Source organism: Dicentrarchus labrax, unplaced genomic scaffold (assembly GCF_905237075.1).
Source record: "Dicentrarchus labrax unplaced genomic scaffold, dlabrax2021, whole genome shotgun sequence".
NCBI lineage: Eukaryota > Metazoa > Chordata > Actinopteri > Moronidae > Dicentrarchus > Dicentrarchus labrax.
The window spans coordinates 19274372-19344912 of NW_026136709.1; the positions used below are offsets into that span (position 1 = coordinate 19274372).

The following is a 70541-nucleotide window of genomic DNA, read 5'->3' on the forward strand; positions in this document are numbered from 1 at the left end:
TTGGATGCACAGCTGAACAAACTCAAATCAGAAGGGAGTGGTATAGGTTTGCTTAAACTACGCACAGGTGCATGTATGGATGAATGGGGGTTGGGGTGGTCTATATAAGCCTCATTCACACGTCACAATTTTGTGGGTTTTTGAGTAGGTTGGATGTCATAGCAATTACACAGAATTTAGATTGAAAGTAGGTAGCATGGATGAGAGAATTGTGAAAGAGGTGCTGGATTTCAAGCTCCATAGGAAATATCCTGAAGGGTTAACCAGCAAGGAGCGATATGTGATTAAGAGAAGAGCTGAAACCTTCAGGATAAAAAGGTAAGGATGCATGCCATATTGACTTGAATAAATGTGAATAAATATCGCTAATCTGTTATGTTAAAATGTCCAATAAATCTAATATTACATTGCAACATTAGATGGAGACCTGTACTACATCTGCAGGCGGAAGAAAAACAGGTCAGAACACCTGGCAAAAGTGGTTACATCCGCAGAGGAGGCCAACTCTATTTCTCAAGAGTTTTACTGTAGCCACTTGGGTGGGCACTGTGGTGTGGAAAAAACCCACAGTGCCGTAATTGGCAGGTATTACTTGCCTGGAATGGGAGAGGACACTTGTAAGTGGGTAAGTTATTTTCAAAACTGAGTTTCAATATATATATATATATATTCAGTGACTGTACAGAAGTTAACTTCTAAATCAACCTGCCATACATCCAAGCCATGGAGCACTGGAGTGTAATGTGTATGCAAATGTAGAAACAGGTCATTGATTATTTGACATTTTTATATTTGTCTGTTTCAGGTTGCCCACCATGCCAAACAAAGAGGGCAACTCTAAAAGAAGACACCGTACAGTCCAATAGCGGTAAAGGACACAATGACATACTGGCAGCTTGCAATCACATCAGTGATCTCATTCTCATGTCTCTTTACTTTTCCCCCCTCAGGTAACGGAACCCTTAGAATTGGTTGGTACGGACCTGGTGGGTAAACTCACGTTAACAGATGGTGGCAATCAATTATGTGTCGTGGTTGATTATTTCACCAAATGGGCAGAGGCCTACCCACTAGAGTGCAAAACAGCAGTTGAGGTGACAAATTGTATTCTTTATTTCTTTTACAAATTTGGTGCACCCAAAAGACTGCTAACAGATCAGGGTCAGAGTTCGTCAACAAGGTACAGTAATGATATCTTATGTGTCCTCAAAATGTAACTACTGCTGTACTGACTTCATGTCATGTTTGTCAAAATAAACATTTTAAGGTCAACTCTGGGTTGTGTTAACGGCTGGGCATTGAACGAAGTCTCTGCTCCCCTTACCACCCACAAACCAATGGCCTTGTGGAAAAACTCAACGGCACAATACGTGTTAATGTTTTCATAACTGAATGAATTCTAGCTCTCAGAATGTGTTCTGCTGTTTCTAGCAGAGCAGCTATTATAAATATGAACATTATACCCCTCATGCTTGTATCTGAATTCTACATTTTCAGGTCCCTGAACAAAGTGGTGGCTGACCACCCCAAAAATGGGATCAGTTCCTGCAGTCCACAATGTTTGCGCGCTGCACTAAGAAGCAGCTGACTACAAAATTGAGTCTGTATTACCTCATGTTTGGGAGGGAGGCGAGGTATCCCTCAGAGGTGCCTAAAGAATATGAGGTAAGATTGTTTCATATTCTCATAGTCTGTTAGCCGTCTTTTGTGCACCATATTTCCAGCTATGTTCTCTACTTTCAAACTTTCAATTTTGTGGCAGGTAACCGAGGAGAAAATAAGCAGCATTGTGAGCAGAGAGGATCTGTCAGAAGGCCTCAAAAAGCAGGACTCTGTATTTGATGAAGTGAGGCTAAATGTGGAGAGGAGCAAAGACAAGGTCCGCAAAGGAAAAAAGGAGATGGGCCAGGATGATCATTTTAAAGTCGGGGATATGGTCTTACAAAAAATTTAAGAAGGGGGCAAGCTGGGGGTTGACATGTTGGGACCTTTTGAAATACTTAATATTGAAGGGAAAAGTGTGGACCTTGTATCTGACCCCCTTGCCCCAAAGTACAAGATAAACATGGACCACTTAACCCACTACGTACAGCCCGAGGCAAGGATCCCTGCAAAACAAAAAAAAATCCGCTCCTTCTCTGGCTGGTACACCAACAATATCCCCCTACATAGCCCCTCGACCGACAGATGGAAAAAAATTGAGTATACTTCCACAAAGTACATCCTAAATTATGAATTTTACATAGAACTTTTTTGGTTTTGTTTACAGTGATCACAGAAATATGGGAGGGTAACAAAAAAGAGACCCTGTGGTCAAAGTCGGGCCATACAAGGTCTACTCTGAGAACCTAATGGACCTGGCCCCAGGAAAGGAGCTGGAGAGTGAGGTACTTTGTTCTCTTTTTTTATTTTTGATATTTCTTATTTAGAAAATTAGAAAACCAGTGGCTCACACTCTTGTACCCATAGATCATGAATGCATATCTGTCCATTGTGGGGAAAAGAACGGGGGCATTTATAATCGACGCCTACACAATGACCAAAGTCTGGCAGGGCTCTCAGAAATGTTTCAGAAGGGTGAGTAGAATGTTTTCTTTCCAATAGTGATACTCCAAATTGAGATGCATGTATAATGTGTGTGTATACATACTTTTTTAATCAATTTTTAGCTTGACCTTTTAAAACATGATGTGGCAGCTGGGGCAGTTTGCCACCATGGCCACTGGACCCTCATTGTAAGTAATCTTAAAAATTAACTGATTTAGATACAAACCATGACTCCATCTGGTGTTTGAGGAGTTGGCTCTAACTTGTCGTTGCATTTCCATAGATCTTGTATCTAAAGGAGAAACGGTCCTTGTTCATGGACACTTTTGGGGCCACTGGACAACAAATCAAGCACTGCAGAGATGTTACAAGGAAAGTGAGATACCATTGTTGTGATATTTGTTAAACATTTCCTTGTGCAGCCATTTTTACTTCTGACTAAACTGAACAGGATGAGTTGAAGTTAAATTGGGCAACTGTATCAATTTGTCTTCTGTGTAGAGCACTGGTCCGCAGATATTGTCCTGCCATTGGGAAGTGGGAGTGCTCAACAATGGCACATCCCAAACAGCAGGACACAACATCCTGTGGCGTATTTGTGTGCAAGGTAACAATGACATCTTTGTGGCTATCCATCTTTTTTAAAGTTCTCATAATTATACTTATCAGACAATTTTTAGCTTGCAGAGCAAATATTGCAGCATGAGCCTGTCCACTACCCTGTGGAACAGGAAGGTGTGGCTGAACTTTAGCTGCTATGCAAGACTTGCATTGTATATTGAATTTGACCACCATGATCACATGTGGGTACATTTGTTTTATACACCAGAGCTGGTGTGTTGCTTAAGTAGTCTAAGGATTTGATTTTGGTGGTTTTAAATGATTGGCAATAACTCCAGTAATTCTAAAATGTATAGTGTGTGTGAAGCTATTGCTCAAATACGATAATTCCATTTAATCATGTTTTACATGCATTTAGGTCTTATTGTGCAGCATTTACCTATTTCATAAGATTATGACTTTATAAAGTGTACAATTTATTCAAATCCAGAGTTGTGACGTGCAGCACATTTAGACTGAAGTGCCAAATTTTGTAGACTATTGGGATGAGTGAGCGAAACGTCTAGATTTTAATAAACTCGATTGGCGGTAAATACAGATGGTGTCGCATGAATGAATCTGCCACAGCTGACAAAGTTCTCCACACTGCTTGGAGTGCATAAACTCAGACTGATTTATTTATAGGCTGGATGTAATTGCGCACATTAAAAACAACTATGACACTAGACCAGTAACATGAGGATTTGGGATGTTTTCACATTTTCAGTGTTATGTCACATACATTGCCATTCCCTATAGTCCTCACTTTATACTCTAGGATTTGATAACCTGCTGGTTCCAGAGGAATACATAAATATTCATTATGGAGACGTTTTTGTGAAGAAACTACGAGCATTGAGCTCATCATCGCAACCAGTCTCACTCAGGATGATATCACCTGTTAAACCAAACTCGAGCGTACTCAGTTTGTTGTTTTACACTAGTGCAAGCATGTGGTTGCCTTTATAAACAATTACATTTTGGTGTGTTTAAATTATTTAATAGTTAGTGTTTCTAAGAAGTATTGTAAAGCTATTGTTTGATTACAATATGATATCCAAAGAAGTCTTTCTTCGATTTAACGTTATACTCGGGAAGGACTCGAAACAACGGTAGCGATCAGCAGCTGTTAATGTCACCATGACAGGGAATAATAGTTCCGTAGTGAGGAGCAGACACCAATATTATTGTCCCAGCAAAGTGTTTCTATTGCAGTGTTTTAAAAGTCACCAACAAATGTATGTCATAGAAGTAGTCAGAACCTTTATTTCCCTCGTTCGGCAGTAAGGGGTCCTAAAAAGCCACGCCTACGCACATCTGCCTCAGTATCACCAGTTAATTCAACACCAGTTAAACTGTCACACAGGCAGCACCCAGACCATGACACTCCCACCACCATGTTTGACTTTAGGCAAGACACACTTGTCTTTGTACTCCTCACCTGGTTGCCGCCACACATGCTTGACACCATCTGAACCAAATAAGTTTATCTTGGTCTCATCAGACCACAGGACATGGTTCCAGTAATCCATGTCCTTAGTCTGCTTGTCTTCGGCAAACTGTTTGCAGGCTTTCTTGTACATCATCTTTAGAAGAGGCTTCCTTCTGGGACATGTTTATGTAGAGCAACAATTCTTTTTTTCAGATCCTCAGAGAGTTCTTTGTCATGAGGTGCCATGTTGAATTTCCAGTGACCAGTATGAGAGAGTGTGAGAGCGATAACACCAAATTTAACACACCTGCTCCCCATTCACACCTGAGACCTTGTAACACAAACGAGTCACATGACACCGGGGAAGGAAAATGGCTAATTGGGCCCAATTTGGACATTTTCACTTAGGAGTGTACTCACTTTTGTTGCCATTGGTTTAGACATTAATGGCTGTGTGTTGAATTATTTTGAGGGGACAGTCAATTTACACTGTCAGTGTACAGCTCGTATAAAAGTGTCATTTCTTCACTGTTGTCCCATGAAAAGATATAATGAAATATTTGCAGAAATGTGAGGGGTGTACTCACTTTTGTGAGATACTGTAATTGGTGTGCACTCAGTGTAAAAAAAAAACAACTTATTTTTACCTGGTTGAATAAAGGTTACTGTTACTTGCTGCTGAAGGTAAGATGTATGTAAGCGTCTACCATTGCAACATCATACTTTTGGGTGATTAATAATCTTAATTAAATAAATATTTAAGGGATTTAATCTATTCAGCTGGAGCTGACAAGAAACAAGTCTGAGTGGATTCTAAATGAAATCTAGTTGAACAGCAGCAAGAACAACTAACAAAAGGACACCCCTTACATGAAATAATCCCCACCCCCTTCTCCTCTGTAGTGAAACAAACTGGAGAATATGGAAAATCCCATGGTAGCATTGCTCAGGACATCAATTTTTAATGTCTTTAAAAAGCTCTCTCAATGTCATATGGTATGAGCACACAACTTCCACATGTCACCACGCTAAAGACTTTGGATTGGTTCTGCAAATGCAGAGTTTCTGTTAAAAACTCTAGTTGCTTCCATTTAGAGACTGACTTGTGAGTCTGCCTCTACAAGGGTAATTCCTTGTTAACTTCTAAATTCAGATGAATTAAAAAAGGCAACTATCTGGTTTAAAATGTCTGAGATTTCATTCTTGGATCACGTCAAGTCAGATAGTGTTTTGTGATCTGATTTTTTTGGGCATTTCTGCGGATGACATACAGACGAAGTAAGGATTCAGTGCATGTGTTCTACCAGGTGAGATACCGCGGTACTCTGTTCATTTTACAGAAATGTAGCTTATCCCTCATGTCCCTCATCTGTCAGGCAAGCAGTGATGCATGCCCTCACCCATCTCTGACACTAAAAGATCAACTTTAGAAAGATTAAGATTGTGTTCCTTAATCAGCATTTACAATACTGTGGTGATGCCAACTTGGACAGCAAGAAATCCTCCAACACTGCTTCTCTGTTCACCACAATAGCCTCCTGTTGCAGCTTGAATCCAATTCAAAACTCTGGTGGTACTGTAGCCTACAGGGCAGGCCTTAAGGGCCCAACCAGCGTGGCACTTCCTCTGTGGCTCTGTATAGACCGTATTCTTGAGTGGCTCTCACTCTCAGCTGGCGCTGCGGAAAAACAGACAACAAACCCGCAAGATTGTCACTCTTGAAGTTGATGAACTCAAGGAGAGCATTATGTGACCTCTCTTTGTTAAAATGTTTACAGTGGCTCATGTTGTTCTCTCCTCGCTCACTGCCGCTGAAGAGGCAGAAGATGAAGTGAGTTGCTCAAGGGTCCCGCAGCTAAACAAGCCATCCGTCTCAAGAGCGTCCTATAGGAATTAAATGCTTCAATTTCAAATCAATCCAGCTGTCTATGCAGGCCACGTAATGACTTGTGTTTCACTTGACCACAAACACGACCGACCGATTCTACTGAGCTGCAAAAATGTGGGAACCTACACTCTATACTGTGCCTGAATGCATCCTGACACAGATGAAGCACTAAAGCTGTGGCTGCTGCTTTCACTGTGGGTTGTGTAACCATTGCACTCCCCTGCCTCCGGTCTATTGGCCACCCTGTCACACCAAAAGGACCATGTGGTCTATCATCTCATTCAAAGCCCTTCTGTTCTTTCCCCACATTGGTGGATTAAAGAAAAGATGGAAAAGTCACTGCAGGCTGAAAACCCATCAAACTATAAAGTAATCACATGTCAGCACTTACATATCTCATTTTTCTTCATATATATTTTTTCAGCTCAAGATAGACAGGAGAAAGGAAAGAGAGGACATGACACACAGCTATAGTCCACAGGTTGGACTTGAACCAATGATCGCTGCTGCAAGGACTCGACCTTGGTACATTGGGTGCCAGCTCTACTAGGTGAGCTTCCAGGGCGCCCCCTCATTATAAATAATAAAACAAACCTCTAAGCACTGAACATTTTCTTATTGTTTGTTTGGAAATGATGCATTCATTTTTAATAACATCGTCTTGTACCTACTGCGGTTGAGTTACTTCAGACAAGAATATCTGCTAAATAAATGTCATGTAACCATATTACAGAAGATTTGACTTCTACTGTATGTTTTATTTTTTGCAGTGGGCTTTTCCTAATGAAGACCAGATCTTTTCTCTTTCTAGTTTAGTCACTATGGTTCATCTTGCTCCCTGAAGAAACAGAGAAACTGTTAACAAGGACAAGAAAGAGAAAACTAGAGAAAAGAGAGACAGAAAGAGAGCGATACAGAAAGCGAGGTGGTGTGGCGTTGTCTTATCATTGTGAAACAGGGTCGCTCTGAGACAGAAAACCATGAACTAATTTCATACCAAATTTACATGAAAATTACTATTAATTACTCAACGATATTAGGTACGTTGGAAACAATTATACGATCCACATGCAGACATTATTATGTAAATGTAATTTTGTTTCTGTTTCCCATGTGAGGCCATGGTTCATCTCTGGTTGTGGGGACTTGAAAAACAAATCAAGAGTTTTTGAAGGCCAGATGACACACACACACACACACACACACACACACACACACACACACACACACACACACACACACACACACACACACACACACACTTACTGTTTTGTGCCCATCCCCATTTAAAAGTTCCCCCCTTTTGTTCCTTCCTCTTGTCATTGTATAACTTGGTGATTAGTTGGATCCTGTGCTGTGTGTTTCTTGAGGGCCACGGCTCTCAGAGGCGAGCGGCACACAGCGGTCGCCTGGCGACCACCGGCGACAGGTTGTCGTGGCAACCTTGGTGTGATAGATGTCCCCGCCTCCTGCTGTCTTCTTGGCGACGCTCTGGTGTTTATCTTGCTATCCTTCGCCGTGAGCACTCATTCATCATCCCGCCGCTCAAAGAGGGCACATCCCTCGCTAACAGCACGTCTGATTAAATATTAATCACTTTTTAAAAACACAGCCAGACGTGTGTGTTTGTTCGTGTACAAAAGAGTGTGTTTTTTTTCCTTCTGTAATTCCATATTAGGAATGATTGCTAGGTGGAAGCAAGTTTGGAAACCTGAACAGAAGTAAGAAATGCTCTACTTCACTCTGTGTCTGCTTTTCCACATTTAATTGAAGCAAAGTAATGTAACTCTCTGACAATTATATCTGAAGGGACGTGAAAGTGGAGCAGCAAGGCGTGACAAAGTCCATTCTAATAAGATTTATCTGAATATGTAAGCGTGTGTGCCTCTGAATTATGTCAGTGTGTCTCTTTGTATGTACAGTTTCCAAACTTTTCATGTTCGATGAAGCTGTGCCATCTGGACCAAGGATGCTTCGGGTGTGTGTGTGTGTGTGTGTGTGTGTGTGTACACATCTGAACAGCAGCTGTTTAAAACAACAGATGGCTCCTCCTCTCTGATGAGGCCCTTCACGTTTAACCCTTTACGAAAGAGAAAGTGGGAAATAGACCATTTTTAAAAGCGGGACAACTGTTCCTTCGTTCACCTTTTTTTTAATTAAATTATTTCATCTGTTTGAAAAACACCCTCCAGGCCTCAATTTAGTTTTAGTCCAGCTTGAAACACCAAGGACGAGTTTATCGGGCAGCTGAACGTGACTGGGACTCTTGTTGTCTTTCGACAACATGACTGATTCCCTAAACAAACCGCGTGTAAAGTGCAAATTCTGCAGACAAAGTATCTCAGTAGTAAAAAAGCAGAAAACAGAAAGCAGCAGTGGGAGACGGCAGCAAATTGGCGAAACAGGCACTTGACAAATGCAGTGTCATTACCAATTGTACTGTATAGTCATAGGTTGAACCTGATTGTGCGTTTCCTTTGTAGGGTTGACTTAGGTTTTAACTTTTGTTTTAATGCTCTTACAGCAGTTATCAGTAACCAACATCCCTTTGAGTAAGTTTATGACATATTTAAAGCCCAAGCAGTGACTGCTGTGAGAACCCTATTAAACTGCTAGCATTACTTATACATAGATTTTTTTTTGCCATTTTCACTTTATCCACAAAACATGAAACAGTCTGAGCAATTATTTGGTTGCAGCTACACGTGTCAAACCCTCTGTGGGTTGAAAGTTAGCAGTAGGCACACCGTGTTTGTGCAGAATAACTGGAAGTCCTTCCACATGTAAAAAAAGCTCATCATGTGGATATGATGGCACAAAGTCACCCACAGCACTCCTATCTATACCCCAAGCAAAAAAAAAAAACAGTGGTTGTTTTAGAGCACAAGACAATGCCGAACACCCTATAAAAAAAAATAAAAAATACTCCTGCATCTCACCAACTTCTACAATCTAGAATCTTCTACAAACTACGTGAGAAGAGGCACAATTAGTCTGACAATTTTCCCCACAGGATCTCTCAGTCCAGCTGAGCTCAGCTTGCCTCGTCTTGTTCATTGTTTGCCGAGATGTTCACAGCTGGTAAGCATCTAACAAGCACAGGAGAAATGTATGCAGTGACACTGTCAGTGGTCCTAAATAATATAAAAATGTTAACATTACCTGGAAATCTAAAAACATGCGAGTCACAGAGACACTTCGGGAAGCTTTCCTGCCTTTTTTTCCCATCATGTTTTGCTTCTCCAGCAGCACTGAAGCTTTTGTATTTGTTTAGCTTTATAAATTTGTTTTCCTGGAAGCCTTCTTGCCTGTTTTTCCATTATATTTTGCCTCTTTATTGGCTCTTGTTTACACACTTTGCTGTGTATTTAGGCCACAGTGTTACACAAGGTTAACAAACAAGAGGACGGGCAGAGGACAAAGCGAGACGGGGCAGCCACATTCAGGCGGGACCCAGAGAGGTCAAGTATATCGGTGAGGATGTTTTTATGAGCTGAGGATGAACAGCAGCTTTTGTCTTCATCGCTGTGATCAACCGCAGAATGGGGAGAAGGACAGAGGTGAGAAATGAGGTGTAGATCAGAGTGTGAATGTGTGTAAGTGAGCATAATTTGCCATGATGAATATCCTCATTATTCAACATGCCCTTTGACATTTCCTGTGGGAGCTCATTCAGAGTGGATAAGAAAAAAAAAAAAATCAAGCACATAAAGACGTAATGAATATGCAATAACATGTATGTGCATGTGTGAGAGTGCATTAGCTTACAGCTGTAATTACTTATGAGCAGCACATCACCACCACTAAGAAAAAAAACAGTAAGACAGAAAAATGACTACCAAAGACAAACAAACAAATGTTTACCACCTTTTAGTGTTTGTTTTCTGCAAGATAAGTTACATCGATGCATGCAATATGTAATAAATTCTTGGGCCAACCTACATTGCGGCGTCTGTAGGAGAGTATTGGGCTCATTTTTTCTGCATTGCATGACTTAAATTACTCCTTGTAGGAAAAACAACATGTTGTTATATGTGCAGGATTTAACACGCCCAAACTCACTAAAGTCACTTGTACATCAGCCTATGGCTTTATAGTAGACTAGTCCAGCTTATTTTACGTATTTCGAGTCGAATCACGGGGTGGATGCAGGATTTTTCACAAAGGGAAAATGTGTAAACCTGTCATGATAAAAGTTAATGGTAGAAACAAAGCACCATGGCCAAGGTCTGTCTTCTCCAAGGGCCTTTGTAGTTGTTTGACAAAAGAAAAACGTGAGAATAACTAAAGCATGAATTTGGTGGGTGTGGAGTTGGGTGTGCTGCAGGAGAGAGAGGTGTGGGGAAGGCTTGTGAGAGCAGCACCAGGTGAGTTGATTACCTCAGCTGCTAATCGTTACCTAATCTATGGAATTAGATTTGTGCCAAAAGAAACAAAATAGGAATTTGAGAGAACATAAAACTAATTTCAAAAATAAAACTTATAACTTGGAATCAAACAATTTGTCAAGTAGTGTACAGTTTGCTACCTACACGTAACCTCCGGGGCATTGAGCCTCTAATTCCATACTAATCACTCTAACCCTCTATCTTGCAGTAGTGTGCTGGACCTGGGGAGGAGATGCTACTGAGAGCCGGAGAGTAGCAGAACCAATTAAGTGTTGTTTGTGTTGGTAACAGCGAAACTTGAATAAAAGTTACGTGTACCAACCACCTGGTTCGAGAGTTTACTACTACTCTACTAGCACTCTTTTTTTCATTCATCACACAACTGCCCGATTCACAAAACAAATGCTTAGTGTTTGCCGTTATTACCATTGAATAATGTTAAAAATCGGGGCAGAGTTTTCTTTCTCTTCCTCTCTGCCTTTAGATGTGGTTGCACAATACTCTGTTCCAACCAATCTGTTTCAAGTTTACTCCAGCCTTTGCTGTTCTATTGTTTGAGTGTTCGCAAGTGTACAGAGACATATGAAAACATGAATTTACATTCACATACAAATGGCATTATCAGATTTCTCCACTTAAGTGTGGACATAGTCTAAGAAGTGGGATTGCGTGAGAACACAAGAGGAGAGGCAAGAGTATTTATCAGAAAGAGACAGATGCGGGGAAGAGAACAAAAAGCAATGAAGCGTGCTTTGTGCTAATGATCATACTGGGAGGTGAGAAATAAACAGTGGGTTCAAGCACTAAGGAGAGGGGTTATGTGAGGTAAGAAAGAAAAAAAAATAATGCAGACTGAAGGGAGCCATTGGCCATTCCCCTGTTGCATGCTGGGAGCATATGTAGTAGCTAGGTGTTGGACTGCAGTATTTTGGGAGACTGCTCATGTGTCAAAATTAAGTGAGCAGTGGATGAATACGTGGCTGCTGACTTGATTATGACAGCAATATCCATGAAAACATGCATTTACAGGCCTTGAAGTAAAAATAACTTCTAAAGATTTTCCTAGCATAGATTTATATTTAATTATTGAAATAAATATATAACAGTCGCCGTTAAATGCTAACTGAAAACATGGTAATGATTCTGAACGTGGCATAACAACAAGCAAGGAGAAAATTTGGTTAATTTATTTCAGCACAGTATGTCACACAAGTCACGCTGATCAAAAAAACAAAACCAAATACTCGCAGGATTATCAACACGATGGATGATGATGCAACGCTGGCTGATGATGTACAAATCAACTTGCTATAAACTTGCTCCATTCCCCTTTTATACCACTCCTGGCTGGAGCCGCTGTAAATCACCTGGCCCCTACGGCCTTAAAGAAGGTGAACTTGAAATTGCGCGCTCGCCTGGTTTTGGCGCTCCTTAGATAAGGCCAGTCACTGTCAAATTACAGGTAACTGGTCTTGTGCATGTTTTTGTGGCTGAACGGACACAAACAGGAGGATAAAAGGGCTGGAACATACTGAGTTTAGGCCCAACATAGAGAGTCAATGGTGGCCAGGTCCCTCAAGAGCCCAGCCCAGGTGGTATGCGTCTGAGTTCTGGTTTTGTTTTTTTAAAAGTTAAAAGATAACCAGCTGAGTGAGTAGACAGTCGCTGAAGTCCAAACAGCAGTTTAAATGACCTTTATTAAGCTGATACCCATGTTCATTTAGCACACTTTGTCTCCAAATTAATTGTTTTTCCCCAGAACACTATCAGCCAACTGTGGAAAAGAGCAGAGTTACGTGCATTGTCCCACTCAGCATTCACGGCATAAACTGCAGATGTGTGTAAATAATAACATTCACATCAGCCTACCTACCTACAACCTATTTATAAATGGTCGGATATGGGGGGGGTTTTTCAATTGCAGTTTCCCCTACACACGTTGAACGGGTGGGTGAGGCGAGGGGTTTGTAATCTGCAGCTGCACTGCTAGATGCAGAGTTTGATGTGTATTAATTTTCATAATCTGTTATTAAAAATAATTTGACCATAAATAGCCCCATTTATCACTTACTTTTGGAATATTTTAAGCAGCTAATGTGCTCGGGTGGAGGAATCAATTCTCTACACTAACAACATGAACCACACATTTGGATTGCAGTTCTTTCCGAATGAGCAGTGGCTTTGTAATGGATTCCCCATCAGCAGCTATTGGAGTACTATGTGGTCATGTTCCCTCGGTGTCTCGATTGGTGTGTCTCAGGTGGCGTTTTCACTAAACAAGGAATAGAAGATAAGAGTGCTGTGCTGAATGAGGGTCATTTGTCAATAGAAGGTCTCCATCCTTTGTGTGAGAGGTGGTACTGTGGGCTAATGGTTTAAGGAGTGAAATCTTTACTCAAAACTAAGATCTGAAAGCATGGCTGGTGTTGTCTGACACTTTATGATCAGTGATTAAAGTTATAAGTGCTAATTACTGCAACTATGTTAAGAGTACAGGTCGGTGAATCTGTTTGAATGCTTTAAAGAGGACATATTTATAAATTTTTTGTACAGAATACTTTCCCAAAAAGTTCTTGCGTGATGGAACAACTACGATCACTGCTTACGAGGGCCGACTCGGCCTTCCCTAATGCAGAAATAAGGGTCCCCATCATCAACTTTTCCTCACACCTCCCCAGAGAACAACAATACAATCTAAATGTCATAAATGATCACATTAGAACTAACCTGTCATACCTTACACCACTCCCACAGGAAAAATTCGTAACCACTTCAGACAATATCCATTGGACTTCGGAAACAGCCTGCAGGATTTTCTCTCACTGTTGCAACCAACTGGGTTTAAACTATTAAAACAATTTTACCCTCCTCCAACCCCACAGGTGCAACAACAACCCCAAACCCCTAACCTGCAGCAGCAGCCGATCGAGCCAACATCCTTAACTTATCCACAATTTACACACCCAGAGCAGCGCAAATCAGTCTGTTGGAGAGGGGCTTGTCATTTATCCCCAGACCTATCAATTCAAATTTAGAAATATTAAGAAATGATTTGTATGTGTGGAGGTGGAGAAGGCTTGTGAGAGCAGCACCAGGTGAGTTGATTACCTCAGCTGCTGGTCATTGCCTAATCACTCTAACCCTTTATCTTGCAGTAGTGTGCTGGACCTGGGAGGAGAGATGCTACTGAGAGTGAGAGCCGCTGAGTAGCAGAAGAGACCGAGTATAGTTGGTGTTGGAAACTGGGAGACTCAAATAAAAGTTGCGTGTTCCAACCTCCTGGTTTGATAGTTTGTGTGCTGGGAGAACCCCCGATTGTAGCGACAGTTGCTACAGCATGCTTCCTACAGAAGGCTAAAACTCACCAGCTATTTCCAAGATAAAACTACAACACACATACCTTTCACAGCTCCCTCCACATGGGATCCCTCATGGGACAAACTGCGCAGCACAACCAAATCGGGGGGACCACCAGGTGCTGGCCCAGTGGACGAACTGGATGGACCGCACAGATAATCTCTTCAACAGACACATTTGAAGCTAACGGACAGCTTAATAACCCGCTACACTACCGACCACCTGGACGATCCCCCACCAGGTCCGACTGCAACAGCTGCACATATAAACATATCAAAATACATAGATTCACACATAGGACCCCTCTCCAACAGACACCCGAGTTATTTAAAGGACACCTACGACTTTCTAGACAAAAATCTGCTAACTGGAGATCTTCTCAGGCCCATCTTTTCACCATTGATATTGACAGCCTGTACACGAACATTCACACAGAGATGGGCCTGAGTGGTAAAAACAGGCGCGAGTGCATGGAAATATTTAGCGCAAAAGGCCTTGTATCACCAGTTTCTTTCTCTGGGAAGGTAGGGGAATACCATTACCTGATTGGTTTACAAGCAGTTCGCTTCGCTCGTGCTGACCACCCCAAGGGGTGCAGACCACCATCAGAAGCTGAAAGCACGCCAGGCCTTGGCGATTTACCTGACTGAATTTGGTGAGTGATGGTTTCAATAATTAATATTTTCTGGTATATCTGCAGGAGCTCTGACATAGGCTTAGCCAACGTTAGCTACAGCTTGATGAATCGGGTCATTGAACACAGCAGGAGAGAACGCAATGTTAGCCAGCTAAAGCTCCGGTGGAAGATTATTTGCCAACGCTACCGTTAACGTTAGCCTACCATTAGCTAGATATTGTTACTAAAGTTAGCTGCTACCTTGTATAGCTAACGGTAAATCACAAAAGAAACACTGGTTGGTTAATGTTAGTGCTTCTTTCTAAAATCTCGTTTTTCCAGAACGTGTGGATGATGTTGAGGTGAGGGGACTGACAAGGCTGAAGGTAAACTGGTCCACCGTTCTATCGATAAGGCTAAACTAGAAGTTAACACTAATACAAACATTATTTTTGCAGAATGAGTGTGTTAGGGGAGAAGGATGCAGCCATTGTTAAACAGCTGGATGCTGGATTGAAATGCAGCTGGAACTGGTCGTGGCTAAAACTGGAAGGCAAGGTCTCAGTAAAAGGGCAAGAGGTGTTCTTTCATCTAGGAGATGTATTCAACAAAATCAACAGGCAGGGATTCGCCAGATGCATTCTCTGCCACAAAGATATCAAATTATGCTAACAAAAGGCAGCCATGCTCTGCAGGCTTACTGCCAGACGGAAGTTCACAAGAAGATGCAGACGACAGTAAAGTAATATATCACCATCCCTTGAAAAGTGTTAAATGTTTTGATAATGCTGGAAACCACTGTATTGTGTGTTTTAGGTTGATATCTTTGCCAATAAAATGTATTAAAATCTGAATTACATAACATTGTATTGGCATGTCCACCATCTCTTGTGGGGGTTATGCATTAAGCCATTTGTGGTGCCCATACCACATTGTGCCTCCTACTGTAAATGTTAGACCCAGTGACAGGCTGGCATGAAATGGTTTGCATAATACTTAGTAAGTAGGCCATAATATTGACTCATGGCTGAAGTTAAGTTTCTCCAGCTCTCCCCAGGTTGGCAAAAAATGCATCTCAAAATGCATCAGATTGATGCTTTAAAATATGGACTATTCACATTCTTCTTCCAGGGGAGCATGCCCCCGGACCCTCCTAGAGGGGTAATATCCTTCTCACCTTTTTCACCCCTGACCCGTTTTTATGCCTGCTTTCAACACTGCTGGATCCTAGATTTAAAACCCTACGATTCTACAACCACGCACAATCATCAGTAAAACGCCTGACTGCACAGTGTTCCCAAGTAATAAGAGACACCCCTACTGAAGAACAGCCTTCAACATCAGATCAACCAGCACCAGCAAATGCTGGAAATCCACCATCCACAGGTAATGTTATAATAGAGTAGTAAATATGTAGTTAAATTAGATATAAATTGAAACCTTTCAGTACTGATGATTGCCGTCATGTTTTCATGTCTTTCTTTCTTTGGGCAACTCTGGATAGAGATGCGTCTGAAGCCAGGAGGGCAAGGAATGCCACAGCAGATGTGCAGCGGTACATGGTTGACCCACCGCTGGAAAGATCGGAAGATCCACTGGATTACTGGTCTAAACACCAAAATGTGTACCCTCATTTGTTTGTATTGGTGAAACTATTTTTATGCACTCCAGCATCAAGTGTTCCATTGAGCATGTTTGGGATGCTCTGGATCGGTGTATACGACAGCGTGTTCCAGGTCCTGCCAATATCCAGCAACTTCGCACAGCCATTGAAGAGGAGTGGACCAACGTTCCACAGGCCACAATCAACAACCTGATCAACTCTATGCGAAGGAGATGTGTTGCACTGCGTGAGGCAAATGGTGGTCACACCAGATACTGACTGGTTTCCGGACCTCCCCAGTTAAATACAGTTAAACTGCACATTTTCGAGTGGCCTTTCATTGAGGCCAGCCTAAGGCACACCTGTGCAATACCCATGCTGTCTGATCAGCATCTTGATATGCCACACCTGTGAGGTGGATGGATTATCTCAGCAAAGGAGGAGTGCTCACCTAACACAGATTTTGACAGATTTGTGAACAATATGAGAGAAATAGGCCTTTTGTGTACATAGAGAAAGCTCATGATGAATGGGGGCAAAAACAAAAGTGTTGCGTTTTATAATTTTGTTCAGTGTAGATAGGAATTCTCAAAGCAAACCTACTTTAAATCCAAGGGTGATCAAAGCAACTAGCCTGCCTAATTTGACTGCAGCCTTGCACTTTGCCAGGAAAGGTCACTGTAACTGAAGCTTCGAATAATGAACCCATTTTCGAAACAATTGGCTCAAGTGGTTCAGTGCTTCACAAAAGCTTAATTTGCCCATCACTAGGATGAGGTGTTCACTGTTTTTAAGTTTCAAGGCGATTTGGTTTACTGAAATTGATGTCTCTACAAGCTTCCCTAGCTTCAAAACAAAACTTAAATAAACTTGTTAGAGACCCCCCTGGGCCTCACAGTCAAAATACTACCACCGCCTCACCCTGGGGGTTAAATACCTTTTTGGAATGTACCATTAGCATTAGCTATGGGGAAGATTACACCAACAAAAGGAAAATGTAAATGATAATTACACTACCAGCTGACTTCATTAGTCTTTTTACAAATTACATTTCTTTTAGAACTTCAGTGTTTAAACACCCCGGCTTATGACAGAAGAAATTAAAATAAACAATGAGAACAAAATGCTCAACCAACAGCAATTCTACCTCCCCTTCCAATCCAATCAACTTCATTGAGTCCAACTAGCAGCAGCTGCCTCACAATGAGCACCTGGCTGATTAACCTGCAGCTCACCTGGCCTTAATTAAGTAGTGCGCCTCAAAGGAGAGACAAATTTAAAATAAGCAAAAGGATTCAAAAGGTCTCATTAAAATACATTAATTTACTTAACTGAAGAGCAACTTTTTGTTAGCTCAGTGTTTAAAGGCCCAGACACCCCAGCATTTAAAATGCTTAAATTTCATGATGAAAAACCAAACTGTCTTGACAGTGGTGACCTTTGGGGAGCTGAGAGCTGGAGAGTCCAAGACAGGAGAAGCTGTCATAGCTCATTAGCTGTGTTGCATCATCCAGTTTTACTTAACCTCCTTTATGAGCTGCTCCACAAGAGCGTTATAGGACAGGAATTGATGGCACAAATACACCTCTTTAATACGCTGTGTGAGCCTAGTGGATTGTTGGATTTATTTGATAGATTTACTCACTAGTTATTTTGCAGATGCAGGTTATTAACTGAAAATATATTTTCATGGCAGTTTTACAAATATAAAACCTCAATGAATTAAGAGTTAGGTTGGTTAGATTGCAGCTGGCAATCCTCACACAGCATGTTGGAAATGTTGATCCAGATATATTTGTAAATGGTGGTTGATTAGTTCTTGCTGAAATATCCACTGAGATTTCCTCCACTCAACCACCAACAAATCCAGTGATTATCTGGCAAAAAACACTGGATACAAACAGTTCTTTGTTAAAATCACTGTCTCTCTAACACAGTTTGTGGAGCGGCTGTGAGTAAGTAACAACATGGTCAATGAAGCTGATGTAATGTTTACTGAAGGAACTATATGAAGAGTAAGATACATTGTCAGTCTGTGTGGCAGTTGAGGCAACAGATTCTTTTTTTTAGTTTTTTATTTTAAATATAAATGTAGGCCTGTATGGAAAACATATACAATTGTTAATGGAAAATCCTTCAGTTACAAATAAAAATGATTACATTTGTATTCATGGTTGTATTCAAGTGTACTATCGAGGATTCAGTCTATTAAATTACAGTCGTCCCTTATGGCCCTTTTCCCCTATAAACTGTTTCACTCACTCGAACTGACGTGGACATTCATCCTGAAAATACAGCGATTATAAAACCAATTTTAAACTCTGTCTCTTTATCAGACTGCTAATGAGAATGCATGTAGCGATTTAGTGGAGATACACACTCAGTTTACCAATACGACTCCCAGTAGATTTGGATTCGGTCCAGTTAGAAAATGAAACAGCGACGTGATGAGAGGACATTTCTGCTCAATCCAATTACAGCTGAGTCTGTGGAGGGACGCACTAAGGACGTGTCAAACAACAAATTGTTAATAATGGAGGTGGTTTCCTATTGTTTCTGCTTTGCTAAGTGTTTTCTGGCAACAAAGGGACACTGAAAATGACCCAATTTATCTTTACTGACTCATCTTTGGCGTGATGATCAATGTTTATCTACATTTATTGTAATCACTGTAGTAAAATTAATAGTCCAGGAAGTGCTGCAACTCATCTCATTTTCATTCTGCTGTCTCAAGAGTATGCTGAAAGTGCCACTATACTAACTGTATAAATAAAATAATTATCTTTTAACACTATATTATCGAAGAAAACTGGCTTTTATTGTTTGGCTGTACTTTTCTCATGTGGATAATTGAGATGACATTTCACAAACTGAAGTCACAATTATTAGTGCTTCCAAAATTACAGAGCAGAAAAATAAGTCAAATCATAGTCACGTTAATCTGATTTAGGCCCCTGGGGAAAAGATTTGCTGTTAGGCCGCTGTTGACCAAAAATACAGAATTTTCATTACTGTTGTCTGTTGTCTCCAGCTGATTGCAAGAGAAAGGCAGGATGAGGTAAAATAGGGACAGCATGCATTAAACGTAATAGCATAATGATATTAAACAGTATAAAGGTATCCAGCTGTGAAATTTCTTTTTAGTTTTATAGAAGTTTTCATTGGCATAGTGATAATAATCCTTCTCCGAACCTATTATATCCTGTTACTTTATCTGGATCTCTCAGGATGAAAGGGGTCCAAGGATGGGTGACATCATTTTCTGCAAAAATTAAACTTGGCCGTGCTTCAAAAACACACAAACCTGTAAACAGTCAAGTAAGGACACATATATAATGGAGCAATACTGAACTAGGAATATGAGCACAGCCGGCAGTCTTTTTGGAATAGCTGTAAACCATATCCGTAGTGCTGCGAGATCAAATTTGAAAGGTTTACTATTTTAAATTATTTTTGGAGCATGTTATAAAAGAGCCTCTTTAATGGCATCCAAAAGTCCAGTACAAAAACGCTGTGTTAATTATTACACAAGGGGTTGTGCTGTTAGTTTGGATGTCTGAAGCTGATAACCATCTATTTAATCTGTTTGATTACACAATCTGTGTCTCTGCAAGTGATAAGACCCTGGATATGTGAAAACACACACACACACACACACACACACACACACACACACACACACACACACACACACACACACACACAGCCCTGTTCTGAAAGATTATAGTCATGGTGAAAAAGGCCAGGGCCAGTCTGAATAAAATGAAATGCTATCAAAGGGTCAGTTCACCCAAACTACATACAATGTAGTATATTTTTTTATGTTCAATGCTGCTAGGGGCTTTATATAAAGAAAGTCTAACAATGATTCTCAAATGCTTACTGTGAAAGTCATTCCCAGCCCAACTTTAGGGAAAAAAAAGTCTATTCCTTCATTTCAATGATGCCCTCACCCCTTTTCTAGTACAGCACAGAGGGGGGGGCTCATGCAAAAAGAAATACTGGGTGGTGCAGTGCACTCCTTGGGGGGTTACTTGTACTTTTCACTACATCTCAGAGGTAAATATTTTATTTATACTACATTTATCAGCAAAGGGGTAGTACTGTTTGTTTAAGTACCGGCAGGCATGCACACGGTTTAGTTTAGGAACGCATGATTGGAGTTGTCCAATTACAAGAACCTTTGCAAGCCTTAAACATGAGAATCTCTTTCATCTCTCATTCCATATGACGTGAATGTGGTGTGTAAAGTCTATACAGAATGACCTCTTGGAGCACTGACTCCAGTTGTTGGTCTCCAGAGGTTATGCACCAACAGGAGAGCTCGAACAAAACCGATCTCCTCACCTGTGGAAAATCTACTGATGTTTGGGGCAGAACCTGTGTATTCATCCACATTCTGACAAAACTTATTTAATAGACATTTTTAAACTTTATTCTGTGTCTGCAAACAAGGAGCAACTTTTTTCAGCTTTTAATCACTTTTAAATCCTACTTTTAAATCCCTAAGTGACATCCACAAAACATGCTGGTGTGGTGGTCATATGACAGTCATGTGACTGTGACAGGAAAGTGTCCCCTCCAAAATGTGGGTGTGACTGAAATGACAGAAATGACTAAATTAAGGCAATGGCTAACTTCAAAAAGCTTGTTTTTTGTTACTAACGTAAGTTTAAACCCATTTAACAATTCTAATGCTTCAATAGTATGTCCTGTATTGCATTTAATCTGTTCTGACCATATTTCCTGAACAAAATAATATAAAACAAGTTACGAAAATGTTGCTGTGACGTATACGTCACATCAGGCTTTTAACCGTAAAGTTGTCATGGAAAATCTGATGTGACGTCTGTGTCACGATAACAAAAAAGGTAATAAGCCCCTCAATTAATATCACTGTTTCAGTTATTTAGAATTAATATATGCCCTGTTGTTCAATTTAAAGTATATTTGAAGAAATATAAACAAAATGTCAAATTATTAAGGTATTAATAGAGTATTTATTTACCAAAAACGCCCATTGTGACTTATATGTCACAAAACAAATATTTGACATTTAAAAAGAAAAAACATCAGAAATGTGTTCTATGAGTTCCACTTGGTCTGTGGTATATCCCCCATAATTTTCTTTCAAGAAAAATGGGTCTGGGTTACGGCTAACGCGCCAGTTGCTGTTTGTTTCTCACCAAGACGAAGGCTGTAATTTAGAGCGTTAATCCGCTTCCCTCCCTGTAAATAATGCCTGTGTTAATAATTCATGGATTAATCAACACATGTGACTATGCCTAAGAGGGAAGAAAATGAGAGAAAATGACACGGAGCTCCAGTTTCTGAAGGAAGAGGCACGCACACTGACACACACTTTGGGTTAAGTAAATAGAAGAAGATTGAGACACTCAAATCTGTTTGTGACATGATTTCATTTTATGTTACATAAGCAAAGAAAAACACAATTGGGAGACAACACAAAACCACTTTTACACTAAACAAAGAGAAACAGCAACTTCAAAAACACCAAGACAACCAAAAACAATATCTCTCTACGTGTCCCTCTCAACATTGATGAAATGCCCCTTCAGTGACTCTCATTGCAGTCCCAGCTTTCCATGACAGAGGGCTCGTATGCAGCACAGTGTAAATAAAGGCATAATAGAAACCTTCTCAGTTCTAAATTGCATAAAATTGTTCAACAAATCTTTAATACTCTGTATCAAATCCTCAAATATCAGGCATGGAAATGGGGTCAGGAAAAAACGCTTAGCCCCTTCTTCAACTGAATTATTATCGAAAAAAGAATAATCCTGCTAACAGTTGCTACACACTAACCGACAAAATACCTCATTGCCCCGTTTACCACAAAACAAACATTTTATGAAATATCCACCAATAAATGCTGTGCGTTTCTAAAATGTTCCTGAATAATTTCTCAGATTAAAAAAGAACATTACTTTAGTTAAGTACCAAAGATACCTCAACCTATTTATGTGTCTTTAATCTGTAGAAGAAGTCTGTAATGTGAACACAAAGCACTGTTAGCCCCATAGTCTTCTGCTTTATATACAATGCCTCTGGTAAGCAGGATGACTGACATTTTGTGTTTGCCGACTTCACAGAGCAATGGTAACCTGTCCTGGGATTAAAATGTCCCAGCCCGTATTTAAGACTCCCACTGAGCTCACTTTGCGCTCGCTCTTTCACTATTAAGAAGATTTCCTTCTTAATTGGAGCCCTGCGCTCTGCTCCTTCTCCCTTCTGTAAACGTTCGTGTTCTGCTGTTGTTTCTCTGTTTTTACTCCCTGTAGTGAGCCACAAGGATCAGTATGGGTTTGGGGCTATTTGCATCAGCAGGGGTGTTGGAAGCAGCAGAGTGTCGATTCGATGGAGATGGAGCCACGTGACTGCCTCTCTGCGAGGACTCGTGGATGGAGTTGGGCGTGGAGTGGGCTGAGCAGGGCGCGGGAGCGGACACGTGGTGTTCCTTGTCTTGGCGGACAGTGCGGAGGGTCTTTGTCGGCCGTGAAAATGTCTTTAAGGTGGAGCCTCGCTCGGGGGTGGAGCAGCTCAGGAACGCCCTGAAACACCTGTAGAACTACACACAAAGAGGATTATTATTATTATTATTATTAAGAGTGTTAGTAGTAATAATAGCAGTTGTATATAATTGTAATAGTAATAGTAGTATATGTATCTATAATTATGTTATCTTGAGTGTCCATACTGTGATTTTTCTATGTTGTTTTATTCTGTACACATGACATCTGTTTCCTGTCTGTCCGTCCTGGAAGAGGGATCCCTGCTCTGTTACTCTTCCTGAGGTTTCTTCCATTGTTTCTCCGTTTTTTTTTAGGAGTTTTTCATTCATATTTTTCATTTCATATTGGGCAATATAAACAAAATTGATTTGACAAGTGATAATGGGTCTAAAAGTAAGGCAAGGCAGCTTCATTTATAAAGCGCATTTCAAACAGAGGCAATTCAGAGTGCTTCACAATAGGTGAAGAACCGCATTACAGTGACATTCAAAACAATAATAGATTAAAAAAAACAACATTAAAAAAGAATAAAATGAGAGCCAATACGGCGCCCGGATAGCTAGAGCTGGCAACCCATGTACCGAGTCCTTGCTGCAGCGGCCCAGGGTTCGAATCCGACCTGTGGCCCTTTGCTGCGTGTCATCCCCTCTCTCTGCCCCACTTCCCTGTCTGTCTTCAACTGTCAACTATAATAAAGGCAATAAAAGCCCAAAAAATATACTTAGAAAAAAAAAGAGCCAAAAAATTTGATAAAATTACATAAAATACAAATTAAATAGACCAGAAAAACAGTGCACTAATAAGTTGTAAATTGCACCAAATGCAACAAGTTATTCTTATTTGGCTCAGGAAGTTTGTTCCATCTTTGTGCAGCTTTGCAGCTAAAAGCAGCTTCACCTTGTTCAGTTTTAGCTTGAGGTTAAACCAGCTGATCAAAGAGCCCTACTGGGTTTATATAAATATGGATGCATTCGGGGATTTGAGATTATTGACTGATAAATAAACTTGCAGCAGCCCTTTAAGGGATTTAGGGCCTTGACACTTTTTAGTAATGGAGGTGTAAAACAGAAACGGGTAAGTATCCCACTCAAATGAATTATAAATAATAGCTGAGAGAGCTGTTAACTGGCTGCATTTTACCAAGCTACCTTGCCAGGTTCTGTAAGTAATGTAGTAGAAGAGGAACAGTAACAGCAATAGTAAGTTTAGTGTATATAGTAACAGTAGAAGTTCTTGTAGTAACAGTATCAGTTGTTCAGGACAGTGTATGCACGAGTGTCTGTAATAGTAGTGGAAGAAGAGCAGCAGTAGACCTGGGGAGTAACAGTATCTGTAGAAATTGTAATAAAAGACCTTGTATTATCATCATAATACAGTTGTAGTCCTGTAGTAATAGTAATCTACTAAGAAGTAGAAGGATAACAGCAATTAAAGGTATTGGTTGTAGTAGAAGGAAGTGGTGGTAGTGCAGAACACTGTATGCAATGTAGATAGAAGAAGCAGTAGTAAACCAAGTAGTAGTACAGGGGTAGACAGAGTAATAGTAGTAATAGAAAATAGCAATTGTAGTAGTATTAATGGTAAAATATTAACACAAGAGTCAAAGTAGAAGTTTGTGATAATCATAATGGTACTAAGATAACTTGTGGTAGCAGTGACAGTAAAGGTACTTGAAGTATAGTAGTAGTAGTAGTAGTAGAAGTAGTAACAGTGGTAGATGTAGAAAACCTAGAACTAGTGGTGAGTCACAGTACTGTAGGTGTAATTGTACATTTTAATTATTATATAAATGATTATAAATTATGTGTATTAGTGACAATAAGACAGACAAATCGATCAATTAGCTGCAGCTCGTTCTTCTTACCTCCATGTTGGGAGTCCAGCAGGCAGCGTGCCCCCCTGGATAAACGTAGTGTACTTAGTATACTCTCTGGTTCCACACGTATACTTAAAGTCTACTACATTTCCCCAGGGCGCCGCATGTCAAACAGACGCGCTGCGTGAAACACTTTGTGGTGCTTTTTTAACTAAGATATGTTAGCAGTTGGCTGACAATTCATCATATTTGAGCCAATTAATTTCAGTTACCCCAGAGGAAATGATGCAGCTTTCAAAATTAGCTCTACGTTTTATATCTTCTGGTGTCTCAAATCCCAATGTATTAATCTACCAGAGAGCTGTGCTGGGGGGGGAGCTGTTGGTTTAAAAGCGAAACCTTGGGGGAAACAAAAAGGGTTGATGTGTGAAGTGTGAAGGAGATGAAAAAAAAACAGGAGGACAAGCTGACATCATGAGGGATTCCAGTTAAAACCAGGCACAGATTGATATTTTAGGACTGAGAAGTGACCAAATCCTCATCCGCCACTTCACATCTGGGTGTCTGTACGGATACTTGATGGTACCGTGATACGTCTTGCACATCGTACATTGCAAATATAATTTATGACTCACACTGTTAACTGCGTATTCCTGAACAAACTGTACAGCTCTGCATTCATTTGAATAACATATTTTGTATTTTTTCTTTTTATACAATATATTGTATATATTTCCCTTTTTATCGTCTCTATTTCATCTTTATTTGTATTTTGTATATCTTAAGTATTTAACTTAAATTGGATCCCCACTAGCTTCCATAAAGTGGCTGCTAGTCACACAAAAACAATAACAGTTAAAACAAAGAACAATTTAAAATCACACAGTATCAATAAAACAGGAAAATAAAGCAAATCTAAATATAAAACTAAGAAACTAAGTGAAATTATTCTACATATGAAACAAAGTATTCTGCAATAGACACAAAAAACTAAACTGTCACAAACATAATTATATACAACAAATATCAACAACCAAAACACTTTGCATTAAAAGATAGAAGTTTTAAAAAAAAACATTCACAGGAAGGGCCTGAAAACCATGAAAACCTGAAAATAAACGATATTCAAAGAGCACTCAAACTGGCAACAAAGAAGCGTATTAAGTATGTATAGTATAATGTTAAAAATACATAATACAGATCGAGAATTGTATAAAAAGTTTCTAAAAAATATCAGGAAAACTCCTTTGATGCAATATTCACATATTACAAACTTCCTGCAGTTACTGCGTTCACTATTTGGGTTAATTGTACAGTTTATCCGTTGTTATGCACTGTTCTTGTTCTGCATTGAATATATTAGGAAATATATATAAAATATTCCACTTAGTCAGTTTACTCAATGATAGAAAAAGGCAAAATGTTGGGAAGCACTGCTGCACACGAAGCTTTCTTGTCATGCTGTCGCTCGCTGTTACGTCACTCCAACATAAAGCACAATAAAATGAAGAATAACAGCAGCAGAGGTATCAAGGGTGTTTGCAGGGGTTAAATAAGGGTTTGTCAAAAAGGGAAGCTCTGTGGCTTCTGAGGGTTACCATGGGTGCACGTGTGTGCGCATATTCTTCAAAATTTGATCCACAACCAGAGCCTGCGGATATACTGGCGCATAATCAAGTGGGCCGATGACGCATCGTTCTCGCTCTTGTTTTTGAATAAGTGGGTGCTCAAGAGGCCCACAGGGTTATCGTTTGCCATCTTCCGACTGAATTACTGAACAACTGGACCTCCTTAGGCCTCTGGAACTATAATAAAATAAACAAAAACATAACTTACGGTTGAACTGGTTGCAACCAGTGGGGACACTGGTTTGTTTAAACCAAAGAAGCTTTAGAGCATCGTGGTGAGAAAGTCTAGGACATACTGTAGACATTTTAAGAAGATTAAAATACACATTCATTATGAAAAATATCGAAATTAATGAAAAGTGTATGGCCCTGTCTTTTACAGTTATAACTTAAAAATGAATAAATTATTATTTGGATGTAGAATTTAGGTTCGCCTTGAGGTTTTTGGTGAAATTGACAGGATCAGCACACAAACAATAAACAAATAAAAATTAAAGATGAACTTAAAGTAACTTTCCCTCAAATCAAACTATGTCAGTAATCTCTCTGATTTCAAAAGGGTCAAAGTTCAGCACCTAGAATGTGAATAGTTTACTAAAGCATTATCACAAATAAATTATTCATTATAATTATTAATATAATTAGTGAAATCTTTACAGCCTCATTTCCCATCAGGAGGAATCAATCAATATATATATATATATATATATATATACACACATTATAATATAATATAATATAATAGTGTTCTTTCTTTTTCTTCCATTCCTTCCTTCCTTTCCTTATATTTCAGTTAATTATAATAATAATTCTAATTCTTATAATTAGTTCCTTCCTTTCTTCTTGTTTGTTTACTTCTTCCTTTCTTTCTTTCTTGTTAATCTTTTCTTTCCTTTCCTTACAATTCATAATTCCTTCCTTTCTTTCTCTCATACTTTGTTCCTTCCATCCTTCCTTCCCATAAAATAATGAAAGAAACATAACAAAAGGTGATATAATAAAATGGTCCAATGAGCCATTTGAAATAAAAAAATTCACAGACAGACATCAGCAGTGGCACCTCCTGCAGAGATGATATCATTTTCGTGATGGCGGCTCCGGTCAGCGGCATGAATCTGAGCAGCGTTTTAAGTCTTCAACTCGCCTCAACACACTGCTGCCATAGTTATGGGCTGGGAGGAACTGAAGACTGAAAGCGCCACACAGTGCAGCCTCCTGTGCGTTTTTCTGTGGCCCTGAAAGTTCAGTTAGTAGCCCAATCATCACACACACACACACACACACTAACACACGCAGCAAAAACCTGCATCACAAGTCAGTCATCAAAGAAAGTTAAATGTCTTCCGAGCTCAAAAGTGACAAAGAGACAGGCAGTCCAACAGACTGAGGTGGAGGCAGATAAAAAGAGTCAGATAAAAGAGTGTGTGACAGAAGAAGGAAAAGGTCACTGCCACACTGTGTCGTTTCCTGATAGTAACATCACGTTAATCAAAAATCAAAGCTTACATTACCTTCCAGAGATTAAATAGAACTTTTTTCCTACACTCATCCCGTCCGTCACCTTTCTCTTTCATCTTTGACCTTCCGCTGCCTGTATTTCATCTTTATGTCCTTCTTTTAGAATGTGTTTTTTCATTCATTCACTTCATCCACTTTTACTGCCATTTTCTTCATTCACTGTCTTTATTCCACATGCATGGCCCAGTCGGGGGCATTTGGGCCTGTAGCCCTGGACATTGTTTCTTTGACCCCAGTTGTACTTTTAACAGGAAAATATAATTAATGTAAACCTTCTAAAACATCAGGGAATACAGACTATTCGCATCTACTATTTATTTTTTTTACATAATTGGCATCAAGAAACCAATAAGATATTAATGTACACTTTAATATGTTTAAACATGTGACTTAAAAGTACCAAATTGTGAATTCCACTATTGTCAAAAAATCATCTGGCAGCCAACTGCTTCTCTGCTAAGCTAACGTTAGGCTAGTTTTATATCTCTGGCTAGCTTTAACAACAAGATTTGGCTCTCTTGCTTTAGCTAGCTGTGTAGTTGACCGTTTCACATTGGTTTTTATTGTGTTTTTGTTTTTACTGCACACATTATGGCATAAAACAATGTCAACAAGTCAAATTTTGGTCTTACATTTGGACTACATTTGACTTAAATATGTAGTTACTGCATTTTGGCTTTGTAGGGTAGAATAATCCTCCATTTTAAGCAGTTTGTCACTAAAGACACAACGGAGGCAAGACTACGTCCATGTGGAAACACTTGTGAATTGTATACATATTAAACTTTATTGAACTTGGAGAATGTTTCTGGACTTAACAACCTGTTTGTCTGTTTTATAAAAGAACACGAACAAGCTGATAAAAAAAAATAGAAAAGGTATGTTGTTCCTTTAGAGGGATGAAAGACAAGCTTGTCAAAATGTCCAAAGCAGTGTGGAGTCACGCATGAGCCGTCCTCTCTGGGACGTTCATATTTGTTTGCAGTTATCATTATTACCATAGTCATTATCTACTAATGACTATGGTAATGGTTTATTGACAGTGAAATGCTGCACGAAGCACCTTGAAGTTTGCTCAGCTGTCAATTAGGAAGGCCAGTGGCATCAACTAGATTGCTCCCTTTTTCTTTTTTCCCCCTGCACTGTGCCCTTGAATATTAGTGATTGTGTATTATATCCTCACAGGGGGTGGGGGTTGGGTGTTATGTGTCGATGCTGTGTTGGCTTTGACACCCTGATAATAATGTCACACCTCTCTGTTTAATCTGAGTGTTTGTGTGTATTTATAGCTGGATGTGGAAGTGTGTGTGTGTGTGTGTTCCGTCTTCTGAAGGTGTAAATGAGGACCCAGCAGATGGAGAGTGGAGGTCTGCTTCCACCTACATTTCCCCTACCCCTAAGTGTGAATCTCATATTGCTTTCTGGCCTGGGTGTCTTTAAAGGAGAGCAGATAATTAAACGCAATCTGTTGTTAGACACAGGACAACTGACTGTAATTTAAAGCAGTTTAGTTTGGGATATTAATGTATCAAAAAAGCAGTTTTCAGAGCAAGTAAAAGCTGTGTGAAAATACTAATATGAAAGTATTATTAGCAACATTTACTTAAAGTATCAAACGTAAAATGATCCCTGTCAGTGTTTTACTATTTTTATATATATAAATATATATGTTGTTTTTGTATTAATATTACTGCTGTAGATATTTAAGACTGAGCTACTGTTAACTACTTTATATACTTTAATCTACAACAAATGCATCATATTCTATAAAATCATCCTGTGTTTGTTGCTGACCTATGAGAATCATTTATCTATAAAAAGTCAACTTCTAATTAACTCTGCGACAATGCATTTTACAATTAATCCAAGAGAGGGTTTCCAAATAGTTTATTCAGTTTAAGAAATATGAATTTTCTGAAGAATTTGAAGAATGAAGAATTTTCTCAACCCACAAAGGAACACTTATTCCTTCATTTTATCTGAAACATTCAAAATCACCACATTTGGAGACACATGATTTTCAGGAAGTGTCTGAAAAATTGGAAACTTGGGGGGGAGTAATGAATTCCAACTTACATTACCTAATTAAAATTTTTCAAGCCTTTTCAAGTACTTTTATACCTACTTAAGTATGCATTACACTGTGTAATCTACTTTGCTACTTTTAAAATCATATATTGCTTCTGAGTAGGCCCTGGAAGTAATTGTGCAGGCTCACGATCTGCAGAGACCAAAATCAGTTTTTTTTCAGAGAGTTGGTCCACTTTTACGGAGAGCCCCGATGTTAAACCAAACACTGGCACTAGATAGGGCCGTTTAGCGTTTTTTGCATGTTTGTCTGCCACCGTAGTTTCTCTACAGCGGGAAGACAGGGAAAGATGTCCATTCGAGAAGAAGAGCGATAACTCAGAGATACAGCGACAGAGAACACCTCACCTGTTTGTTCATGAATATGTAGATGAAAGGGTTGATGACGGTGGAGAACTTGGCCAGCAGTGATGGCGTGATGCTCGCCTCCGGGGTCAGAAAGTCATGGGGGCCAAAGGTCGCGAGCAGAGCTACCACTCCATAAGGCAGCCAGCAGACCAGATAGCACAACACCATTGTGACAACCATCACCAGCACCCGCTGCTCTCTTCGGCGGGTCACCACTGAACTCACACTGCTGACCTGGAAGAGGGAAAAACACTTTTTTGTGCATGTCTGTAAAGTGTAACTTCTGTTGATTTAAAGAGTGTTTGTATCATATCTGTGTGTTAAGATTTGACTGAATAATGGCTCTGAAAATCAAAGGCTGTTCTCCTATGTCGCCTGTACAACAAACCCCCACTACAGCTGGAAAAAATCCAAACGGCAGTCTTCAAAATGTTACTGTGAAGACTAATCAATAAAGTCAGTGGCAGAAGACTTCCTGCTGTGGGTGCAGATGGACATGAATCACACTCTCCTACCCTGTGGTTCTTCAAACATACCTCTGAAAGGGAGACACTGCAGTCTGCTGTCTTACACTGCAGTAAAACTAATTTGCAAAAAAAAAAGGCCTGAGTGAGAGCAGACACACATTCAATCAATGCATGATTCCATAAATCAATAGGTGGATACACCCCAAAATAACAACAACTGAATCTATCTCATTTTTAATTTCCAGGAGCTGCAAATGCTCAAGTGACATTTAAACCCAAACAATCACACCCTCTACTGCCAGCATAAATATTGCATAGGGAAACTCTTAAATATTTAAAACATAGGGGGGATATAATTTAAGATCAGATACGAGAGTGAGGGAGAGGTAGAATGAGAAAGATTCAGACGGTGGTTTTGGGCTATGCAGTTTTGTTTAAGTTAATAATTTGGACTCATGCATGAGTGGAAAACTCTGTGTTACAAGAAGAGACATATCCAGCGCCACTGGTGCCAACGCTCTTCTGAGGGAAGTAGCTACTGGCTGCTCAAACAGTCACCAAATATCACGTGCAGTTCAGCTCATTCGCATGCAAAATGTAATATAAAGCAGTGAATCTGTATGTGAATTAGTAATAACCCCTGAGATGAATACATAAATTTGCCAAAAAATGTCTACCAGTTCAAATCAACACATACCTCTCACACTGACCTTTTGTATTTCTCTTTCTTATTAACTTAATATATTTTCCTAAAAGCTATTGTCGCTATCTGTTTAGTTTAGTTTGTTCTCAATTAAATGGTGGTTGTGATGATGGTTTCAATACAACTTAGAAAAGGTTTTTGTAGGTTTGTTAAATGGTAGTGCAGCAAACTCTCATTTGAGGTCAATTCAATGATGTTCTTATAACCAAGAACTGATAGATGGTTGATATCAAGTAATATATCACCAGACTACATTGTCAGAAAGTCTAATTTATTTCCGAACAAGTAAACATCAGTGCGGAAGGTAGTCATTTGTCATTTTGATTGGATGCCAAACTCCAAGAAGGCGGGTCTTATCTAATATCAGCCAGTCAGTGGGTAGATGACGGGGGAGAGAGAGAGAGAGAGAGAGGACAATGAATGACAACCCTCATCCCTGAAGTATTTTGGTGTAGTTTCACTTTATTTGCATTAATTTGTTAACCTTAAATGAACTGAACCCGACAGTGAACTCAGTGCACACTTGGCGATGCGAGACAAGTAAGCTGGGCCAGCCTAACTATGTAGAGGATTCAAGTCGAGCCTGCTGGGGTTTCAGATAAGACCTGCATCTTTTCTTGCTGGTGGCAGAAATGTATTTTACCAGTATTACCTGGGCCGTGACGCTATCAAACCAGCATGAAATTGAATATATGAATATGAATTTCAGGAATTAAAAAGACTGCTATTTTGCATCTCACTCTCAAGTCTGAGATGTCTGAAAAATCTGCTCTTGGTACGAATGCTCAGTCTCTGCTTGAAACCTCCAATACATATATATATATATATATATATATATATATATATATATATATATATATATATATATATATATATATAATGTGTCATCAGGGGTCAGTGGCAATTGATAAACAACTGAATAAGTTGTTTAGGTTTGAGGAACCGTTAGTATTACCACAAGATATTAATGTAACAAAATGCTGTGATGAATTACTACCTGAAAAAAATTACAAGTTTCAGCAAGTTGATTCTCTTCCTGGAAATCAGTCTGAATAAATAGATTTATATAAATATATAGAAATTGTTGAGTAGAAAAGAAACTTGAAGCAAATTAGTGTATGACCCAAAATATGTCCTAAGAGAGGGAGGAGCTTGAACGTGCTGATGTTAAGACTTTTCCATAAGGTCTATACAATTATTTGCCGAACTAAATCCCCCCTTCCAGTTAGCTCTGAGCAAACTGCACCCTCTCAATCCTGGTGACAGGTGCTGCGTCAGTTGCATGGGCTGTCAAGGATGTCACATGAATATTTCAGGCCTTTGCACCAACTGCCTGGAGTCATTCTTAATGTCAGATTACAGAGGATGTGTCAAAAAGTCTAATATATTACGACATGTGACAAGTTCAGGTCAATAATGGACCAGGCTCTGTCAAATGATCAGAAAGGTCACGCTTCACCATCTTGATGGTTTGCTCAACATCAGAGTAAAGTTAATAGGAAGGGATGTTATTATAAAAAGCATTGATCCATTGAAATAAGTACTGTTTGCAATGCAGACATGCAGAGCCGGCTCCACGAGGGGGCACTTGTATAAAAGCATGTGAATGTTTTCCTATGACTGTGGTAAATGGAAATCCACTGTAAAGTTAGAATGCTGTTATGTAACATTGTACAAGTTCAAACCGGAATTCAAGTTCTGAAAACTAATTCTGTCATTAGGTGTATTTATAATAATAATCTTTATTTATATATCACATTTCAATATCAAATCCCACCGAGAAGAGTGTCTTCAGAGCGTGTTGCCTGCCATACGTTGGCATTTACTTGTGTATTTTGTCCTTGAAGTGGGAAACAAAAGGGTGTGTTTCTCTGCTTAAAATCTCCCCTCTCTAACCCAGTGGTTCTCAATTATTTTCTGTCATGCCCCCCCTAGAGGACAGAATTTTTTTCATGCCCCCCCTGAATTTTAATACTATTGAGAAACTGATAATATTTATTTATCTATCTGTACAAACCACTGTATGAGTTGCTAGCACCAGCGTTCTGCATACAATCACCTGATTATCAAAATGGATTAATAAAATGAGCTGAGATAACATCTGCAACAACTAAACAATTTCCATGTTCAGTTTATTAACTAAATTTTTAACATTTAAACAAGACTGCTCAGTCTGTGTGATTCTCAAAAAAAGTGCAAATGATTCACTGGGATGTGCATTTTTATAGACTTAACACAGTAACATTCAAAACTTTTTTAAACAGTAAATATTGGTCACTTGTCAGCTTCATCAGCTTATTCCTTTTCAAAAAGAGCTTTCGATGAAGTCCAGTGGCTTATTGACATAACTGGGGTGTAAGGTCTCCAAGTGCCGTCTTAATTTGCTTGGTTTCATGCTGTCCGCTGCCAGAGTTTTTAAACGTAAAACACACACAGGTCTTTTCTTATTTCCGACCGTATTCACGGTAAACCCAGGGCTGTGTAGGCTTCGTCATATTTCCTGGTCTTAATAGGTTTATGCCGGTTACATTACTTGCTGTTCTTGCCTCTGACGACTTCTCCGTTTTTCTTTTTACTCCTGTCAGAAACTTCTCCATCTCTCCTCCTCCGTCAGTCACCCCTGCCTGTCGCCCCCCCCAAGGTACTATTTGAGAAGTACTGCTCTAACCTGTCTTTGACTGATTGCCTTCTGGCCTGGTGCAACAATGTTGATGTAGCGTAAAATTTTAGTCTGGAGCACACAGCATTTTATTTTGAAAAATGACTGGATTCTCTGTGCCGTTTCTGTGTCTGACATAGCTGTCATACCATGCCTTAAAGTGATAATTCAAATTTGAAAGGGTGTAGGCGAGTTTAAGGTAGCTAAGGGCACTGAATATTTTCATCTCATTTGCAGCCATGGATTAAGAAAAGTGGTTGACCAGTTCAGCAGCAACAAGTTGATGGCCAAGAGTTGACGATGATGTGACTTTCAGACGCGTTACATCTAGCCTTCCTCTTAATACTACATCCTCCCGGATTGTCAGCGATGTTGAACCTGACACCACCATTGATGATTTAGGAGAAGCTGGAGGCTAAACAGGTCGGTCTCCACACCTACCCTATCCCTTTCGATGGAGGGTCCTACACAAGCATACAGGGTTGACATCCAGGTCCAGTAGCAGCTAGAGTCAGTTAATATTCTGGGTTTCTCGTTTGAGCCGTCACTGCATAGCTGTAGTGAAGAGGGTCAAGCTGTAACATGTTTTCCCTGAAGGATGAGATTAGAGATATCGCCCAGGGTCAGACTCTCCTTGTAGAAGTAGTGGAAGGCTCTAGGTTGCATCTTGTGTGTTTCAGTGTGAGTTAGGTTAAGCCATATTTGGGACTTGAGTGGATCTTGGATCAATTCTGAAGGTAACCTTGGTTGCCCAATTGTACCAAGGGCAAATTTCCAATTCGGTCTCCATGTGCAGTCGTCCTAAACAGAACAAATTAGAAAAGCTATGCTTCAGGAGAAATGCCTGCATATAGGTGGAAAGACTAAGGACTGATTGTCCATCATAGTCAAGGGAAGGACAAAGGAGACTAAATGTGTACATTTCTGTGCAGAAGCGAGGGGTGAAAGTCCACCCTGAATCTTAAGTCTACACCTTAAATTGATCAAGATAAGTGAGGAGCCCCAGAGCTGCACAGTGATCCTGAAAAATGGCAGAATTGTATTGTGTCAGAGCTGCTGTTGTTAAGTTGTTTACAGGTAAAACAATTCAAAAACGGCTTGTGGTGTATTAGCAGATAAAGCTCAATAACCATTCAAACCGCAAATCTTGCCAGTAAAAAATCTTAACTTTCTTTTCATTTCTTCATCAAGTACATCACTTAACATATTTTTATGTACAAGAACAGTCAGAGATTAAACTTTTTTCTTTTTACAAACCCACATGGCTGAGCCCACTCAAACCACCTGAGAGAGAACAAGATAGGAAAAACTGTTGTTGCTGAAGTCCGTTATAACCAAGATTGGTGTAAACCAGGGGGACGGACACCGATATGAGTGGCACCCCCAGGATGAGGCAAGGTGTCAGTTGCAAAGATAATGACATTGTCAGAAAAGTAAAACTTAAGTTTGTAATTTCTTTCCAGCGGGAAGTAGTCTTTTTGGCTTCATGCGTCATTGAGCAGCTTTCATATGAATGAACAGAGCACCGCCTCCAATGCTGTATCCAGTTCTCTTTATACATCCATGGGTGGGTGGGTGCCTTAAGTTCATTAAGAGCGATTGTTTAGTTTGCATTAATAAGCTAGCTAGCCAATGACAGTCACCATTTCGGGCAGCGAAATCAGTGGTTGTCGCCTGGAATTTAAAAGCCTTCCTTTGTTTCCTCAGTGTGAAATCAGAGACCTATTGTATCTAAAGTTACTTGTAAAAAATTCACAATCTGCCAATGTTACCATTGTAAACTGCATTGAAAAGTAAAAAGTGCTTCACCTAACAAGCTCTAGGCATCAAAAGATTTATCTGTGGGATTTGTACTTTTCAAATAATCAATACTGTGGTTCATTTACTCTTTTGATTAGACATTATAGAAAAGCTATGATGGACTAGAGGAAACAGTTTTGCTACTGTACTACAAGCACTGATGCAAATGTAATCGCTCTTGCAAATGCAAGCTATTAACCGTTGTATGAAAAAAGGAAACAAATATAATTCAGACAGAGAAATATGCAGATAGATGCATAACTGCATCATAATGGGAATTAATGCTAAAATATTTAAACAAAGTGCTGTAAGATTTTTTAATAACATGATTATGAATACCAAATAAAAACAAATAAAGCTCACAGTAAGAGGAAAAACTGCTGAAGTCTGAAGACACCCGCCTCTCCCCTGTCTCAGGTTTCAACGTACAGTACACACTCACAAACACACAGAGATTTAATCACATTCTGCAAAACTCTGGGAACGAGTTTGTTTGTGTGCAGTTGTATGTGTGTGCACGCCAAGTGAGAAAAATGAATGCTGTGTAAGCAGGGGATTATCTGCCCCCAGGTAACCTTACACCTAGGCTGCTGAGAGACTACATGCATACCCAAACACACACACTCTCATGCATCTATGTACATATATGCAGACAGCAGGGAACACGCCCATACCTCCCTGTGATATGCTTACCTTGAGCATTTTCTCTTTCTTTCTCCACAGAAGTTGTATTTTGTTTTGGTTAATTAACAATTTTGCAAAAGATCTTCACACAAGATTAGATTATATTATCATCACATCATAACAAAGCTGTGAAAATGATTAGGATGATTATCAGTTCATTAACTGAAGCGGTTATCTGAACGATTCTTGTTTTCAGATTCTGCAAACATGTTTGTTTTAATGAGTTGAATCACTTATCAGTTTGGTAATTTGGATGATAGTTTAATAACCTGACGTGGATCTCCTGTATCTATGAATGTTGTGTGTTGTGGAATGTGCTGCATACAGCTCCAAGCAAGCTGAATCACTTGCAAATGCAAAACTTATACGTGAGACAAAGACAATTATCTGTCTGCCTTCAGGCAACTCTGGGAACGACAAACAGCTTTCCCAACTTTCCCTCAGTGTCATTAGTATGTGACACCAAAACTGCACACTGCTTTAATTTGTTTATTCTCAGCAGTTTATTTGATGTGGTCAAAAGCAATTACAAAAATGTGACTGAACTGGTTTGCTCAGCAGTTAATAGGTCACTGGACTACAGTAAAAGTTAGTGTTTGATTTGGCTAACAAGTTATGCATTCCTTTTCATGTTGTGTCCACCAGATGAATGTAAATCCAATGTTCAGTCTTTCTCTGTTTTGCCCTTTGACAAGTCCTGAGGGAAATGTCTGGCTCTTTAGAAGCTACGTGCTCTACTATGTCCACCAGGCAGTTGTGTCCTGTCACTATCAATTAAAGGCAATAAAAGCCCCAAAAAGAAACAGAAATGCATAGAGTTAAATGTAAAAGAATATGATTGAATCAAATAAAGTTTAAAGAATTATTATTAAGATCCTTTCAAATAAACCTGAATAAAACACTTTTTAAAGAATCTTTAAATGTGGTAGAATACTTTTTGAGTAGTAGAAAGATTATTCTCTTTTTTTTTTCACCAAATACACAAACACACTTGAATCATTTTGTAAAAAAAAGAGTGTTAAACGTATAAATACTGAGGGGGAAAAAGTGTCTCGCTGTCAGCCTAATCTGATCTGAACTAAAAAATCACAGCCACGATCCTCTCCTCTCTCAATCAGCCCTTCTGTGTTTATTTATCTATCTCCTCTTCACTACGCCTACGAGTATTCATCAACATACCTGCCACCTATCTTAATCTGACACTGACAGGAAGCAGGATGCTGAGAGACTTCTCACTACATCTGGCTCTGTTTTCCTCACTTTCTCAGTTTAATAAATTCAGAACGCATCAGCGGTTAAATAACTGAAGACTGACTTTCCCTCTCTGTTCCACTTCCCTCTATCTTAAGTGTTTAATGACGACTTGTGAATTCATCTGCCAATCTGCAAACTGCCCCAAATGAAGAAATGCACCGATCTTATGAGTCTAAAGGTCAAATTGAGGCTGCGATGGGAGAGGAAGATCCCATCCCCAGGGACTGAAAATTGGCCAAATTAATTTAAGGTGTCTGGCATGATACCTGGTGGGAAATCATCTTGTGCATAAGGACTTTAACTAAACCTGACAGCAAATTTTGTCCTAAAGTGCAGGAAGCAAAATTGTTCATGAGAAACATCCTTTAGGTGATTTAAACATGATTCATATTTTGGACTCCATCCGACAGTCACAGTAATCTCAAAAGAATTTGAAAAAAGTGCAAGATAACAGTTTATTAGGAGAATTTATATCAGCGATCTGCCCTTGAACTTTAATAAATAATCCACTATTGAACTGGAAAGGGTTTGTAACAAGACTAAGTGTCTCTGTGAGGCGGTACTCTTTCTTAAAGCAGCCATTAGTGCTTAGACACTGCAGTGTTGTGAGGGAAATGCTCGGCATGCTAAAATGTTCACAATGACAATGCAAAAATGCTGATGTTAAAGCTCCAGTGTGTAACATTTAGGATTTATTGGCAGAAATTGAATATGATATTCATATGTTTTATCGAGAAGAGTGGGTCCGCCATGTTGAACCGCCATGTTTCTACAGTAAGCCAGTAAGGACAAACCACACACTGGCTCTAAATAGTCCCTTTAGACCCAATGTTTTCCTGAGTTTCGTGGCATATGCACTGGGAATGGGGCGACGGATATTCAGCTCTGACGGCTTGATGCCACTGAATCCTACACATTGGACCATTAAGCAGGTATACAGTTTGCTATCTTCATCTATCAAAATACAGTTGAATCTGATGGGAATGTGATTAGTTCTGCTGACATTGGGTCAGAACCAAAGTATTGGAGAAAATAAAATCTTGACGATTGTGGCGCTAGATGAAAATTCAGGGAATCACCAAAGTGATTATTCATCCTGAGGAAGACATATTTGTCCCAACTTTCATGGCAATCCACCCAATAGCTGTTGAGACATTTCAAACAAATGTTTACCTCAATGTGGCGCCAGAGAAAAAGTCAAGGGAGTCAGTCGGTATATAGTCAGTATATTCAGATTTTAAGAGACCCTGCTCCAAAAAGCAACACACACAAGATCAATGTGATTGCAGGCTTTGCAGGAACCAACAGATGCATGGCACAGCAACCAGCAAATGGTGTGGCAAATTAAATTCTTGTGCAAACAGCATCGACACAGAGTGTGGTTCATGGCCGCGAACAAACACATTTAACCATCCTACACGAAGTTAGGAGAATACATATGACGCACAAGCCTAATTCTTAAATACACTCTGTATGCATGTGGCTGTCAAATAGATTAACATAAAAGATGAAGGCAAAAACAAGCAGCCACACATGCAGAAGACACCTCAGACATCTGCCACCTATACAGTCTTACATACACAAACACACACACACACAGAACATCTATCTGTTCACTCAACTGATCAATTACATACCTTTTCTAACATCTCTACTGCATAGTCTAAAAAATGTCATAATCAATTTTCAAAACCCACTGCATATCATTTATGTGTAATTGTAAAATATAATACGGTCATTAAAACCCCCACGCTGCGAGGCACAATATGAAGGGATCCTCTTCGGTGGTAGCTGCAGCCCTGGTAAACCACACAGACACACAGACGCACAAAGCTAAATGAAGAGTTTTTGTCCCCTGTGATTAGCTGACAGAGGGTGTGAAGGTCTGCAGCCTTGAGGGTTAATGAAGCACCTCAGCAGAGTGTAATCAAGACAATCATCTGCAGTGATGGGAATAACAGCATTATAAATAACGTTGTTACTAATGACGTTACTTTTTTCAGTAACGAGTAATCCAATTGATTACTCTTCCCATCTTAATAACGCTGTTACCGTTACTGCCAAAAAATGCGGCGCGTTACTATAATTGAAGCTGTTTTTTTCATCAGACCAACTAGATCTCTGAGCAGAGAGGCAAAGACTTTTTTTACTGATCTTCCTCGGTTAGTGGGCAGTGCACGAGACAAGCGTACAAATGCTGGCGATTGGCTGAGGTTGAGTAAAATTTCATGGTAAGCCAATCAGAGGTAGAGTTGGGCGGGTGTTCGAAAGCACGCATAGTCGGACACACAACGAACAACACAAGCGAGTCAGTCAACGAGAGACAGGTATGGCGAGTTGTGTTGCATCTTATTACATTTGCACTAAAAAGAGTGTATATATTTTTCTACACATTTTTGGTACATTGCTTAAAGAGCATATTTAGTAATTTTTAATTTAGATTTATTTGTTGGCTGGCTGCAGCCTCTTGAAGTGAGATTGTCAATGGCCAGAGAAAGAGATTTATTTTTATGGAGATGTATTTTTTATTTCTTATGTACTACCTGTTTATATTTGGATTTCTTAGTTTTGCTATACATTGTACTTTTCAGTTAGATTGAAAGCACCTCATATCGTTACACTGTTCTACTTTTTCGAGGAAAAAAATACTTGAAGTACAGTATATCTACCAATTGTCTGAAGTTTATTTGCACTACAAAGAGTGTATATATTTGTTATTTATTTTTGGTATAGTGCTTAACAAGCATAATTTAATTTTGCCCAGTTGTGGCCTGTTGAGAGGCAATAAATATCAAAAGTTCCAAAACATCTATTGTGTTATTTGTATCGATCCACTATATAAACATAATATCTACATACATGGCATTTGATTGGAGGCTAGTCTCACTTTGTACAACAGCAACATTAAAATAGTTTAGATTTGTGTACATTGTTTCTGTTAATAATGTATTGTATTAAGTGTCCATTTCATTATAATATTCAGATTTATCATAAATAATTGGGCATGCACATGTACTTTAAGTTCCGTTAAAGAAGGGTGGAGGTGGGGTCACATTTGAGCATTTAAAAATGTACTTGAAAGTAACGCAATAGTTACTTTCCAAAGTAACTAGTTACTTTTATAATTTGTAACTGACTAACTAATTTAGTTACTTTTTGGAAGAAGTAACTAGTAACTGTAACTAATTACTTTTTTAAAGTAACTTGCCCAACACTGGTCGTCTGTAATCCTGTCATTAACACCAGCCTGTAGACAAAACCTCTCTACTCACATTCCTTAACATCTATTTTCAGCTTCCTCGCTTGACTCTCAGCTCCAACGAGAGCTTCCTCGCTTGACTCTCAGCTCCAACGAGAGGGAACCACTCTTAACCTTTCTCTAAATTACTCCTACCAGGTCTTCACTTAAATGCAACCCCAAACCCATTGTTATTAACTATATCATAATGTATGTAATAATGAGATAAGCAAAGGAATTCACCTTATATAGTAAATTGAATCTTCACATATTTGTATTTTATTGTGATTTAACTGCCTCGTGATACATTTTTACATTCCCATTATAGAGTTAAAAAAAGGGCTCTGTCCTTGGTGGAAGCCAACAAAGAATCGAAGCAGCTACAGGGTTTTTGCAAATGCATGAACTCTAAGTAAAGTTAGTCTTAGTAAAGTCAACAAAAAGCTTAACATATAAGAAAGAGGTTGAAGTGGTTCAGGGTGTTGGCATGAAAATATTTGCAGGGCTGGGCGCAGTTCCACTCCAACTTCTAAAAGAATAACTTTTTTTCTTGCCAAATGTTTCTTTTAGGCTCTGTCTCTTTATTGTTCTTGTTTTTTCAAAGAAACAGTTTGAACTGGTCGATTTATGAGTCAGGTGAGGGGAGAAACAGAAAGATGCAAATAAAACCTGAATCAAATCATACATTATTTCTAAGAAAGCACGTGTACTCATACACTGCATCTTTAAAGGTATTACAGCTTTATACCTGGTGTTTTAAAGTTTTTAAAAAGACTTCCCAAAATGAAGCTTTCGTAAGGTCAGGAGCATGATATTTTACAGGTTAAGCAGCAATATATAATATCCAAATACGAGCTGTCATCCAGATATTGGATCATGTCGTAACCTCTCTTGTTCTCACTGTTCTTGCACCAAGGTGTAAATTATGTTCAGCAAATGGGACATGGCTTCAGACACTTCAGAAAAATCTCACAGTGGCTGTTTGGCTTAACAGTCAGCAACAGTGTAAAGCAGCAAAGACAAAAGAATAAATTGGTGTTGGCAGGTTTAATAAACTCCTTTTGCTGAGATGTCAAATCTGATTGGAGATAGTTGGGATCAGCTGGTGCGTGGCTTAAGTCTTTGAAATGTATGAACTCATATTCTTTCCTCTCTTGTCAGATTTATCCTGATTAAGCATTCAGGGTAGCTGGAGGCTTTTGATACAGTAGTAAATCAGTTAAGGTCACAGATAAGGAAATACATGTCTGGTGTGCATATGAAGCACTAGTAAATACACTTCGTATCTGGTTTCTTATCTCAAATCTTTCTTCTTCTGCTGTTTCTGGCTCATAGACATCTTCTCAACTCACTGTTGTGTTTTCTCTCATGTAATATTTACATTTGCAGAATCTCACCTGTCTGATGGTGTACAGCAGCTTGCCGTAGGAGTATAGGATGACGCAGAACGGCAGGACCAGGCAGAAGGTGAACAGGCAGATGATGTAGGAGATGTTGTTTGCCGTCTTGGTCTTCCAGTCCACTGAGCAGGTGGTGCCAGGACCCTCGGGCCCGTATCGGCTCCAGCCCAGCAGCGGAGGTACAGTCCAGGCCACAGAGTAGAGCCAGGAGAAGCAGATCCCTCCCAGCGCAGGGCGGTACTCTCTGCCGTTGGCTATAGTTGGCGCCATCATGGTGCAGTAACGCTCATAGGAAAGAACGGCGAGGGAAATCAGGGAGACGATGCCTGAGGAAGAAGACGTACAGAAGAAGTGGTCAGTAGGTGTGTAACAAAATACAGTGACATGAAAAATGGATTACAATATCAAGTAAATCTTCTCTTGTGGCTCGTACAGTGGAACTGAACCAATCAGTGTCCTTTAAGGGAGCACTGGCGGGGTGGGCGCTAGGTGTGACACAGCAGACAGCAAACAGGAACTTATTGTATTTCCTTCCAGACCCTCTTCTTTCTACTCCTCTTTTTCTACAGTGAAGGAGTCCTAAGCACACATTTTCAACCCATGCAGAAGTGATTTAATTCGCAGCACATTAAACAAATCTGAATGTTTTTGTCCATGTTTGTATTAACAGTGCCTCTAAATATCCCTTTGGCTTAAAAAAACACAAACTCAATAGCAGCATTCACATCAATTTTAAACCGGTCTTTGTGGCCAACTACTGTATTTGGGGAAGTGTGACGTTTGTTCTTTATCTTTGTGAGAACATTTTTTGCAGGCATTTTTTTTATTTATTTGACTGTTAAGTTAATTTATTTTGTACCAAAACTTTATTTAAAAAGAAAATTATGTAAATAATAGGGCTGTAACTATCATTATTTTAATCATTGATTAACCTCCACTTTATTTTCATGATTCATTAGTCAAGGTTTTGGTGTGTAAAACATCAGAAAACAATTAAAAAATGCCTAGCACTATTTCCTAGAGCTTGAGGCGATGCAATAAAATGTCTTGTTTTGCCTGTTCAACAGTCTGAAATCCAAAATGAATCAATTTACTATAATGTAAGATAAAAGCAGAACATTCTCGCATTTAAGAACCTGCATCCATTAAATATTTACTTACAAAAAGATTATAAATATAGTTGCCAATTCATTTTCTGTTGTAGTGCTAATGAAATGTGAAGCACAAAAGCGCAAATTTGACATTTCATTTTTCTATGTTCACAGTTTATTTTGAATCAAATCTTATTACATTTTCAGTCAAACTTTGTAAAAATACCCCGAGTGAATCGAACCGTGAGCCTGTTTGTGTCGTGAGCTAATTGCGTCCCTATATCCTCAGTGGGTTGTGGCTGTAATCTCTTCACATTGAAACAAGACATGCACAGAAACACTGATTTGCATTGGAGGGGAGGCAGATGGCAGCACAGCCACACACAGTCTTTTTCCACAAATTAATTGCTTAATCGATGAATGTGTCTTGTTGCAGTAAATTGTTGTTGAAGTGACTTCGTCTTATATCATACCTAATCAGCACATACAGGCTAAAGTGCTAATCCAGTGGCACTATTACAGGGACAGAAACTTTAATTACAGACAATCACAGGACCTCCATACATGATGAAGGTTTCTGATTGGCTGACAAGGTGGTGTGTTTGCTGCGGACAGGGATGAGGTCGTGGGCGCACAGTGTGTTGAGAGCAACAGCAGAGAGTGAGAGTCTTGAGGATAATGGAAGTGATTTTGTGTTTGTGTGTTTGTGCACACTGGGTATCAGTATGCATGCAGTGTGTGTGTGTGCTTGTGTGTGTATGTGTTTGGATGCAGGTGGATGAAGAGGAGGTAAGAGCTCTCTCTGTTCATTACTGATGCACTCAGGGCAGACCTGTGGAGTCCATGTGCTGTATCTAACAAGGGTCAAACTGACACTTCATTAAGATACAGTGTAAAAATGATAAAATATTACATCACTTGTGGTTTTTTAAATGTAAATGCTATATTCTTATTAAAACTGAGTTATAAAGAAATATTGAGGAAGAAATAAGACATACAAGTCAATTAAAACATTTGTATATATGATTGCAGCATATCTATCTAAATATTCTTGCTGATTACATTGTTTGTACTGACGACTTACAATTTTTCAAGAGTCAGATAGACATTTTAAGAAAAAGTCAGATATAAAAACAAAAAAAGAATAAACAGCATCAACATAAAAGGACAAAAACTGCAGTTCCACGACCGGCCACCTGAGCCTTACTACAGAAGTGAGTCAATCTCCATAAGACCCCATATTAGAATGCCCAAAATTCACAGCAGAAATAAATATGTTTACAGCCTGGTACAAAAATACAGTTTTTGTCTCTAAAGCTAATTTCCCCGCTAATGACAAACAGGGGCAGGGGGTCTCAAGTTGCTTGGCTATAAGGGTCATTAGCCAAACAAGTTGGGAACCAGTGGGCTAAATCAGCAACAAGCCAGAGGTGTGCGTATTTAAAAGATGCATTCATTCATTGTTGGCAACTTGTGTGGCAGTAGAAGGAGCTGTATATCCAACAACTGACATATTATCATCTCATTAAGCTAATGTGTTAATAAAGATAACTTGGTTGTTCTGCTGTTTGGTGCATACAGTGGGTTTACTGAAGCTTTGTTGTGCTGAAAACAGCTTCTAGAAACATGGGTTGTGGGCATGAAAACGAAAACAACGAGCCAAAAGCAGCTAAAAACACTCATATTGTCTTTTGATCCATTATTAATATTAAAAAAAAAATGAGTGGTGCAGCTTTATTTGTTTGGTTTTTTATGTTACCCTCCATTTGTGAAATAACAAGCTTTGTCTTCTTGTGATAGTGTAATTATTGTCTTGTGTGAAAACGATGATTTTCTATGTTGAGAACACAATTGTGTAATTGCATATAATCAGCAGACAGATTGCTGCATGTCTCATTGAATGACGCTGTTTAAAACCAACTGTTGATGACCAAAGGCACACTATTAATAACCTGTAGGATTATTACAAGGACAACAAAACAAAATCTATGTTGAAATTACATTAAATCATTATATAGTCATGGATAAATACATCTCACCAACCCAGTTTAGTGGATTTTTTTTTTTTTTCAATATGAATGGTCTGCTACCTCAGCAACAGGGCAACTCCTCCACACAGCGACCGATTTTCTATTCATTTCCTGTAACGATTGCACAGTCTATACTCCGAGCCTGGTGGGAATTCAGGGGAACGTATCAGTCCCTCATGTTGGCTTTGATTCAAAAATGGCCCACTCTGATTCTCCACCATGCAATTTAATGGGTTTTCACCCGAGGCCTGATTCTTCCTCACCCAACTCCAGAGTGGTTTGGGAATAGATTTATGGTGAAATGAATGACCCAATGTCCAAGACCTGAGTCAGCATAGGAGATAATCATCTTTCATTCTCTCCTGTTTTTGCACTCTTTCTCCACCCATCTCGTCACACTCTTTTAATTTTGTCTCACTCTCTCTTTCTGTCTTTCTCAATCGGACCCTCTTTCTCTTTCATTGTTACTTTCTACCTCTTTTAACTCCCTTTTAACCGTTGGTAAAGCAAAAAAACACTTCCAGCACACAAAAAGTGCATTTAACATGCACTGACTGCAAGTAACCACGTAATGTCGTTTTGCTGTAATGTGATATGTTAAATATCACTTACATATACAATTTGGAAGTAGGGGATTAGTAAAACCTGAGTTCCCAGACAGATTTGTGCTGGAGAAGGATGGTCTCTCTGTTTCTAATTGACTTTTTCCATGTGTGCGTGACAAAAACTTCAGACAGGGAATGTATCGCTGCAAAAAGAAAGTGTGATGGGATGAAAGCAAATATGATTTCACGTGGCTAAGGCTCCAACTAACAATTATTTTCATTACAGATTAGCCTGCAGATTATTTTCCTGAATAATCTATAAATAGATTAGTCAATATCATGCCAGAGCTTAGTGAAAAATGCCCATTATAATTTCCTAAAGCCTCATGAGACATCTTCTGCTTAATTTCCCGGACCAACAGTCTAAAACTCAAATATAATCTATTTACAATGATATAAAAATAGAGAAAATGTATTTGAGTAGTAGGAATTTTAGAAAGTTCTGCACTTTTGCTTGAAAACTGACTCAAGCAAATGATCAGAAACTCATTTCTCATTTCAGGACAGAGCAATCCATCCTTGTTTTCATAATAATTGAATTTAAAGTATGACTATGTGTCCTCCACTGCACTGGTTCCCAACCTGGGGTTTGGGACCGCCACTAGGGGTCGCTAAAACTTCAAGAGGGGTTGCGAGGCCCTCTTGGTATTAAGGGGCGTTAGAAATCCTAAAAATATATACACAGCGGGCCTATATCTCAGCATTTTGTTCACTACCGTGAATAAAATTAAATAAAATTGTTATGTTTAAAGTTTAGATCATAAGATATAAACTCCTAAACAGCCTCATTCTGCATTAGCAAAGTAAGCTGTGGGAACAACCAAAGAGCTAACAACACAATGGCTGAAGTGTTAGGGAGAAGAAAACATTGAATGTGTGTAAAAAAAAAAGCCTACTAAGTATTCTGGGCTAATGTAGAAACATGGCAGTTCAATATGGTTGCCTCCATGGAAGAGGACCCGCTCGCTCTTCAAAAATTTGACTGGAAAAACTGGATCTTCTTTCTTTCTTTGGAAATTACGAAACTTTTGCTTTCACACATGCTGCACTTGAAAGGGAAAAGGACAAACAAAAGTCTCCTCTGTAACCTCATGAAGATCTAATTCCAGTGTAAGTGACCTGATGGAGCTTGATTACAAGCTTCCTAACAGTCCCTGACTGCACGGTACAGTGGCTCAGATGTTGTCTGGGTAATTGCAGCGGGGCAGACAATGTCTCTTTAGGGAGTTAACAAACAAACTGGATTCCATCTCGTAGGCAGAAGGTGAAACAAGAGGTCTTCCAACCTGAGTAGATCTATTTCTGTCTATCGCAGTATTCAGGCTGACTGAACAGAGTAATGTGTACTCCTGGTGAGATATTGATAAGGAAGTGTTGGAAGTAACAAATTCCATTTATTTCTGTTCCTGTACTTGAGTATTTTTTTGGACAGTTCTATTTTGTTTTTTGTTTGTTTTTTTAAACAGCAGTGTGTCTGCTTGTTACAGCTCTTGAAATGTCTTCAACCTTGATTTAAGTTTTAACTAACAAAATGTTCTCCTAAAGGACTTGGAAACTATTAAAAAGACTTAAATTTCAGAGTTTACCTACTTCTAAATCCCCTCTGATGCCCATCATTCTGCAAGTTGAAGGTTGTTTTTTTTAACCTAGGATGGCAAAGGCATGACACAGTTTGAGTTGGAGTAAGGAATACTTCACTCAAAATGCATAATTATGTAGTAGCCTCACCCGTCTGTGGGAGATTATTGATTGCAAAATACTCTGTGGCTAATGTGAATATCATAACGATCCAGTGCTCCCTGAAGTCCAGCAGCAGGAGTTAGGTAACAATGTGCAAATACAACTGGCCTATTTCTGGGTGAAAATGCAAGAGTAGTCTTACATGTCACTGTTTATAACACAGGGCATTTATCCTTTGCTGCACTTTAGAAAAAAAGAGAAAGGGGGCATAAATTAAGAGTATACCCACTTCTCCAGGCGCCACTACACCACTGCTTAGTCAGTAATGTTAGTTATAGGATGTTTTATTATCTGATTGCGAGCTGTTGGGAGATGTTCTACTGTACATCTATAAACTAGAAGTGAGATTCTGCTGCAGGAGGCAGTTCAGTCCCCTTTATGTGATGTTTCAGTCAGCACCATCAGGAGCAAATAAGCTCATCATCTCATAATGCACGAGTATGCAAAAACTTAACTCAAATGAATTCATCATTTTTAATTGGTTAATGAACCCATCCATTTCTTTTATGCTGCATATCCTGATTCAGGTCATGTTAATTTAATAAATTGGATCATTATAAACTTTTGTGAAACAGGTATTAAAATGGTCTTAAATTAAAGCTGGTGCAGAAACCTGTCATTTTGTTTTTTCACATGACTGCAGTGTGCTTATCGACAAATGCATTAGCAAAGGAACGCTGGGAAGCCACTTGTATGCAAAACATTTCCTCAGCAATTGCACAAATGTAATGCAGTTGACACAAAAATACTGTAGCTAAATAGGCACTCTAAAAAGCTAATGCAATTCAAACTAAATCTCCTCCTCGGGCAGCAATTTTTCCAGTTAACACACAATCTTGTTTGAACTCTGCAGAGTTCAAACCTGCTACTGAATAAGGATCAAACACTTTCACTAAAGGTAGATACTTTTTCTATTTACTTGGGCAGTTTAAGCATTATAAATGCAACTAACAATTATTTTCATTGTCAAATAATTTGCTTATTATTATTGTGTTCAACATATTTATTGTACAAAATGAAGAAATTCAACATAATAACAGAGAAAAGCAGCAAATCATCACAATGGAAGAGCAGGAACTAGCTGCCTGCTTGAAAAATTAACTGACAATCAAAATAGTTGCTGATTTTCTTTTGAATGACACATCAATTAATCATTTCAGCTCTAATACTTACTATAACTTCTTCTTGAGTCACAACTACACCTGTACACTGTTTTGCGTACTAGCTTTCCATCTGCCAGAATATGATGTGAAATGACATGACCCAATAGGTGATTTCTGTACATTTTCAACCTTGGCTGAATTTCGTCTTGTTTTTCCACTATCAATCAATTCTGACCGAACTGTCATCAATCATTCACGACACACATAAATCTTTGATGCTAGGGTGCCCATCTCTGCACCCCATACCATATACGTCCACAATTAAAGCATGTCATTAAGGTATTTTTTCAACATTGAGCCCTATGATCCTCTCAGTACCAATTTTATTGTGTTTGGTTTTTTTTTCGTGACTCTACAGCCGCTTCTGAATACTCACCCCGGCCAAACATTGTGAAAAATTCATCACAAAAGTTTTCAGGTTGTGGATAAACTGCAAATCAGATATAAATTGTGCATGTATTGTTACAAGGTAAAAAAATTGAAAGATGTGTCTAGGATGTCTTGGAGCATCTAGGATTGTAAAGCTGTTGACCCTGTTGAAGGTGTATAGTGGAGTTATTGAAGGATTTAGCTAGAATCCTTCAATTTGAAAATAGAGTTTGTGTCCAAAAAAAAACCAACTAACTTGAGAGCAACAACACCTTACTTCAAAACCAAAGTCCACAGAGAAAACAACAGATTTAAGAGCAGCAGTAACACCTAACTGCCAGTCCAGACTCCAGAGAGAAAACAACAGATTTAAGAGCAACAACACCTTACTGCATGACCAAACTCCAGAGAAAAAACAAGGGATTTTAGACTAGTGGTGTAAAAAAAATATTGCTTTTACTTTTTTTGTAATACTATATTGATGATTGAAAAACTCTGTACTGATTTTGAACAGTTAGAGATAGATTTGTGGCAGTGGTGATATTTTATTTACTACTAAAACTAAACTAGCAGGATCCAAAATTATATACTGTAGTAACCCCGTCTGTTTACAGTTTTTTTTAATTTGTACCTAAAGAATCCTGCAAGCACTTTTAAATGTAGGCAAATGTTAATTCCTTTGCTCCAATTGCACAAAAAGTTGTACTTTAATACTGGATGTAACAGGGACTGTGTTTCATGCCAGTGCCACTCTTCTCATTGCATTAAAAAAGACACTTTTCTGCAGATTTTGGTTGGTTGTTTGTAAAATGTCAATTTATATCAGAGATGTGCCGATCTGATACTCAGTATAGGTTGGCTACTAGCCAAAATCACTGGATAGAGGGAAAAAAAAGTATAATCTGATACGATCCATTAGTCTTAACTATTACATAAAGGCTTAACTCAACTTTGGGCTATGGATTTCTTCCTTCATTGGAGCAGAAAAATCGTTTCACAGTTTGAGTTTGATGTTTTTTCGATGGCTAGGTAGAGAAAAGTGCATCCATACAAATGTATTACTAACAGCTTGATTATGAGAGGGAAAAGACTGATTGGTACCAGATAGCGGCATCGGTATTGGACATGAAAAAGTGGTATCGAGCCATCCCTAACACATAGCCTAGTTACAGTACCACAATCTATCACACTGTATTGAATTGTAACCCCTGTATCATGATACATATCGTACATATCGTATACAGTACTTCAAGTCCAGACTCCAAACAGAAAATAACAGATTTAAAAGCAACAACAACACCTTACAAAAACTAGGGATTTAAGCGCAACACCTTATCACACCTTACTTAAACTACTTCAAGTCCAGACTCAAAAAGAGAAAACAAGAGATTTTCTAAGCAACAACAGAGAGCAGTTTAGGCTAAAAGTAACAGAAATAGATGAAGAGGTATGTAAAGGATAAGAGACGTTGGTACTTAAGTGTATTAACGGATTGATTATTCATTCACATTTGTACTCAATCACCAAGAGAGAAAACGTCTAAATTCAGCGAGAGCACGAAAACGCTGACAATCACAGAGGGATCACCCCAATCATCATCTCTCTTTTTTTTTTTTTTTTGGCTCCAATAGCTAGACCATTAAGATCCTGGTTTCTGAGCAGAGGGGCGACATAAATAATCTGTGAAAGTGATTAGAGTGATTGCCCTGCAACTGAAAGGTCACAGGTTTGATCCCAGCACTGATGAAGAGCACTTATCAATAGCCCTGTGTGCACACATTCGAACATGAGGCACAACCTCTAAGGATCAAGATAAGAGCCTAACAAGAGCAGATTTATTATGTAACACGATCAGAAATGCTTTTTCCATGTTTTATGATTATTTTAGAGTTCATCTCTTCTGCATCCTCTTCCCCCAAAAGTTACCCCTGGGAGAAAATCTGAACTATTACAACACATTACTGTATCATATTATTTATGTCCTTGAAGGAAATACCTCATTTTCCAAGCTTATAGCACAGCTGAACATACTCAGCAGTGAACAGCACATTACCTTCGACACTTAATAGGATTTTAATTGAAATTAGCTGCAGAATGAATCAGGTTAACAGGATTTCAATCAAATGTTTGGAGTGGGTTCTATGTTGCCCGTTTCTGGCAATGAAAGCATAATGTTCTTCATCCTCCTGCAAGCAGCTAAAGGCAGAAAATGAGGTAAATATGTTACAGCAGAGCAAGTAAAACATATTATAAGGGACCGTGCTGCTGCTGCTGCTGTTTAAATTCCAACTTAAAGGCGAGGAACTGATGAAATGCTGTGACTTTTTGGTGCTTGTGAAATCGTTTGATGTGGTTTTGGATAAAAGTGCATGATGCGCACAGTGGTTACATTGAAAAAAAGGACATTCTGGAGACAAGCTTTTCACTCTTTCGGCAGCATCCAGAGTTGATATGTTAAGAAGAAAATCCAATGTTACAGTCTGGCAGGCTAAATCAACATTTCATCTCTCTTAGAGGAAAAATAAGATTAGATTTAAAGATTAAATTATTTATTAAATAACTTCTGAGGCGTTCTTTGAGTTATTAAATCTCCAGTGACACCTGACAAAGAAGTAAAGACAGCTGCTTACCTAAACAAGCGTTAACGAACCCGTACCAAACGCACCCAGCGCGTCCGATCAGCCACCGCCCCTGGGTGCTGGCCGCGAAGCTGAACGGGGTGCCCAGCACGCTGACCAGCAGGTCGCTCGCTGAGATGCTCACCAGCAGGAGGTTCATGGGCGTGCGCAGAGCCCGGTACCGGCAGAACAGCGCAAGCACCAGGAAGTTACTGAGGAACCCGAAGGTGCCGATGAAGCCGAGGCACACCGCCACCACCAGGTGCCCCTTCGGGCTCAGGGTCACAGGAGGGAAGGAACCGGGCACCTGCTCGTACGCGTCCGTTGCCGTCGCCGCCGTGCCTCCAGCTCCTCCCCCGGGACAGTGTGCACAGCTCAGGCTCACGTTACAAACGATCATACCGGGGTGAGCGCGAAGTTTGTACCGGCCCCAAGTTTGCACCGACCATAACGGACCGTCTCGGTGCTGTTCACTCAGTTAACCCATCTGGAGAAGCGAAGGCGCGCGGTGGAGCCCTCTGTTGCACCGTGCGCCCATGTGAAAGCTTTTAATAAAGAAAGAAAGAAACGTTTTAAACGCTCGGCTGTACGGTCCAAGAGAGCGAATGAGTGAGGATTCAGAGATCAGATGCCGGTGTCATTTTAGATCCGCCCCTTCGCCGTGCGCTCCGGAAAGGTGCGCTCCTTTTCTTGCGCGGCCACAGTTCAGCTTTAAGTGCGCCTGAGCTTTTATCACCCACTGCGCCTTTTAACGCGCCGGGGGACAAAACCCTTCAGCATGAGGCGGTGTGTGTGTGTGTGTTTGAGTACGCATGTGTGCAAAAGCCTCAAACCACCATCCACGAAAGCATTGCATAACAATATTTCTGTGCAGAAAAACACACTGCAAATTAAGGGAAAGTGGTTCAAAAGCTGTGTGATAGGTGCAGCTCCAGACTCCACTTCTCTTATTTGAACCAGAAAAACCTTACTGATTGATGTAGATACGACTGCTGTACTACAGTGCAAGCATTTAATTAAAAGAAATCACCGATTCCTCACGTGGAGAGCGGAGGAGAGAATCCATAATATGCCTGACAAGAGATCAGTATGTAAAGCCTGGGGGACAAGGACTGATTTCTCCTGAGCTTATTAACTGCTCTTGGTAAGCCAATCATTATAGATAGGTAGGTAGATAGATGCTCCTGCTGCTCCTTTTTAGAGCACTTGTTGCAGATGTCTTTTTCCTGTCTACTTCCCTTCTTCACACACAGACACATTTCCTTTCAAAGGGAGTTCTCCCTTATTTTGCATGCTTAACCCGACAGAAAAGGGAAGCTATTGCATATAGATTAGATTTAAGGTTAGAGCAAAGTCCTCACCTAAATCACAAATTAGGTTGGCGGCTTTCAAATTGATCCATATGACCCTTACAAATTGAAAACAAATGTTAAGGAAAGATAATGGTATTAGTTAAATAACAATAAAGTAGAATTAGTATTAGAGTTAAACCTTCCCTACCATCTACCAATCACCTACAGTATACTTTGGTGGACCATATCACACTATTTTCTGCTAAATTTTGCCCCTTGTTCAATCAAGATATGATGATTTTTATCCTTCTTTGGTAAGAGTTTGATTATGCTATATGTTATAAGTTCACATTATAGATGGTGATTGACAGATGGTCTATGGTTTATGAAAGTCCTTTGGTTCTGTGTAACAAACCAGTCAGGGCACCCCACTTCCCCTATATACAGACTTTCTGGCTTGTCCATTAATGACACTTAAGGCTGTAGCCCTGCACACTCTGCATAAATGATGCTAAGGGGCAGCCACAACATCATATTTTGAAGCGGTGGGACACCGACCAAGCCACAGTAAAGAGTTGGGAGTGAGACCGGGCTGGGAAGGATACCCTAGAGAGCAATTTATCACGTTTCCTCCACTGAAAGGGCAGCCCAAAGGACCCTTTATCATTTTTTATCTACCATAGGGTCATACAAGAGGGCACTTTTGTCATGTCTTTTTCAAACACAGGGGCACCACGGGGGGCAAATGCTCCCAGGAGTCCACCAGTGCTCCACACCCTTACCCTTACTGAATGTTACTAGGATACTGGGCTGCATTAGTCACACAACCACAAGTAGTCACTCATCAAGAAAGCATTAGTGTGTGTGTTTGAAACATTTAAACAAAGGGACCAATGATGTAATTTTTCTGGTGAGAGCAGATAAAGTGAGACGGGCCTCGTATACTTATTATTCAGGTAATGAACTGAAACGCATGCGCACACACACACACACACACACACACACACACACACACACACACACACACACACCCACACACATGTTGCTCCCGTGCTCTCTTTTCTTTTCTCATGTCTTTGTGTCTTTTCCTTTGATTTCAAATGTAACCTTGCCAACAGATGCACTCTCGCACCTCCAGTGAGAGATGAATTATTAATTAAACGAAATGAGCTAATTTAATGAAATTTGCTTCATAAAAAATGAAGCAGTGTTCATAAAAACTTAAGTATAGGACACATTTCCAGCCCTTTTGTCTCTCAAGGGACCGATATCCCTGTCATTAAAACTATTTCATTTTAATCTATGCATTATACATACAGCTGTAAAATCAGGGTTATACAGTATCATCACTTTATGCTATGATTATCTTGTTTTCTTTATAACTTTAATACTTTTTAAAATCACTTTGTCTAAAATCAATTTATTGTAACTAAATCCAGTCATGTTAGCAATAGTACATATGCAACATCTGTTTACACTTACAAAATAAAGTAACTTTGAGATTAGAAAAAGGTTGTAAGTTACATTAAACACCTGATGTAACTAAGTACGTGAATAAAAAGTAACTCACGTAACAAACGTGTCTCCTAGGTTAAAATCCTGTGTTTGTTTGAGCCATCCATCCATCCATCCCATCGCCTCCATATGCAGACTTTCTTGCTCTTTATACAACATCCCCTGATTTTGAGGTGAGTGGGTTCGTCCAGAAATAATACTAGAGGGATACTTACAGTGACATATTTTAAAACCACTGACCAAGCTGCAGTATTTAAGGACTTGGGAGTAAGACCGGATTGTATTATACACTAACAAATACATACCTACAAATATTATATTCAGTTTTCTGCCAATACATGTTACACACTGGACCTTAGAGAGAGAGAGAGAGAGAGAGAGAGAGAGAGAGAGAGAGAGAGAGAGAGAGAGAGAGAGAGAGAGAGACAGACAGACAGACATGAGATTTGTTGACATTCAAAGAAAATCATTAGTTTGAAGTCAGAATCAAAGAAATCACAGTGTGACATCCACCCTCATTTCCCTTCAACCTGACTTTTTTGGTTAGCAAAACATCATCAAGTGAACAAATATTTTATGGTCAAAGGTAAATGAAGAGTAAATGGAATTAGGCTCAGGTTTATATAATGAAGAACATAATCAGCGTCAGATTAGATCAGAACATGTGGCCTCTGTTATTGATTTAGGTTTTGATTGTTCACTGCTTGACTGATTGATTGACAGGCTGACTGAATGACTAATTAAATGGCTGCCTGACTGATTTGCTGATTGACAGACTGGCTGATTGATCAACTAGTTGACTGACTATTGACTTGGTGCTTACTGTATTTGTTTATTTGTTTATTAAGATCTTCATTAGGTTCTGGATTCTTTCTGAGGTCCACACAGTTTACATGATGATAATACAAAAGTGCTTCTCTACACTATATCTGTGCATTTCCCCTAGTTATTCCCCTTTTCCCCTAAATCCAGAAAATCAATGGAGCAGGAGTTCTATTACTGGGAACGACACTCCTGGAATATATTTATATTTTGGATTGTATGCAACAATTCATTACTGCAATTCTGCAATATTAAACATAACTTTCCTCCTTGATAGTCAATTTTCTAAGTCATACACCGTAGTAAGTGTATATACTTTTATATAAGAATTAGATTTACTTCTTGGAAGCAGGGGCAGATCTAGGCAGATCTAGGTGGCATTTGTCACCCCTAAAAAGTTCTTTACCACCCCAGTGTGGTGCCATCTCATCTCATCTGCATCCGCTTATCCGGGATAGGGTCGCGGGGGTAGCAATGCTGTGAAATGTAATACATTATTTTAGATTTGTTTCAAAAATACCATGTTAAAATGTAATTATCTGTTATGGCCACATTTTATCAGTGAATAAGTTCAAATAAGTTCAATAAGAAATGAAAAACATTCTAAAAGTCACCTTTTTAGATATTCCTAGTCGATGCTTTACTGCTGTGTTACAGTAATGATATGTTTTTTTGTTAAATACCTGCATTTTTCTTTCCCAAGCATATATTGATGTGGTTGTTTGCAATTAAATCAGCATATATTTCTGCCACCACTTTAAATCTCCATGCCAACCTCTTGCCACCCCATGAATATTTCACTAGATCAGCTCCTGCTTGGAAGAGGGTTTAATGTTTGCTTTATATTCTTCTAGTAGCCTCAGGCCTCAAACAAAAACAAAACAAAACTTGATTAAATGTCAACTTCTTACAACACCAATACTAGATTAAAACCAACTTTTGAAGTTGCCACATACGAAATACAGGAACTGGAGCAACAGATGGAGATGAGGGTATGTGACTTTAGCCACAGGAGGCTCATCACTGGCAAATCTAGGTCAAGGACATTTAGTAGTGTGTATTCATTAAATCTGATCTCCTGGATCACTTATTATTACCTCAGCATGTAGTGTAACACATCAAAGTAATTTTGATAGCCGAAGGTTGTGAAACGGATTCAAACAGCAGCAACTTTTTGAGAAATCTGCCGTGTTTTATGTGATTCTTGCTCAGATTACAGCAGATATGTGGATGCTTAATGTTTGTTGAGGATATATTTCACTCCCGTTATGGTAATGTTTTTTTATTTGGCTATTTTTATCTATTTATTCAGTTTATTTGTTGTTCTGATTAATGGCAGTAAAGGCTGTGCCATTAACCCATTTGAGACTCTGGTATATTTAGTACAATGAGGAAAATGCTGTAACATTTGTTCTGACATTTTTAGATCACATGAATAATAATTTTATCTATGTGAAAAGTCAGGAATTTTTGAAAAATGAAGAAAAACACCGACATTATGTATATTAAATGTTCATATATATATATATATTTTTTACACTGCATATGTGTCCATATCTTTGATTTTCAACATGTTGTGAGTCCATCAACACCAAATACTTAATGAAGCTCTTTGTAGTTTCTGAGATACAGCCAATTTTTTATCATACTATGTTTAGTCTTTGTGCTTATAGGGCTACTGTTTTTCCCTAAAATGGTAGAAAATGTCCTAGAATAAGCAATAAAAATGAAAGAATTTTCATTATTTAGGTACACACGCAACATATATATATATATATAAATATACATATATATATATTCCATATAAATAAAAGTCATACAGCAGCCGACTGATGGAGGAAAACTGATGGAGAGTGAACAGAGGTGAAGATGACAGCAGAGGAGGTCGTCCTTGACGAGGATTTTTTTCAGACACCCCAGTGTTAGTCTCTATTGTAAAATCTTGTAATCTGAGCTGTTCATCTGTTCTAATTAAACTAACAAGTGAATATGCATATGTGCCTTAATGAGAGGACATTTAAAGCTCGTTTCTACAGCTGCTGAGGAGGTATTTGCTTGAAAGGGATGAGCCATATAGGTGGACAGCCAGCGACAGGGGCACAGGAAGTGAGGAGTTATTGTTTCCAGATAGAAAAGACAGAGAGGAATGTGGGAGCCAGGCTTATTTTCATTGTAAGCCCTCAGGTAGAAGTTCAGTATAAAAGAGCTTCTTTATTTCACAGAGTCTGGGACAACAAAGAGTTATGTGGATTAACTGTAGCATTCATTATTTTCAAATCAAAGCCATAATATGCAACTTTTCCCCCATTAATAATATGTAGTAATAAGTAGGCTTTATTATAGGTGCCTTTGAACAAATTAATCCAGAGTTAACATTTATTTGATGTCCCTGGCACTACAAGATGTATACAATGTGTGTGACATGGAAGGCAGAGTGTTAGGTTGTAGTTAGACTCACATTAGTGGCAGACAGCAGGAAGAACTAAATAATCAGAACTAAATATGCTACAGACAAGGACCAATTAAAATCTAGCACTCAACGTTGTACTGCAGATGTTGTAATTTTCACCATCTGCTCCTCCTGCTTCTGCTGCCGCCACGACTTCATGGATGCTGATCACCTCAGCCTCAGGCAAGATGCCATCTTAAACTCATCAAGATGAGTGACAAGTGTTGTGGCAGAATGGCGGGATTAACAAGACTTCCTTTCTCAAGGCGAGAAGGTCGCTTTGATCAATTAGAGGACAAGGGTGGAAAACATGACAGACGGTGTCCAATCTTTTCCCTTTTCTTCTCTTTTTCTTTAACCCTAAAGCTGTGTTCAGTAAGATATTGACTGTCATGTAACGTCAGAAAGAATTGCATCTTTAGTTGATATCTCAGTTGGATCTTTGCTTTAATTGGACTGATTGTCCTGTTATAAAGAGTCAGTGTAGTATCTTGTGTGCCAACCATTTCCTTTATCACCAATACAGGTCGGTAAACATCTTAAAATACTTGAATACTAAGGGGATCTAATGGCATCTAGTGGTGAAGTTGCAGATTGCAGCTAACTGAACACTGCTCATGTCTGTATTTGACGACCTGGGAATGAATATATGAGAAACTACTGTGGCTCATGAAAAATTCAAAAGGCCCTATCTACAGTCAGTGTTTGGTTTGTCCGTTCTGGGCTACTGTAGAAACATGGCAGTTCAACATGGCCCATTCCATCTGTAGATAAAAACGGCTCATTCTAAAGTAAAACACAACAATTGTTATTGATTTCATATGAATATATTATTCTTCTTCTTATTATTATTATTATTATTGTTGTTGTTGTTATTATTATTATTATTATTATTATTATTATTATTATTATTATTATTATTATTATATACAACGTTGGCCACCTAGTTAGCTGCCTGTGAGGCGGTTGATATTTAAACGATATAGTATATGGCAAAAGAGACAATTGGACCAATCGGCAAACGTGTACATCATGTTTATTCCAATATGAAAAAGACCTGACATTTAGCTCACCAATGCAAAATTCAACAATCAAAATAAATGCAAGGCTTACTTTGAGTATGGATCCTAGCACCGACCTTATCAAACCAACCCAGCATCAAAATGAGAATGACCAAAGACATTTTTCATCAAAGAGATCAAAGTGAAATGCTTTTGGTTTTCCATTTGGATTATTTTCTTGCTGCCAGGCCAATAAATTGATGATTGAACAGGAAAGCAAAGGAAGGGTAGCAGGGGGAAAGAGCAGAAAGATGAACTAAATATACTTCAATCAAAAGGTTTTTATGATTAATTCTCATTGAAGAACACGAGAGAAATTGACAGAGGTAGATGAAAGGCAGTTGTGTTTGTGTTTGTGAGTTGTGTGCTCTCCCTCTTTCTTTCTTTCTTTCTTTCTTTCTTTCTGTCCTTCTCAGGTTGTTTCTCTCGCCCCGCCCAGGGGACTTGTTTGGCCGTGAGTGAGTGGCTGAGTTGGGAAAAGCATCAGTATCCATTTATCCACACCATTACCCACATCTAGCACCACACAGATACACACACAGTTCAGTCTCCAATCTCCAGTCCACAAGATGACACTTTGACCTCTGGCAAGTGCTGGCCTGTGATTACAGAAGACCAGAAGAGGAGATAGACAGAGCTACGGTCCTGTGTTGTTGGGTGAAATGTACAACAACTTGTAAGAAGGACAAACAGTGAAGGATATATTAGTTTATCCTTGAAATGGTTTAAAAAGAAGAATTATCTTTATTGTTGTACAGAGATCCATCAGAACTAGGTATAAAAATCACAATAATTTCAGTTATGAATCTAAATGTATTATATTATGTGTTAACATATTATATAACCAATTACAGTAAGTATTAATCCAATTCCATAAAGCTGAATTTCACTAGTGTGCCTGAAAGAAATGATGGATTTATAGCCACGGATGCAAGAGCTTCCACCAAAATGATCAAAATTAATTCTTCCGTCATAGTTTATTTTTACGACTAATGTCAATTTTTTTGGTCTAATGTGAATTTTTTTGGTCTTTTTCTGTTTTTTGCTTTGTATACGATTAAAAGGGAAGGGAAAGAGACGCTCCTTCCAGACATCAACACTTGTTCCACCTTCCTTTTCTGCATTAATTCATACTATAGAGACAGGGTGCATTTAGGTCCGACTGACTATGTATTGAGTGAAGGTGCCTCATTGTCACTTTCCGTCTGCTAGCGAACAACAGAAAAATGCCTAAACATTGCTGTGTGGTGGGATGCACTACCAAGAGGTTAAAGAACCCAGAACTAAGTTTTTATAAAGCTGCTGCTGAACTGAAAAATAAAATTTGACAAAAGTGGGCAGAGACGTGAGGCATCAGCAGGATGGGTATGGGAAAACTGTAGGAACCTTACACTCAGTATTCTCAAGTGGGGAGCAAGCAGACAGCAGATCAGAGAAATCAGTGGAGATGGTGAAGTGAAGGGACTCAAAGATTATTACTACGCTCCTTACTGTAAGTAAGGTGGAGTTACTGATGAACCTTTGACAATCTGTGGAGTTAATTATATGCTCATCTGTAACAACATCTACTCTCTATCAGTGGCACCATCAACTTCAATGCATACATGTTGTTTGGATCATCAAAGCAACAATCAAGTTCCAGCTAAGCGTGATTCTTCATTTGGCTCATCAGGAGCCAGTGAGGTGTTTTCAGGTGCAGCAAGAAATGTGTTCTTACTTACTGAGTGTTCTTTACTTGCTGAGTTCTCCTCAGCTCAGCAGCGCTATAGTCAGTTGTGTAAGTTGTGATGTGAAAGATATGAAAAACTTCCAACCACTTCCAATTTTTTGAGCAGAATCTTCGGGCACTTCATCTCACAGCCAATTAAATTTTAGTAGGGGTTAACATCAGGGTCAGAAATTAATAAGGGCTCTGGGCATTTCTTGCCCCGGGCCCTGAAATTAATAATGAGCTGGGGAAATACTTTTCAGTCCCTTCTTTTTTTTCCAATCACACCCCTTTTTTGAGGAGCTGTCATATAGTCATGCATGAATGGGACTTTTGTTCCTCTTTGGGCTATCAAAGGTGACTCATAGGGAGTTTAAGCCCAGGTCATTCTTTCCACATTTATTCTGGTTGAGAGAAATTACAGTATTTTAGATCAGAAAAAAAAGTGAAAAATGGATATTGCTGGTAGAACATGCCTCAACAGTAACAAAATATTCACCAGACCTTGTCCTCTTAATGCCAGTTATGTTTCATGGATCACCCAACCAAGCTGCAGATTAGAATTTTGGTCTTGATCCTTCCTATGCTGCAGTTCAAGTTTTTTTTCTAGTTTCCAGTCAAAAGACATGTAAATTAGGTCAAAGGAACCTCGCACGTCATCTAATGTATCCTGTACATGCTCTATCTCCGTGTGACCTTGTGCAATAAGCAGGAGTTGGCGATGCATGTATTCAAGGTTGAATTTCTAAAGACATCTTGATATTGAACAATGTCAATAGGTGCACTATTTCTGACTAACATTCACTATTTTGCTTTTAGGAAAAACCTGGTACTTAGAACACTGTAGAGATGCACTGTAGCCTGCCCTGCTGTGTACCTGATAGGATGCACACATTTACATATTAATAGAACCTCTTGCTGATGGATGCAAAGCAGCTGCAAACCTATACATTTTGTATAGCTCCGATCCAGAATTTAAATAAAATATTGAAATTATTCCAGTTGTCACTAGAGAGATGTTTTCACATTCCTCTACAGAAGGAGGATATGTCTGTATACTTTCCTAAAATATGAGATTGAGATGAACCCTGAGCAAACTGGATTTAGCATATAACAAATTAGAAAGCCAATCTCTAATGATACCAGTAAAGACATCTGAAACCTCCAGGGCAGAGCCAACATGTGAGTACAGAGAGTGAGTTTGCATTGGCATAGTGAAAGGTTTGACAGCAAGTATGTGTGCAGTTTTTGGATGTAAACCGGACCCTGAAGCTTCCTTCCACTGTCTATTATAAAAATGTGACAATGTGAACACACTGTAACATCGAAGCAGATATTATTGTATATTTCACAACCACTAACACTGTGTCAGCCACAGCCGATGATCGCAACAGATCTGGGTCTGACTGAGGCTCAAACATGTAGGCTATGGCTGAATCTCTCAGATTTTTCATTGAACTCTAGCAATCTTGATGGTATCTGCCCTTTCACCGGTTAACCTAACAAGCAGTGGCGTTCATAGATCCAGAATTTCTTAGTAAAGGAAGGAGTAGATGTGTTTCCAGCCTGTTTTATTGAGTTTTTATGTGGGAAAACCACATAAAAACTCAAAAACAAAAAATTAATCATAGTATTTTATTGAAATCGTGTCTGGAGGGAGAGAGTGTATGATTGTGTATCAGGAGTGACTTAAACCAGAAGTGGGTGGTGCTTAAACCTAAATGGGTGGGTTATTTTAAGCTGTTACTTTATTGATATGGGTTAATCAAAAGTTGCAGTATACATTTTTAGATTTAAATTTAAATTTAAAGAAAAAATAAATAAAAATTGCTTTTTTTACATTTTACTTGTTTCAGTAGACAGCTCAACCCTATGGTCTAACCTCTGAGACTCCATTAACCTTAACCCCTCCTGTACAGTCATGTTTTGCTGCAGCCTTACATTGATCCCCCCCCCCCATTTCTTTCACTTGATTAGTAACTAAGAAGAAGATTGACTTTCTTCAGCTGAGTTCAAGTTTTCGATATTCGTACACTAATACATTTCATCATCCTGGATTAGAGTGCAGAAAGGGTAAGAAACAGAGCTTTAAGTGAGATTTCTCACTTGACCTCATCTCTACCAGTGATTTACACCGACAGGCCACATCTCATTACTGAAGAATGAGATGAGAATCCTCATGTGAATAAGCAAACAAAGAGGAGCATCAGATAAAGGCTTACCAGGATAAATAAAGCCCTGAGACCTCCCTGAGTATGTGTAGTAGGCAGACAATGTCACTCTCCTTTTCCACCTGAAGGAAAGAACAGAACCTGGCAAACATCACCACCTGCTCTGTCTGCCAATCAATAATACCAGGCCCAAAGGTATTTCTCTCTTCAACCACTGCACTCAGAGTTTATATAATGGGGGAGCAGTGTCAAGAGACAACGCTCCATAAGTAAAAGGTTTGACCCTTTGCAACACCTAAAGGGTTTCCATTAATAGTTGTGTGCCAGCCAGGCTGGTTGGTTTCACCTTGAGTCAACAAGTGCCATTTTTAGTCCTTGTAACTGTAGTAGCCTACATCTATCTGTAAGTCACTGTAGGAACAGACAAAAGCAGGCAATCTCTGACAATGCCAAAAAAAAAAAGAATAGCACTTAAAACCGGCTCAGAAAGCTGGACACAAGTGTAACAAGTAAAACTGTTTTTATTTGGTCAATGTGAAGATAGATAAAGGGAAACAAAGTTAGAGGGTGGAGGCAGGAAAATGTCAAAAAGCAGGCATCATCAGAACAGGCAGGCAATATGTGAATATGTCTGTAAATCTAAGGAAACATGATAACAACAAATATAATAAAACGTGAGCAGTGAACTGTGGGTGCCCTGCAAAATCCAACCAACACAGCGCTGGTTTTTATCATTTGAGCATGGTTTCCACTCCATTTTAGTCAGTCAACAAAATTATGTGCTGTTTTGATGATTATCTTTATTATTATTTTGATCAAGACAAAAATTCCCTGGTTGTAGCATCTTTAGTGTGAATGGTGTCTTTTTTGTCTATGATTGTTAATTCAAAAAAATAAAATAACAAAAATACATTTGAAGACCATTTCATTTAAGATTAATTTCTTATTTAAGAAAATATTTAGGCTGTTTGATTAAATAAAAAACAAATCATAAACCTTAGACACAGTGCTCACCTCTATGCACATGTAAACCTTTGCATTGGTTTAAATAAAGTTCAGTCCAGATCTCATGTGGCTCCCTTTAAAATCTGATCAAATAGAATGTATTTATGCGTTTAAACATGTGTAAAAACTCTTTTGCTTATGCTGTTAAAGCCTTAACTACTATGCATATATACATAAATTGTACTTTGTATATTATATAATGTAGATAACATATGAAGAAATGTATGTTTATGTTTTTGTCACAGATGATTGATCATTGGCTGTCCTGAGAAACTTAAACTTAAGAAGCATCAGATCTGTTACTGATCATGTGATGATTGAACCAGAGGAGAGCAACGATGTGAAACATGTTGTCCGCGCACAGACTTTATCATTTAAAACTTCTAATATTAGAGTGGTGGCAAAACTTTTGCAAACAGCCCTGAATGTGCTTCTAGTGACTGTCTGGCCATCAGATAGATCCAGAGAATAAGTGGAGTAATAGGTAAAAAATGAAAACTGTTCTCAAGAAGAGAATAGGAAACAGAGGAGAAAAAGATAAATTGTTGTCAGGGTGCCTGGCTGGTGAAGTCATGTCTCTAATTTTCCCCCCATGAGGGTCAGAGTGTTACCTCATTGCTCACAGTAAATTAAATTACGTACACCTGCTTTCATACCACAGTGTGGTTTTATGTGTCTTTCAGTTGGTCCATTAGTACCATTGTGTTTTCGGGAAAACCCTTTTACTTTCTCCTTCTCGACCCTCCTGCCTCTCCTCTGTCCTTTTCTCCTCTTAACTCTCCTGAGGGAGGACATATTTTCCTCTTGGTTTGACACAATCAATTTAAACCCAGCTCAAGGATGAGCCTTTTTCGCTCTGTCTCTACCTGCCTCTCCTCTCTCTCTGTCTCTTCCTTTCTCTGTGTAAATATTTATGTAAATATCTAATTACTTCCTTCCTTTAAATCAATCTAATCCAAACGGATCAAATTAAATCAAATTACAGTGCACTATGCCTATGTCCTACGCTGAATGAAAGGAGACCAGCACATGTGGCAAATTGAGATGACAGGATTGAAGCTGTTGCTAATAAGATTGACTAAAGAGTAGCAGGTGGCAGAACAGAGGACATATACACACCGTATCTCATACTATTTCCTGTCTGATAGCTCTTCTTACCTCTTTTTTCTCTGTTCTCTCACACTAACAAACTTTTCTGTTTCGAAATCCTTCTTCAATTTTTATGTATAAACCAATATCACACATTTTCCCCAGAGGACTTTACAATCTGTTTCTCTGTCCTCAGACCTCAGCAGGAATAACCTTCCATTACAGACAGTAGTCAGGTTAATGTAGCACACATTTTAACTGAATTTTGAGAAAGTCAGCAAAATGAACTGTGAATTAATGCGCGTTTTACATCCACTGCTGCTCTGCTCGAGACTGAGTGTGCAGGGTGTATGGGCAGGACTTCGATACCCTAGCTCCAATCCAGGGCTTAATTTTTGTACAGTGGGAAGAAGTGGAGACGAAGCATTAGTCAAACTTCAAACACAGTAGAAAACACAATGGAAATGTAGCGTTTATGTTTGTTTCATGTATTAATTTAAGTAGCGTTACAGGTATCCCTCCACACTGTTTAGATGTTTTTTTTCTTCAGCTGAAGCTACCATGGATGTTTAAGTCACATGTTTCATGTACGTCATGATTTTTTAGCTCAGACTCTTTCCATTGCACGTCATCCCGTTTTCTTTTTATTGATGCACCAACTTTTCTACCTCAGCCAAGTGTAAAAAACGTTTTTTGCGATATTTTGAGATTATTTCCACTCCACAGGTTGTTTTTTATTTTAACAGTTGGATGGAAACACACCTGGATGACAGGTTTTCACCAGTGGAAGAGCAGGAAGTGGGTGCTCTGAAGGGCGCAACACATACGCCTGTTGAGCTTGATAGAATTGGAGGACTTATGGCTGGAGCACATCCCTCCAGGTTTGCAGATGTGAGACATGCAACAGCATCATCAGAGGTGTTTAGCTTATCTTCCTTTTTACTTTGACAGATTTGGGGCGTAATTTTAGTGCATTTTGCCATATTTCAACATATATGACCACTTGGAACCACGTATACTCATAAAAAAAAGTTTCTTTGTAGAGGATTGTGTTATTTTTAATTGTGAAAACGTGTCACTATTGGATTTCAATCTAAACACTGTGAATTCAAATGGACGTGTGTCTTCAAACAAAGCCACCTCACCCTACAGAGGGCACGTCAACCTCAAAGACTGATTTTGGGTATCACTCAGTTTGTAATTGAACTTACGAGGACGTGCGTGTGGTTTGTGTCCAGCTCGCTCATTTTCTCTAAGATGTTGACCCTTTCAAGTACACTCATTAGCGCTCTAGTCAGGCATGGTTGCCAGACTGTGTTTGGTCAGCTTTGGCAGGAGCATAAAACAGACTTGCAGCCCTGTTTGTCTCCAATTTGTCTGACCTCTAAGTCACAGTTCATAAACAACAACAAACAGCCAAGAAACAATGAGAGGATGACATGGTTTCGGGCCCAGATCTGCGTCACTGAAGCTTGTGATTTCAGTATAATGAACGATGGCCTTAGTTTGTTTCTGTCTCAAACTTTGACATTTTCTGTGAATGACTGGATTGGACCCAAGAGCAGATTACAGATGGCAGACATTCACTTGGGAACAGATGAACAAGAATAAAAGGGCTTTGAAGAACTAAAAACTCAACAATGCACTTAAAGTGGATACTAAGTTAAGTAACACTTTATTGATACCCATGAGAATTTGTCCGGTGGATCAGATCCATCCTAACTATTTACAAGCAACTCAAGTTCAAGAGGCCAAGGGCAATTGCAGGTGTGAACAATTTATGTGTGAGTACCCAGAGGAAACACAGAAAGAATCAGCTATCGAGAGGTACAAACCTAGAATTTAACCTGAGGCAAAGAAACAGTTGGTCTTTCTAAGACAGGAGATGAGTCGGTCAGGTACACACAAGACTGACAAAAACAAACAAGACGATCCAGCGAAGTGTAAATAGAGGTTAGGGATTAAAGTTGCCTTCATTGAACTTTTGAGTTTGTGTTTTCTACGCTTTGTGTTTTAGTGGTTTTCAAGTCTAACAACACCACCAAGAAGATTGACAACAACAATGGATGTGGTAATAGAACTTCTTGTTCTTATTTCAAGAAAAGTTAATTATTATTTGTGTTCTTTCAAAGCCAAGGGACAAGAAAAAAGAAACAAACAGGGCTTACTTTCATGGCCTCTGCTATTTTAAAAACACTGGTGAAATCTAGCACAACTGGTCATTCATATGGACTCTTATCCTGATCCTGGTGATGGTATTTGAAAGCACCATACAAGCACAAGGGATTTTAAAATGATTAGTCTCCAGCTGGAGTGGATCGACCCTAGACTGTAGCAAAAACATTGCAGAAATCTGCTGGACAGTCAGGGACACAAAGACATCCTAGAGAGGGGATTGCAGGGAAGAGTGACAACCTGGATGCTAAAGAACCGGAGATATTGATTTGGAGGCAAGACTTGACGAAGAGGGACTGGATTTATGGTAACAGGGCTTGGAGTCAGGGGAAATAGGCACAGAATTAAAAAACTGCTGAGACGAACTGAAGCTAGATTTATGGAACTGAGAACAGGTTCACAATTGGGACAGAACAGAGTTAGATAGCTGGAACTGAAGAGGACTGCAGTGCTGCAACAAACCAAAACATAGCCTGTTTAGGTTATTCGCCATTTTCGCAGTCTTTACAGTGTTTTGTAAAATCAGTCCCTCCATCAAGTTGCAATGTTTTAATCTCAACAATTCATTTGTCCAATCACAGCAACTTTCCCGCAAATTTGACCACTCATCGTAGGTTCCCATCGGTTTGACCAATCATAGCAGTCCCCCGTACAAACTGTTGAGCCATACGTCACCAAACTACTATCAATTTTATTCTCACTGGAACAATTTGCCTTTGATTTTTAAGTAGTAATACAAAAAGATTCTAAACTGTTTTTGCAATTTTCACTTTCTCCCATAGTTTAATTGCAAAAAAAAGCATAGAAACATACAACCAAGCAAACAAAAATGCATCACATTTTTACAACATAAAGGCTGCTGTGAACTACGACATTTTAGGCCAGAACAATCCCAAAATAGGCCTGCAAAATCCTGGAGGGACTGTAAAATGTCAACCCAAAGGGCATTTATAATTTTATATTATTTATGAGTGATTCATTTATTTCATTCTTACAATTGAGCATTGAGCATTTATTTCCTTGTTAATGACCTTTTCGTTTCATCCTGAACCGTGAAGTAGTCTGTAATGTCTGTGTCAATACTGACTCTATTTTAAGTTTAATAATGAATGATCCGTGATGATGGTTTACAGGTACATATGATGAATTAGTACTAAGGGCACTGTAGTACGTGTGTGTGTGTGTGTGTGTGTGTGTGTGTTTGTGTGTAATGACAGCTGCTCTGGGGAAATTACTTTCTTTGCTGTTCTCTGACTGATGGGTATAATGAGTGGTGGAGCGGGCACAATATGCAAAGAGATGATTAAGGCCGTATTTTCATTTATTTACGGCAAACCGCTAGAGTGGAAATGTTCCAATGCAATGATTTAGAATTATAAAACAGAGTCAGCCGCACACACACAGCTTTATAAATCTGATGAAAAGAATGCATATTTCTGTCTTTGTGCATACACCTTGTGTTAAATCAACACAGGGTTTTATGCATCTGGCACAAGAACTTTTAGAATCTGCCAAGACTAGTGGTGACATTGTCTTTATAACTCATGGAGGGATTGCTTGGGCAGCATGAGCTCTTGGAAACTCCGTAGCTCTGGCAGACAGAAAATAAATTGATTCTGGAAACTTATTTGCTGAAACTGAACAGGACCCTTCCAGTATCCCTGACATCTGTAGATGCCAATCTGTGGACATTAGCCATGCCTCTAAGAAAGCCCACAGCCAGCCTTCACTTACCCTGCTGGTGTGACAGCATTTTGGGGAGCTAATGTATAGACGGCAATCTATTAATGCAGACACCTTAAAACTGTAGTAAGGAATACGTCCTCCAGACTGTAGTCAAAAGTCACAAGAGACACTTCTCCACACTTTTTGTTAACAGCTCTTTGCTTTCCAAACCATGACTGTGGCACGCACAAGCTCTTTCTTCTGCATGTGCAGTAAGCATTGATTTGTTCAATGTGCAGGTTCAAGGACATCCAGATTTCATAGGTTAAAAATTGCATTTAGACTGTTTTTCAATGGCCAGCAGGTCCTAGCATGTTGAAATATATAAATAAAGACTGTTGAAACTACATATTCATTTCAAATTTACTTCAGTTTTAATCAAAAAGTTTTACCAGCTATGCATATACACACACAAATGTGCCTGGAGGATATTTAAGAACGTGCTGAATTATATTCAATGAGTTCCAAAGGTTGCCTATTGGAAATCTATTATAATCGTTCTGTAATTTCACCCTACATTGTCTCACCATAGAAATCTATCTTGAGTTAATAGGTAGCTGTCGATAAGCAATCACAGAGGTTGAAGAACACGTGGAGGAACTGCCATTTTGGTTGTCATTGTTGTCATTCATAAAATTGATATGTGATCCTCCTTTTTTCCATTTCTCTCTTTCAAGTGCGGACACACAGGAAGATATAGTATAAATCAAATGAGGATGATTTGCTCAAAACTTATTCTTTCAAAATGATTGATAGCACAAATTGAAAAGTGACCTAATGGAAAGCTTGAAAGTAATTTCCCCAAGGTTCTTGTCGATGTTTGAGGAAATGAGCGTATCGTTATCGACAGACTTGCCAATAAAGTTTTGAATGATGGTGAAGTTCTTTTGCACCAGTCAAACACACAGGGCAGTGATGAAAAGACTCTCTGTCTCTGAAATTTACTGTTGTTTGTCCCGACGCTACTGCAGTCCAAGAGACTTGTACAGGAAGTTCAGGGGGTCAATTGTCCAGTCAGTCAATCAATTATATCGACTGACTTATCGACCCACCATCCTTTTGATTGCTGTGCCAGGTGGAACAGAGGCAGGTAAGTCCAGAGTGATCAATCTTCAACAACCACAGTGTGTCTCAAGCTGATAAAATGACTGGCTGCAGCGATCTTATATTGAGCTGTAGTCAATGCACACTCCAGAATCAGTACAAAGATTTTGATGCATCTTTTAAATGTAGAGGTTCATTTTTTAATTTTTAATTATAGTTTTATTTTGGTTTGATAAAAATCTTACAAGACCACATTTTCCATACAACGGAAAAGGCTTTGAGGATGAGGAACCAATGTAATG

General features: G+C 39.1%; 1 protein-coding gene across 1 annotated transcript; it reads right to left on the minus strand.

Moving 5' to 3' along the window:
- Positions 1 to 21832: 21832 nt before the first annotated feature.
- tmtopsb (teleost multiple tissue opsin b) lies at positions 21833 to 52912 on the minus strand. The gene is made up of 4 exons (XM_051411214.1): positions 52196 to 52912; positions 42565 to 42893; positions 30363 to 30596; positions 21833 to 23020 (listed from the first exon to the last, which is right to left on the minus strand). The coding sequence occupies exons 1-4, from the start codon at positions 52581 to 52583 to the stop codon at positions 22721 to 22723; spliced, it is 1251 nt and encodes a 416-aa protein (XP_051267174.1). The 5' UTR covers positions 52584 to 52912; the 3' UTR covers positions 21833 to 22720.
- Between the last annotated feature and the right edge of the window lie 17629 nt (positions 52913 to 70541).

Coding starts and splice junctions, on each gene's coding strand:
- tmtopsb (XM_051411214.1), bottom strand. CDS start 52,583: ATGATCGTTTGTAACGTGAGCCTGAGCTGTGCACACTGTCCCGGGGGA. Junction 30,597..42,564: donor TGCTGTACACCATCAGACAG/GTGAGATTCTGC, acceptor TCCCTCTTCCAG/GTCAGCAGTGTGAGTTCAGT. Junction 23,021..30,362: donor ACATATTCATGAACAAACAG/GTGAGGTGTTCT, acceptor CTTTGTGTGTAG/TTCTACAGGTGTTTCAGGGC.